At 30.3% G+C, this 58,915-nt stretch overlaps 4 protein-coding genes across 5 annotated transcripts; 3 read left to right on the top strand and 1 right to left on the bottom strand.

Annotated features, from left to right (window-relative positions):
- Window positions 1-10,883: 10,883 nt before the first annotated feature.
- On the top strand, window positions 10,884-14,248 carry LOC114176341. The gene is made up of 4 exons (XM_028061357.1): window positions 10,884-11,233; window positions 12,167-12,264; window positions 13,689-13,759; window positions 13,849-14,248. Exons 1-3 carry the CDS (start codon window positions 10,990-10,992, stop codon window positions 13,740-13,742), a joined length of 396 nt encoding a protein of 131 aa, XP_027917158.1. The 5' UTR covers window positions 10,884-10,989; the 3' UTR covers window positions 13,743-13,759; window positions 13,849-14,248.
- A 9,302-nt stretch (window positions 14,249-23,550) lies between these two features.
- On the top strand, window positions 23,551-31,790 carry LOC114178072 (WD repeat-containing protein 75). The gene is made up of 15 exons (XM_028063768.1): window positions 23,551-23,998; window positions 24,099-24,281; window positions 24,666-25,071; window positions 25,197-25,315; window positions 25,418-25,495; window positions 26,092-26,232; window positions 26,307-26,351; window positions 26,482-26,645; window positions 26,880-26,958; window positions 27,041-27,126; window positions 27,657-27,786; window positions 28,549-28,681; window positions 28,907-29,052; window positions 30,445-30,634; window positions 31,030-31,790. The coding sequence occupies exons 1-15, from the start codon at window positions 23,702-23,704 to the stop codon at window positions 31,233-31,235; spliced, it is 2,403 nt and encodes an 800-aa protein (XP_027919569.1). The 5' UTR covers window positions 23,551-23,701; the 3' UTR covers window positions 31,236-31,790.
- A 3,927-nt stretch (window positions 31,791-35,717) lies between these two features.
- Window positions 35,718-39,820, bottom strand: LOC114179072 (probable receptor-like serine/threonine-protein kinase At5g57670). The gene is made up of 7 exons (XM_028065276.1): window positions 39,325-39,820; window positions 38,991-39,245; window positions 38,697-38,854; window positions 38,507-38,586; window positions 38,294-38,429; window positions 37,997-38,146; window positions 35,718-36,183 (listed from the first exon to the last, which is right to left on the bottom strand). The coding sequence occupies exons 1-7, from the start codon at window positions 39,512-39,514 to the stop codon at window positions 36,019-36,021; spliced, it is 1,134 nt and encodes a 377-aa protein (XP_027921077.1). The 5' UTR covers window positions 39,515-39,820; the 3' UTR covers window positions 35,718-36,018.
- A 12,880-nt stretch (window positions 39,821-52,700) lies between these two features.
- LOC114179751 (RNA-binding protein 25) lies at window positions 52,701-57,562 on the top strand. Of its 2 annotated transcripts, none has more exons than XM_028066178.1 (2): window positions 52,701-53,594; window positions 54,862-55,209. In XM_028066178.1, exon 1 carries the CDS (start codon window positions 52,816-52,818, stop codon window positions 53,575-53,577), a length of 762 nt encoding a protein of 253 aa, XP_027921979.1. In that variant the 5' UTR covers window positions 52,701-52,815; the 3' UTR covers window positions 53,578-53,594; window positions 54,862-55,209. The 2 variants fall into 2 exon arrangements, with proteins under 2 accessions (XP_027921979.1, XP_027921978.1); XM_028066177.1 differs by lacking the exon at window positions 54,862-55,209 and adding an exon at window positions 57,270-57,562 and having other exon boundaries at window positions 52,703-53,594.
- Window positions 57,563-58,915: the final 1,353 nt, after the last annotated feature.

The raw sequence follows: 58,915 nt of genomic DNA, 5'->3' as shown, positions 1-58,915 counted from the left end.
ATTAAGTTTCTAACTTCCCCGACTAACTCCTCATACTTTTGGTTTTAACTTTATGTTATCTTAGTACTGTAATAAATACAACACAAACTAACACTTTTTTACCACTAATATAAAATGATGGACCCTTGCACCTCTAAATCAATTATTATGATTCAGTTGAGTTAGTTCTACTTGTTTAATAAAAGCACGCCGAACCTCCACCAAACTAAACTAATGTAATGTCATTGCATTGATTAGTAATATAAGTCTGTAATATCTACAAACTCTTTTTACTTGTGAAAACTTGTTTTAACAACAATTGAAAAGAAAGTCACAAGTTAATGTTTTGGGTAATTAAAAAATATACAATTGTTTTATATTATTTATTTATATACAAGGTAAGTGAAACAATATAAAAAACTTACTTACAATGCTTTGCCACCTTTTGCGTCAGATTTTCAAAAGACAGAAATACAAAAGTTTTGAAGATCTTCGGTGATAAAAAAAAAAAAAAATCATCAAGAGAGTGAAGAAAAAATAAATAAATGATATTTTCATGTATTTAATTTCTTGTGTTGTTTAGTTAAATACTTATTATTTGTGTTGTTAAGAGAATATCGTTTGTTGATGTTTAAATGTTTTGAGAAAATTTGTAGGGTACCAATTAATTATTAGTAGAAAAATAAAAGAGTGATCAATGTTTCATGTGCAAATTTGTGCATATAAGCTAATTTAAAGAAAAGGTTTTATGCACATTTCATATATTTGGTTTCCTCTTTGTTTAGTTAAATACTTGGGAATATTCTTGTGTTGTTATAAGTGAGACAGACGAAACTTCTCTATCCTCTAGGGGGCTTGACCCCTCCCATTTTTTAATAAAAAAAAATTATATACAAAAAAAAAATCTTTTAATTTTATGTATGTGAAAATTAATTTAATATTATCTTGTATTGAAATATTTTAACCTAGTAAATTTTATTATTTGGAATTGTTGATTAAATACAAGATTTATAATAATTTCAAAACTTCAGTTCCATTATGAAAGCCCAAACAAACACAAATCAATTTGTTTTTCTCAACTTTTTGCTTATGGTTTGCTTATAATAATTTTGAAACTCCAGTTCTAACATGAACCCAATCAAACAATTCAATCATTTAACTTATTCAATTTCTTATCTTTTTTAAATAGGAATAATTAGTTAAACATTTTGGTGCGTATATGATAAATTATTTTTAATTTTTAATTTTGTTTTTTTTAAAATAGGTATATTAATAAAAAATAAAAGAAAGATTATTTTTTTAAAAGTGATAAAAAGAAGTCTACACGTAAAGATAAAAATAAGATAAATTTAATTCCTTCACATATTTGTAAGCATGATGATAATAATCCAATTGTTCTAATAGAAAACCTTTTCTCAAAATCTTATCAAGTGAGGAGTTTGATATTAATGATCTGTATAGTAATCCAAAAACATGTAATCAATTATGGAAATAAATACACAATAAGTGAAAGAGTTGAAATTAGAAAAGTTACTTTAAAATAGGATCCATATTAAATATAACTTCAAAACTATCATTTTTATAAAAAGAAACATCCAAGTAGATTTAAGGTTAAAATATTTTTTTTGTCTCAATTGGTAAAGTTTTGTCAAATCAGTCATAATTTTCTTTTTGTGTTTAGATAGATCCCAATTTTCGTCAATTTTGTTCAATTTGATCTTTTTTTGCTAACACTCTTTAAATGATTAACTAATGAACAGCGACTACCACATGTTACTTTGTTGTTTATTTTTTATATTTTTTAATTTTCTTATTTTTTAAAATGTCCATGTGGCTAATTTTTTTAATCCCATTTTTTTAAAATGAAGCAATTTGGTCAGTTCTTTTACAAAAATGAGTGGCTTTGATCCATTTATTACAAAAATTGGTCAGTTTACTAATTAATTACATGGTAGGGTCAATTTACTAATGATTTGACTAGTTTTTTCACAAAATTGGATCGTTTTGATTTATTTATTACAGAGATGGGTCAGTTTATTAATTAATTACATAGCAGATTTGACTAACAATTTGATTTATCTTTTTTTTTTAACTTTTATAATAATTTATAAAGTTTTATATATTTTTTTTAAAATAAATTTTTAATAATTTGTTTAAAAATATTTTAAATAAAACTTTATTATTGTAAATTTTATAATAAAATGAAACAATAATTTAAAATATCAAAATTTATATAAAATTTTATTTAAAATATTTTTAATAAAATTTTATTATTGTAAATTTTTTAATAAAATGTAATAATAAAATCTAAATTATTAAGTTTTAAAATATCAAAATTTTAATAATTTTTTTAAAATATTTTTAATCAAATTTTATAATAAAATGTAATAATAAAATTTAAAATATTAAGTTTTAAAATATCAAAATTTGAATAAAATTTTATTTAAAATATTTTTAATCAAATTAATAAAATTTTATTTTAAAAAATATATATAAAACTTCAGAAATTATATAAAAGGTAAAAATAAATAGAGAGAAGTCAAATCATTAGTAAACTGACCATGTCATGTGTAAGTCCCTAGAAAATGGCGTTTTAAAAGTGATAGTGGTTTAAAAATAGTGAGACTCGATTATTTTAAAATTAAAAGGTATTAGTATAAAATTAAAAATAGTGAGTTTTCGCTCTCTTTTGTAGTCTTTCTCTGTTTTCTGTTGCATGCAAGCCCTTTTCCGCTTGCATGTGACGTTTTAATCATCAGTATGAGTTTCTACTGATCAGTGATCATAACGATATGTCCTTATCGTTCTTGTGATGTTTTTATGTGTAGATAGAGCATCTTGTGGAGTTAGAGGTGTTAACGTTTTTAAGGCGTTGATGTTTATAAAGCTATCTAAACAGGATAACAGGTAAGGGAAGCTAGCCTTTTGCTCAAATTCAGTAGAAATCTTCTATGAGAACTTAGATTTGCATGATCCTATGTTTGATTGATGTTTGAATTAATTGTTGTATGGAAATTGGGTTTTCTGGTATGAATTGTGGGGCTCTGCATGTGAAAACAGATTAAAATTTTGTTGATTTCGTCCAGGCGAGCAGCTTTCGCTTGAGCGAAAATACCAGAAATTCACCCCTGCAACTGCACGAGGTCTCGCCTAGACGAGCTGGATTCTCCTGAGCAAGAGACACTCTCGTCTAAGCGAAACAGCTTAGCCTGAGCTAGAATTCGCTCAGTTTCAGAGTTGCCCATTGTTTGAGTCTCACCCAGGCGAGAGTGACTCGCCTAAGCGAGAATGACCCTCTCGCCCAGGCGAGAGCTTCTAGCTTGGGCGAGTTCCTATGCAGAATTGTTGATTTTTTCCTCTGTTTTAATTATTGGAAGTTATAATAAATTATTTAATGTGATGTTTATTCATATTATGCTTGGATTATTGTGACTGGTAGTACATGTGGTATAAATTGTATAAAATCATATCATCAGAAGGTGTGGTTGCACTAGAATTTTGAGGGGAATTCTAGAGAATAAGTTAGTGTATGTGTAAGAACATGAGGACTCCTAATTTGGTTGGTATCTTGAAACTCCAATAATCATTCACGCTCAGGTAGAGCATAATGGATTATGTCGTGAGTAGTAGCAGGAGGTTCTAGTCTTTGGACTTGATCAAGTCTTAGACGCGAAGGGGACTTACCTTGTGAGCGGTCGGATGATAACTCCTTGTGTCCAATTTTGCAGAGTTTGGGAACCGTCACAAGTGCACGCCACCAAGAGATCTAATGTCACTTACATAATTCGGATATCGAGTCTAGAGTAATATATATGCATTGTGTTTGTGGTGGTCTATGTGATTCTGGTGAAAATGAGAAAGATTGCATGATTTATGTTTATAATTGAACTGTATGATTCCTTTAATCAGATTAGCTTACCCTTGCTTTTTGTGTTCCTGTCTTGTGTTGTATGTTTCCTTTTGCGATGATCACCTATAATGGTGGGAGCAGATGTGGTTGCAGTGTCAAAGACACTTCTGGAGGATGAAGAACCATCGTTTTTCTTGTTGAGGAGGAGGTTTCCAGTGGGAGCTTTAGCAGTAGTCAGTTTAAGTATAGAGTTTATTAGTTCCGTTTAAGTGTATAAGTGATATATTTTTATAGTCATATCTTTTGTAAGACTGTATTAATATATTGTGTACACTGAATTATCTATTTTGGAACTATGATGAAACTCCCTATTTTTATTAACTTTATACGACTGAAATTGGGATGTTACATCATGTAATTAATTAGTAAAGTGATCCATTTTTGTAATAAATGGGTCAAAATTACCCATTTTTGTAAAAAAACCAATTTTGTTCATTTCCAAATTGAGACCAAATTGACTTAAACAATATTAACTTTAACACGTAGCACGTTGTTGGGTTGACACGCAAACATTTTTAAAAAATTAAAAAAAAAATAAAAAACAAAAAACATTACGAAATGACACATGACCGTCACTATTCATTACTGTTAATAATTTAAATGATGTTAAAAAAATCAAATTAAACAAAATTAACGAAAACTAGAACCTATTTAAACACGAAAATAAAATTAGGTCTTTGACAAAACTTAACATAAATTAAGACAAAAAAATATTTTAAAGTATATTTAAATACCAAATTATGTACTTTTATTACATTAATAACAATGATTAAATATATAAATTTTGAATATATTATTTTCGTCCTTTCGAAACTTTTAATCAAAATCCAAGATTCACTTGTAATTATTATTTACCTTGTTGATTAAGGATAAAGAAAATATTATATATATATATATATATATATAATATTTTTAAAAACTTTAAGAGAATTTATGATGTATTTATTAATTATTATTATCATCAGTGAATGATTTTATAAAATTAGGATCGATGAATTTTTCTTTTATATTGTGGTAGTTTATATCTTCGTTGTTTTCTATGTTTTATTATTTTACATAGTATTTATATACAGAATATTTGATTTGAGCTTTATTTTTTCTTGTTATTTTTGTTATTTTCTGAACAGAGCATTAAGAATTAATATAACTAGTAATTGAAAAGAGCAATATAAAATAGTTATGAGGAATGGAGGAAGAAAAAGACAAAGTAGAAGTTGTTATGATTTTTGAATACTCAAAGCAGATAAAAGAAATGGATGTGCAAGTTTCGAAATGAAGGAAAGGTTGTTACCTGTTACAGGAGAAACTAGGAAGTTTTGTTGTCATCAAACACAACATTGCAATTTTGCAAGGAGATTCCTTCTTTTTTTCAAAGAAAGCAACATCTTGGATTCATTTGTTCAATAGTAATTGCATTTGCATCCAACAACTTGCACACAATTGAATCATGCGCAATTCTCAAACCTCATTATTGTTTACCCATTAATGTCTTGCTTTCTTTCAGTCTGACCCGTATCTTAGTTTTGACCCCTATACATAAGAAAAACTTGTCAAATCGTAAAATCTTAATTAATAATGCAATTATGGAAATGAAAAGTTTCAAATCAAAACCTCCAATTGTGACTCTTGCTGCAGTTTTCAGCAAGTGAAATTAGGCAGAACGTAGAGAGATCCTCGCGTAATATAAACATCTTTCTACCAAGTTCTTAAGAGATTTTATTTTTTAAATTTAACGATACAATATGTGATATTTTGTATTTATATATTAGCGATATATTCTTACTATATTTTATGTTTTTATTATTGATGTGATTTTTTTTATACATATTTAATATAAAGGAGATTCTCATTCCGGTATCATTTTTTTTTCACTTTTACCTCTAAGTTATGGATTTATGTATACCTATATATAAAGAGTATTTCTCATTTTAGTGTTTTTTTTTTTTCATTTTTACCCTTCGAATTACCGTTTTATTTAAATTTAATTAATTTTATTAAATTTAACCATTTTTAAAAAATTTAAATATTTTTCTAAATTAAATAAATAAAAACCATTTACTAAATAAATAAAAATCATCTACAAAATAAATAAAAACTATCTAATTCTAAAACTTATTCATATTTATTTTCATAATTATAATTTTATTATTTTTTGTTGTAAAAAATATATATATACACATGTGCACGTATTTTCATTAATAATAAACACGAAATCATGTGAATGGTGAGGATGAGTCAAGATTTTTCTTCCTCTTTTTCATTTACTTTCTTTTTAGACCACTAGTAAGGGACATATTTTTGAAGTGAAGACGACATATTTTGTTTTGTTTTTATTTTATTTTTCCATTTTAAGTTTTTAATTTTCTTTTTATCATATTTTACATTTTTTTTTGCTAAACATCTCATTGGTCTTTTTGTCTATGTATTTTGTCTAATTAAAAGTTTAAAACTTCTTTTATATTCTTACATACTGTGGGCTCTATTTTGGGCCAGTTTTTCTTGTTTAAGCTTTTCTTCGTACATTTCTATAATTTCTAATTGCGCCCTATAACTTTTAAAAGGCCCATTTTAGACGTTGTAAAAGTGTCTTCTGAATTGTTTGTTCTAGAAAAATTCTAGAACGAATTTCTTGAAATTTTCAGAGCATGGCTTCTGTAACTGAATTTTCATATTAGGATTTTTAGTTTAAGCTTTTCGAAAATATGAAATACAAAACACACTTTTTTAAATATATGTGACACTTTTTAGAATAAGTTTTGTAGAGCACGTGAAATGTGTTCCAAAATTATCTCTCAAAGAAAAAAAAAATCCTGAACAAGTTTTCTAAATCATAAATGACAGCTTTCAAAACAAGTTCTCTAAAATGACTTCTATCTCTTCTTTTCTTTTAGTGTTCAAATATTATATTAAAAAATTTAAGCATAACGGAATGAGATAGTTAAAATCAATATTATAGTATGTTCAAGAAATCTTACTTCATAAAATCATAACACAAGTAATATATGTTACATTTTATAAAACTATTATATATATATATATATATATATATAATTAATTAATTGAGATTCATTCGGTTGAAGGGGTACAACAGGAAAACACGATACCCATAACTTTTTATTGAGTTTGAATTTGATTTTGGTTGAAACTTCATAATAACATAAATTTAATTAAATTTAAATTTTATTTATCTTGAACTAGTTCATCCAATGAGGTGGTACAGTGGATAATTTAGAAAAAAACAACAATTTATATGATTTTATTTAACTATTCTAACAGTTTTTTTCATACCATAATCAAGAGTGAAAGCGTAGGATGAGAAAAAGTTGGGTTTTTCTTTATGCACCCCTATTTTTCTTCCTACACCCCAACTTTTTTATAATTCCATTGCTACCCTTTTGGTTTGTAGTTACCGGCTTTCAGGAATTGATGTTAGTGGCTTCAAAAATCGGTGTTACCAGCTTTCAGAATTTGGTGTTGTTGATTTTCAAGATGCAGGTGTGCCAGTTTGTGAAATTATGTTTTGACTATTTTTTTTTCTTGGTTGGCGACCCCTCAAACCCTTGTTGACAAGCCAAAGTTGTTGGAGAAGTGAAATATGAGTACCAAAAAGGACTTGAATATCCTGAAGGTCCATACGATACCTCTTTACTCAGTAGTTAGTAAGATCATATGTTCATGCTTCCTCATCTACTTATAATGGAAAAATGTTGTCTTATTGTCCATTTGGATATTGTCGGTGCTATGGCACCACTAATTTAGTTGTTAGGGGTATTCCACACGAGTTTACTTGTTGGATCTTATCAGGTGCATAATTTTTGCAGACAATAGTGGAACATACATCAGTATCTTGTACCTATTGTTGTTCAGAGATCTTACGACATGTGGTGGATATGCATGAGGGGTCGTTGCACTGGTTCATATGTACCCAATGTTGCCATGACATCCTAAATGATGTACACGTACCCAAAAGAACAAAGTCATTAGGCAGTCTACGAGTGAGTAACTTTATTTACATAATCATTATAACACTCTCATTAGATAACATTCTTATGTTTTTACTTGTTACCGTTGCAAGATGAACTAAGACGCGTTGCGAGCATTGCACATATGATGGTTGTGAAGAACGTGTGGTGAGTAATTGAGGAGATCGAAACGTTTGTGGTCGATGTTGATCTTAATTAGGGATGACAACAGGGTGGGACGAGACGGGTTTTGTTATCCCATACTCATATCTAAACTTTATATTTTTAGATTACAGTATCTCGTCATGGTTGTAGTATGTCACAAAATTTATTTTATTAAACTATAGGATCCAATGTTACTGGCGTTCAAAAATAGGTGTTACTGGCGTTCAGAAATCGGTGTTACTGGCGTTCAGAAATCGGTGTTACCGGTTTTCAAAAACCGGTGTTATCGACTTTTATAAATGGGTGTTACCGACTTTCATTATTGGGAGTGCCGGCTACAAACATATTAGTTTATAATTTATATATATATTTTTTAAAAGACATAATGGTCTTCAGAATCATACTTGGAGGGGCAGGAAAAAAAATTGGGGATATAAGAAAAAGCCGAAAAGCTTTGGTTTTAATGAAGCATTATACTTAAGGCCCAAACCGAAAAATTGGGGATAACACTCGAAACAAAGCATTATAATTAAGGCCCAAGCCCAAAGTGAGAGTACCCACTGTCTAAACTAGAGTATAAAACAACTGTCCATCATTACTCAATCACAAACTACTAGAATTTTTAATGTTTATAACTTTTTAAAATGATGTAAAAAAATTATCTCTGATTAATTAACAGCATAAAAATCATATTAACAAAAAACATTCTTCCTGTGAAGAATATTGATGTAAAAAGGATGTTAATTCCCGTTAAATTTAGTATTATTATGATGGTGGAGACACTTATTGTTATTCTAGTTTTTCTTTTAATACAATAATAAAACATATACGGAAGACTAAACCTGTATTGTAGAACAGGTACGTGTGCGAATAAAATATTTCTATACTGTTTATTTAGAATGCGGTTTGGTTAGTTGACACACAGTTTTTTTTTTGTGGTAGTTTATAATCATGTCGCAAAGCCCAGTTTTTGCACATGTTTTCTTTCCATATTTTGGTGACAGGCTCTTTGTAATATAGTTTAAGTTATTATATATATATATATATATATATTTAATTGAATAAGAAAAAACTTTCAAAAGGGTACTAGATAAGTTAAATCGTATTTGTAGTACATTTTGATTGATGCCAAACGGCACCAAAAGTACAAAATACATGGTATAATTTCAGTCAATTAATTATTTATTTTTAAAATTAAGATTTCCTAAAAATCCTTTTACCTAATTCTCCACCTTCTCCCTTTCTCTCTCTTTTATTTGAATTAGTATTTATTCCAAATTCACTTAAAATAGAATGTTTAAAATTTATAATCCTACAATCTACACATTCTTAAAAAATATTAATTTTACATTAATTTCTGAATTTCTATTTTTATATCTCAAGTTTATTACAAAGCTCTGAATATTTAGACATGAAATTAAAAGTATAAGTAAATTAATAGGACAAATTTGGTTGGATTGTGGAAACCGAAGGGCTTTGGTCTAAAAAAAGTTAGGCGACTAAGTCTAATTAAGATTTAAGTCCTAATTTTTGTATTATGATATATATTCTCATGCGATTTTTTTTTATTTTTTATTTTTTTACTTTTTGAAGACTGTTCTTTGCTATCTCAATTTTAATATGGTAGTTTTTTCATTTCTCTAGTTATCGAAAGAAATTTGTTGTATGTACAATGAATTGAAGTTAAATGGCAATCATATTGTTACCCACAATTATGATTTGTTTGAAACTTTATGCGTGATTTATGTAGAACTATTACAAAGGATTGTTTTTATAATCATTAGTGTATTGCATATTATATTATACATTTTATTCTTACAAATATGACTCGTTTTATTTATTTTATTATTTATAAAAGTACTATTTAACCTTTTCATAATTAATTTTTTAATATATATACATTTTATATTTTATATTTTAATTTTTTATCATTTCAAAATAAAATTTTCTATTTTTTTAACAACATTGCCATACTTAATTATTTATATTTATTATTATTATCATCATCAAATAACATGATAATTTTTAACTATATGATAACGAACGTTTTCAAATATTATTATAACTTTCTTTTTTACCGTAAACGACTACAAGTCTTTACATAACTTAATCATTTTCAATTTCATAATAACTAAAAAATTTTAAATACTGTTATTGAACTTTCTTACATTTTAAACAAAAATTAACATAATTTTTACTCTTCCTTACCGATTATCACAATCTCTTTCATGCATTTTTTTGGAGGATGTGATGGAAAATAAATAAATATATTAATTTTTATATCAATAAATATACGATGTTAGTTATTTTTATATTAAAGCTTTTACTATTTTAATATAAATTTAATCATTTCTTTATTTTAATGTTTATTATAATATTTTTTTTAAATAAATTTTATTAAACACGTCTGTTTTAATGTTAGCATCTTTAACTATTTCTTATAATTTAACACCAATTTTGTTGTGGAAACTTTTTTGAATAAATTGAAACAGTTTTTTTCTTTTTCATGGTAATTACTTTATGTGAAAAGAATTCAATTTAACTCCAACATATCTAATATCGTTTATAATTTATACAGTGGCAATGAGTTTTTGTTGGTCTTGTAAGATTAAATGTATAGAGAAATCCCTTGAATAAACGATAAAAGCTTCACCCAAGAAGCAGCATCTCATAAAAGGTTTATTATTGAAAAACATAGAGAAATTGCCACTGAAGTTCCTCTGCATTGCATTTTCACTTTATGAACCCTTTATCATTAAAAAGTTCATTGCTTTAATGAAACACTGTAATAAAATAAAGAAAATAAATAAATAAATGTAGAGTTGAGAGAAAGAAAAGAATGGAAAAGAAAGAACTTGTGAAGTACAACTAAGATAGGAAGACAAAAGATCCAACATATCACACACAACACAACACAACTCAACACTCACTCTTTAGACTAAGCATTACTTTCACACTCTCTCTCCGACCAAAATGCCGATTAACGCGGAATCTACGCCGCCACCGGTTATCGGAAAAATCGGTCCTTACACTGTTTTCATGACGCCGCCGTCTACTCCCAAACCTTCCGATGACACTGCTACCACCACTACCACCACCAAGATCGCCCCTCCGCCGCCTCAGATTCCTAAAACCGTTCCTTCCCCCAAACCCCTCTCCGGTTCCGACGATTCCCTTTTTGGCATCTTCAGAAACGCCGTTAACAAGGTTCAAACCGGTACGTACTTTACCCTTTTCAGCTCTTAGGTTAGGTTAGATTCTGTGTCGACGAAAACAAAATGTGTCAAACATTTATAAAAATATAAAATTAAAGTTATAAGTAAGGCCTAAAGTTGGTAAGTTAAAGCTGTTTTTGGGTTATTTGGAATTTGAACTGAGTTGCTTAATAGAGTGTGACTGTTGTGATGGATGACGTTTATTTTTTGTAAATGGTTTAATCATAATTCTATCTACTTTTAGAAACACCTTGATTTGATGCCAGAAATATATATTATGCGTGCGACTCCAGAGTTATTATAATGTATGACCTAGTCTTGTTGGAATCTTTTTGGGTATTGGCATTCTTGTTGGTGTTTTTGGTTTACTATTTTGGACAAAACGCATCTTCTTCTTCTTCTTTTGTTAAGTTTTGTTAAGACTCCTACCAAATACCGCCCGGAAGTTTGGTATTTCTTTATAAAATGTGTATTATTTGGGGGGTAAGAAAACTGGAAATTTGGTAACTTGGTTACATAGTGATCGGAAATAACCGTGGGTGGGTCCTTTGTTTTGCACTTCTCTGGTTTGCTGAAGTGAAAACAAACATGCTCTGGATTAAGTAATTTCAAGAACGGCCATGGGCAGTGGAAACCGTGGCTGAGCATTTTATGGTAACTCTGCAAATCACCTTTTCCTTATTCTAGTAAAAAATGGTTGTAATTGATTGTGCCTATGTGTGTATTGCTTTCAGTATGGTTGGGGTAGTGCACTCTATATTTCTAATGTTTTGCATTGCACAAAAATATATGAATCAACATGTATTGTGCTCCTTTTAATTTTGATTTCAGATCCTACAATACAATAGGTCTTTTGATTGAGGCTTTTCCTTATGTTGTTTATTCTGAGAACCACTACTATTATCTTACAATAGCCATGAACTTTCTTTTTACAGCTCACTCAAGTTTGGATGACCATGTGGCACGTTGGTTTGGATTAAATCAGTCAAAATATCAGTGGGCTCTTGATGATTATTATGAGAGCAAGGGAATGGTAAGCAATTTACTGGTACTCATATTTGCAAGATTAGTGTTTGTGTCCTTTTAAAATTAGATATTCTTTTGCTTGTTTTGATGTGGCTCCCTTTGGTTGTTTAATTTAGACCAAGTTACCACCAAATTTGGTGGTTTCATCTGAGAACCCCAAATTGGTTCATGGCTACCTATTCACGGTTCTTTTGTGAGCTGGGTTTTTCTAATTTGCAATTTGATACATTAAACATGTTGAGCCAAAGTTGAGGCAGAGGATGTAGGGTGGTGGAGCCTCCAATGGAGACTTTTGGGTTCGGAATTTGCTAGTTTGATTTTTGGGGTGAATGGAAAACACCCATGTAGAAAGATGAGAAGGAGAAATAAGAGAAGAAGATGTATCTTGTGACCAGGACCCCATATCCTGTAAAGCTGAATTTCACCTACCAAACGGACGAGGTAGCGAGATGAGGAGATTGGAAATGTACTGTCTCTCAATCACTGCGATAATTCCACTTGCCTTTTAAAAAGAACTGTGATGACTCCACTTCAGAGTGTCCTAGGGAGACTAAATGGGGCTGTAGGTGAAACAGTAAATGGTAAAAATGTAAGAAATGGTTAATTACTCCTCAATTGGATTGTTCGTGAGTTTATCAGTCCAAAGGATTTCACTTTTTCTAAAAAAGAGTGTTATACTAATAACTAGAATAACTCATGAATATGTTAATGTTATGTAATTACGATTGATACAAAATATCACATTACCTAGTGTAAGTATAATTGTTGCAAAGCCAAATGTACGAACTAAGTGTATCCCCCACATGTCATATATTTGACATGGTAGCTTGCTGCATACCAGATACCTGTACCCATACTGAAGAGTATTGTGTATCAGGTAATTATGATTTGAACTGTTATGTTGATATGCTAACTTGTTAGACTACCAGTTGGACTTATATTTCAACAAGAACCTTTTTGTTTTTGGACTTCTGATATATATCAAGTAGATGTGGACATGGGTTAGTTAGTTAGTAGTATGTCATGCCCTGGTAATGTGCCATGTACCTCGCTTTTCAACTATGTATAAGCATCAGCAATGCTTGAATACTTCTACAATCTTATTTCAGGAAGTCTGTATAATCTTAAAAGTAAGTATAAGTTCTGTCATTGCTTGTGTTAAAAAATATACATAACTATTAAAGTTGGATTGTTGTTAAGTTGTGTTTGAGCATCGAAGAGCATCAGTGTTATAGGTGCTGCATTGACTTGGTAGTGAGAGGGATTATTATGCAAGGTTTTTTAATGGTGTCGCATGAGACTTAATCTTACAAGAGGCCTATCTGCTTGTTTCAATACCATAAGTGAATTCTCATCTGACCTGCACAATAAGCAATGTGAGTGCGTGTGAGTTTCTTTTTCACTTCTAACGAATAGAGATTTTGACTGTAGGAAAAAGGAGACATCAAAATGAAAGAGGTATCAAGCAAAGTACAGAATGTCTGATTTGCCTAGAGTCGGTGGTAAGAAGGAGTATCTTATTTTTGCAATTTATTTATCCTTGAATTGTATGCATAATCCTTTTAAGTTGATGATTGGTATCATTATGCAGGATTATTCCAAAGTGAGGTGTGAAGACACTTGCTTTGAGTATATTTATACCTTTGTATTTACATGTGGAGTAGAATGAATGGGTCTGATATATCAAAGTTATTCCATCTACATCCATTGATATGATTCAATGGTTATTTTCCATCTGCTGCCAGTTGAGTCTGATTGGACAGTCTCTGGTACCTGTAATCTAATTACCAAGTTATTTTCTGGGGCAAATGTTTTGTTTTTGTATTGTAGTCTGGGTCGTGTTTTTGGGCTTCTCTTGATGGCAGGGTTGTCTCGTAAGCATTTTGTTTGCCCTATTTGGAGTGAACTCTGCGAAAACCCTATGCAAGCAATACTGATTATTAGATATTCAACAGAAAAATCATTAGTTATCAGTAGTTAACTGGTTTTCATGTGTGTGGAGAATCTTAGTCATGAAAATGCAGGATTGTGTAGTAAAAATAGTTGTAAACATAATTGGTAATAAAGAGTTAGAGTAGCACGTTCAGGTAAGTCTTGAGGTTGGAGATTGGTATCCGGAATTGGAGATATTAAAAAACTGAACATAAGATATATTTAATTAAAATTTAAACAAAAGTAGTTTTAGTTCAACTATTTTGTTATTTGATTTTGAGTCATTTTTTTAGATGAGTTTTAAATGTAGATTTTAGTTAGTAAAATTAAATATAATTTTCTAAGCTGCAGAGGTTGTTCAAAATTGCTTAGTATTAAGAATCTATTTGAATATATATTAATTACATTGTATTGTAATGTCTCAAAAAGTGACTACTCTTTTCATATTCTTTGATGAGAAATTCTATTTTCATTAATGGTGCGTATCAAGCCCATGTTCGTTATGATTTGGGCCACTCAAAAGGTGCTCTGACCCAATCCTTCACTAGACGCAACAGTTCCTTGATTATGGACTGATAGATCCTTACTTTTCCTATTCAAATCATTTTTTGGGGTTTTGTCCTTGTACCTCCAACTTTTCTTTTCTTCTGCGCCTCCAAACTTTTCTAAAATATCTTAAATGACTCTTGAGTTTTTTACTGGCACTTTTTCACACAATTATCAGTTCACACACAAGTATCGGATCCTATGTAGGGTAATACTGGATTTCGAAATCTAGTCAAGAAGATTATCGATATTCCAAAGATGATTTTTTTTCAATTTTATTTATTTTTTAAAATAAGAACATTAAAAATAAATTAAATTAAAAGAAATTAACATTTAAATAAAATTAAAGAAGAAACTTAAAAAAATTAAAAACAAAATTAAAATAAACATATTGTTTTAACTTTTTAAATTTTATTTATATATATAATTTTATTTTTATATAATATATTAACAGAGATTAAAAATTAAATAAAATTTTAAAAAGTTAACCTTTAAATAATATAAAAAAACCAAAACGCAAATTCAAAAATATATATATATATATATATATATATATATATATATTCTATTTTATTCTTTGGTTTTTTTAGTGTAAATTCTTTTTAGTATTGTTTATTTTTCAATTATTTTATTAGTATCGATGAATTATTTAAAATTAAAATTAAAATGTATTAACAGGATCGAAGATAGAATTGATACAATAAGGTGATTTTAGCGATAATTTGAAATAAGATGACTGAGAAAAAGTTTAAACATAAGAAAAACAAAATAGAACTTACATTTTTCATCGAAGAGAATGCTTTAAAATGAAAACTCAAAACTTCATAAACATTATTTCATAAAACTTTTTCACAAACTCTTAAAAAATACTTACATCTAAAACTCATTATTTTTCTTTGTTTTTCAATATTGGGATACACTTATTTATAGATACATAATAAAACACTATAACTTACATAATTTAGTAAAATACCCTTGCATAATTTACAATTTTGTCCTTATTTTTACTTTTTAAGATTCTTTCATGAAAATATCTTATCTTTTATCAAGGTAGTCGTGATAAACATGTTGTCACTTATGTTTTTTCTTTTTCAACTTTCAATTACGAGAATCTTGTTGAGTCTCCTATCTATACTCCAAACTTTAATGATGAAAATTTTGTCATGTCTTATTTTCTTTAATCAAACATGTCATAAGTATTGAATTGACTGCTTTCTTCTTCAAAGTCAGTCCTTATGATGTTGATTTTGTCTTGATTACTTGTTCGAATTCCTTCATATTTGTCGCTATTGTTAATTATGCTAATAACCTTTGTTTTTTCTACTACTAATAATGTCTCTTAAGTCAATGAAGACTTGTTTAGTCCTTTTTTTTGTTGATAATTTGCTTGTCATTGATCCATATTTCTTTTAGTAATAAGACCAGTATTAAACTTTGACTACCAGTTGATCTTAAACTTTCTCAATAGGGATTTAATGTCTACATTTTCATATGCTGGTTCAATGATGTATTCTCAGGCTACAATTCAGGTTATAGATTGACTAACAATAAAGGATATCAATTTATATCCGAAATCAAACAAATTATTTTTTCAAAAATAGAAGTAAACTTCAGTAATTTGAGAAGGAAAGATTGCCCATAATTAACCAAAGTCAAAAAATCATTTAATAAACCATTTTGAGAATTATAGGAAGATTTATCCCTCGACCCATATGAACACGAATGTATTCCAGGAGGGACGTGTAATGTTTTTTTTAAAACCATATATATGTTTCTTTTTTAATTTTTTATATATATTATTTTAAGAAAATTAATCAAATTGAAAAAAATCAACTTAAATAATATAAGACAATAAAATATATATATATATATATATATATATATATATATATATATTACTCTTTGGTTTTTTTAATGTTAATTTTTTAAAAATTATTTTTTTCCATTTCTAAATTTTTATTAATACATTATTTAAAAACAAAACTTGAAAAGGTTTGTTTGAAATCGTTTGAAAGGTGTTTGTTAATAAGATGTTAAATTTAAAATGTAAAAGACAAAATGTCAATTTGAAAGTTTTTCTTACAGTTTTGGATATTTCCTGAATCTATCAATTTTTAAAATTGACTTATTTGGATTATACATTTTGGAATTTCCAGAATAACACTTCATCTCCAATTTGGAGATGAGTTGTCCGAATACAATTTTTGAAACATGTGAAAGACATTTAGGTACACAATTTTCTGAACAGATTTCCCCCAAAATTTATATCATAGTTTTTCAAAATGAAATTGACCGACATTCTAAAATGAAAGGAGTTCTGGAAAAACTTTCCGGAATATGTAAAATACTTTTCGGAAAACCTTTTCGAAATAAATTCTTCTAGCATCCTTTTTTAGAGTATTTTTGTTATATTGATCGGGGTGCAGGAAGTAAAGGAAGCAATTGCCATCTATCTTTCTTTTTCTTTTGACTATGAATCTAATCTATGATGAATCAAGATTAAATATGATTTTCATTTCTAATTTATTTTAAAAAGTTATAGTTTATATTTAAATCAAATTATATACTTATTTGATCATGTAAAATATGTTTTTATTGGTTATTTTTCATGAACTAACGAAAACACAGGCATTGTCACGTATGTCTGTTCACTTTTTTTATGTATCTATATGTATAATATTAAGAATAATCAGTGATAATTTATGATGGGTATACGTAGATGGGTTGAAAAAAAAAACAGTAAATTACTAATTTGTAAGATTGTGTATCAACTAATATTTAATACATTTGATCAAAATTTGGAGTTAATGAGCTATATATAATGGAGTCAATGGTAGGTGTCTATAAACATATAAACTATTTTAGTTAGTAAGTGTCTATAAATATACATTCGTTAAAAAACTGAAATATATATTTACTACATACATTATGTAGAAAAAAAATTAGTAAATGAAAGTATCATAGATTTACATCCTTAAACATTTCTTTAATTGGGAGGCCAAATAAAGATTGATCTTTAGGATGTGTTTCAGCTTTCCTGCATTTTAAAAAAAGTAAATATTATTGTTAATATATATATATATATATATATATATATATATATATATGTATGTATGTATATATATGCAAATAACAAAAATATAATGTAGTAATTGAATTATGTATAAATAAAAAAAAATCTTTATTTACCTTGGAAGCAGTCTTCTTAATTCTTTGTAGAAGACATGGTCCATAAGTTGTTGAGTTTTAAATAACTAAAAAATATCATTGAATATTGTTATTTACTTATAAGATATTAAATGTATATGTAATAGTATACAAATATTGAAGAAATAGTAATAACCTCATTGATGCATATATTTTGATAAACACAAAGATTGTTGTTGTGGTGAGTATGAATTGGTAATGATTTTTGTTGTTGTAGCAAGAACACAGGCGTTGTTGCGCCTGTGTGTTTGTATTTTTTAGTATTTTATAGAAATTTGAGTTAAGTTTAACTCCCATGCTAAAAGCAAAAATATTAAAATATATTTCATTGTTGAACCATGTCATTGTGGCTACCGAGCCTCCGCATTCGTCGCTATTGTCACTACACATTTGTTCTCCATTGTTGTTGCAATCATTTTGAGAGGAAGCAATAAGAGAGAGTGTAAACCGATGATAATTTATGGGAAGCTTGTTCAAGAAAACTCGTTCTGAATAATTTGTTTAGAAAATCTTGTTCTTAAAATCCTATTCCAAACTGCATCTTATAAGTTTTGAAAAGTTTGTTCTGAGAAGTTAATCTAAAAAAGTATTTCATATGTTCTAGAAAGCTTATTTTGAAAATTCTGGTCTAGAAAGCTCTTTACAAAATGTATTTCATATGCTTTAGAAATTTAATTTCAAAATTTTTCTTCCAAAATATGTCGGAAATCATGTTCTTAGAATTTTATAAAATTTGTTCCAAAAATCTTGTTGAATAGGTAATCTTGAAGTCCTTTTAGGAAGGGTAGAAGGTTGTTTTGAAACATGTGATTGTTGTTATGAATCATAGGAGTGAAAAAAAAAAAAGTCTTTTTCATTCATCTATAACAATATATAAAGAATAGACGACATAATCAATCATCTTAATACAGTAGAAAATGTATTTTTTATTTCTTCTTGTAAATATTTTATAATTACTTGTTGATTAACCTTTAAATGTATTAGATATTTCCTTCCTTCATACTTATTGCATTTATAATGTCACGTGCTTGCTGGAAAAAAAATTGGCATGTGCTTCTTCATTTCTTTTATTTGATTATCTAGTTATTGTCTATTAAATAAAATTTTCAAAATGGTATAAATTTTATATTTTTACCCTTAATATTTTGCCAATGTATAAGATATTTGTAGTTATTTTAGACAAAATTTAACATCTACATTGGGATAGATTAATATATCTCATAATAGTAGTAGACTTTATTACTTTTATTATAACATGGAATTATGTGTACGCTCAATCATATAAAAATGTATCCTTAAAAGAAATTATTAAGATAAATCAAGATTGTAAAAATATCAATTTGGACCTTTTGAAATAAAACAAAAAGTAACAAAAGGCTAAAAAATAATCAAGGAATTAAAAATTAAAAAATTAAAACATATTAAAAGGAAGCATTAGTTATTCTGTAAAAAAGAAAAACATTGATAAGATTGACTTGACCAATATATTAACGATAGGTCTCATGAATATATATCGAATATCTTTGATATCTTCCTTTAGTTGTACGTTACTTTTGCTATTTTTTTGTTATGATTTTTTGTTTATTTTATTTTCTCTTTATATTTAAGAATATATCATTTTTATAAAATTATTTATCTTTTAGGGATGAACAAAATTAATTTAACAAAACTTAACTATAATTATCTGTATTATATTAAATTAACAAAAAAAAACTATTTTTAATAAAAAATAAATATTAAAGTAAAAAAATGAATAAAATTAAATAGTATTCTTTTACCGTTTACTTTCAAAAACTTGAATTTCTATCGGTTAACTGCTCACTAATTGAATTATGTATTTTATTTTCTCCTTTTACTTCAATTGCCTCTTATTCTAAACACCATGCACACTCATTTTTTAATTCAATCACCACCATTGAGACAATGATCGTGAGCTTCTCATCTCCGTCATTACTATATAAGGCCATGTCGCCTTGCTCTCGTCGTCCCACCTTACCACCTTCACTGCAATTCTAACATCTCACATCCCACCCAACTGATATGTCCTTTTTTGAACCTTAACCCTAACTAACATTTTTTTATTATCTTATATGTCTTTTGCATTCTTCTCATTTTTTTTATACTTAATGTTTCACTACTCCCATTTCACCTTTTTTTCTATCGCGTCTTATAATATGTTTCTTAAACATTTATGCTCTTACCAATTTCGGAACTCTATGTTCTTCACTTTGACAAATTAGTTATTTGTGTGAAAGGTGAATACAAATCAATTCAAGCTTATCCTTTGGATGTTTTTAATTTATTGAAAGTATACAAATTGTTTATGTTATTGTTTATACACTTGCTATATTTAATTTGGAAAAAAACATTATGTTTCAATTGTTTAAGAGGGACCTTATGATTGTGGTGTTCGTACTAAAAAAAACTTTTGGGTATGACATTTTTTGCGCCAATTACAAAGTGACTCTCCTTTTGCTCTATATTAATTAATTATGAAAGTGTAAAATTTTCCCTTAAATTTTCTTCAATTTTTTTCAATGTGTTTTAAAATTCAACACAACTAAAGAGTATTTCAGTTCAGTTTGGGTTGGTTCGGTTCAATTCAGTTTGGTTTGGTTCGGTCCAGTTCGGTTTAGTTCGGTTTGGTTCGGTTTGGTCCAGTTCGATTTAGTGCGGTCTAGTTCAGTGTGGTTCGATTCGATCTGGTTTGGTTCAGTGTGGTTCAGTTTGGTTCGGTTTGGTTTAGTATGGTTGGGTTCGGTTTAGTGCGGTTCAATTCGATTCAGTGCGGTTCGGTTCGGTCCGGTCCAGTTTGGTTTAGTTCGGTTCGGTTTGGTTCGGTCTGGTCCGGTTCAGTTTAGTTTAATTCGTTTTGGTTCGGTTTATTTCAGTTCAATAAAGAATATATAATGAATTTTTAAAATAGTTGTTAAATGTAAAATTAGAAAAATAAAACATGTACATAAGAGAAAATTTTAAAACAATCATTGAAGATAAAAGATGTTTGTAGACTACCGGTTAAAAGTAAACTATTTATAAAATAATTAGTTTTTAAAATAATAATTAAGAATAAAATTGGAATAACGAAATATGGACACAAAAGAGGGTATCATCTTTATATATTGTTATAAACGAATAAAATAAATTTAACCAAACTTAACTATAATTATCATAATTATCTCTAATATATTAAAGTAAAAAAAAACTATTTTTAATAAAATTTAAATATTATTTTAAAGGTCTTCGATGATCGGGGTGCGTAGACTGCCACGTGCGTACGTACATTAATACGCAAATCAATAATTCAATTAGTGATATGCTTAGAAGATGGATGCTATAGCGATTGTAGTTTTGTGAACTGTTTAGGCTTAGAAGATGGATGCTATAACGATTGGAGTCTTGTTCGGGGTCTCCCATACAATATAATTATTTATTTAATTTTTTAAAATTATTGGTTATTTTTACCTATTTTCTATGAAATTGTTTATCTTTTTTTTATTCATCAATAATTATTAGGCTTAGAAGATGGATGCTATAGCGATTGGAGTCTTGATAGGGGTCTCCCATCCAATATAATTATTTATTTAATTTTTTAAAATTATTGGTTATTTTTACCTATTTTCTATAAAATTGTTTATCTTTTTTTTTATTCATCAATAATTATTTTCTCTATTCATTTCACTTTATTTTGAATCTATTCATTTCACTTTATTTTTGATAAATATAAATTTATTTTATATATTAACTTAATAACACTATACTATTATCATCTACTAACATACTATCATTTATATTTAAAAAGTACATACACACAGGCATGATAGTGATAATGTAATATTTTATAATAAATTATAATACAACTTTTACATCTAACTTATAGAAAAATAATTTTATATTATTTTATAAAATATTGGTGAAAATAAATGTTACATGTTATGTTAATTTTTTATACAATAAAAAAATAAAATTGTTACTATCAGTATTATTATAACATGTGTAAACACATACATTATCATGTTTGTGTGTAGAGATGTTAACAGGATGGGTAGGGTATAGATAATAGTTCCTGCATACCCTACTCACTGGATAAATATACATTTGTCGAGTATCCGTTATGCGGGTACCTATATAATTTTTCAATATCAACAGATACTCGCGCGTATTTCAAAAAAATAAAAATAAATATTTAAAAACATATTTTAGTCAATTTAAATAAAATATAATATGTAACATTCATAAGTTTTAAACAAAGTTCAAATAACTCATTTAAATAGTGTTGAATGACAGTTTACAAATAAATTATTTTTTTAAAAAACTAATTGATTAAAAAACAACTCATTTAAAATCAATATGTTAATATTTTAATCATGTTTTTTTTTAATTTAAATTAGAATATAGCGGGTACGAGTATACATGGGTAAGAATGTTATGATCATGTACCCGTCCCGTTAACATGCGGGTATTCAAAATATCTGTATCCGTTATTTGCCGGTATCCATTTACAATATCCATATTTTACCCGTTGCGGGTTTTATGCGCAGATACCTATGAGTACAATTTTTTTTTGACATTCCTATTTGTGTGTACACATTTCATTTTTTAAATATGCACGATATTATATTAGTAAATTATAGATTTAATTAGTCAGATGGTACCCACTTTCGTTCAGATGTGTCAGTTTGGTACCTATTTTTCAAAATGTGTCAATCTAGTTCCAATTTTTGACAAAAATGTCTTAATCAGATCCTTTTCAGACAATAATTACTAAAGTCGTTAACTTAATTCATGACTTTTATCACTAAATTTTGATATAAATATCAATAGCGTTAACGGTGTTAATAGTTTTTTCATGAAAAGGACCTAATTGAGACATCTTTTCAAAAGTTGGGACTCAATTAACATATTTTTAAAAATAGATACCAAACTGAAATATATAAATGAAAATGGATACCATCTGACTAATTAAACATAAATTATATTAGTAGAGGATGATATGATAATGTTATTAAGTTAATACACAAAATAAATTTTTATTAAAAATAAAGTAGAATGAACGGAGAGAAAATGAAAAAAATAATAGTTGATGAATAAAGAAAAAAGAAAGAAAGAAGATAAACAATTGTATATAAGAGATGTAAAAGTAAGGTTAATTTTTAAAAATTTAACAAATAATTATATTGAAAATAATAAAATTGGAATTATGAAAATAATTTTATTATAAATAATTTTTATTTATTTGTAAGAAATGTTTTAGTTAAAGATAGTTAAATTTAAAAAAATAGTAAAACAGAAAAATGTTAAATTTAAACAAGTAATTACTTAAAAATAATATTGATAAAATAATTATTTTAATTTTGAAAAAAATTATTTTAAAAATAAAATTAGGAAATAAATATTAACATAAAACAACGAATCATATATATATATATATATATATATATATATATATATATATATATAAAATTAAAATATAATTTTTTAAAAATAATTTAAAGAGAAAAACAATATTCGACCTTTTATTTATTTATATAATTATGAAAAAAAAAAAAAATGAAGAACGAATAAACATAGGGCGAGGCAAGGTCTGTGAATTAAGTGGTATGTTTTGTGGGTCAAGTAAAACCCTGCTTAAAATCGAAATCAGGGCCCAAAAACCCTAGTAAAGGTGGTGCCGGCTCTCTTCTCTTCTTCTACCTTCCTTTTTCTTCTCTTCTTTCTCCCTCCCTCACAGTTCCACTTGCGGCCAGCGTTTTGGCAGCATGATACGCGGAGGGCTAAACTATGTTTCTTCGGCTCCTGCCTTTTCAAAGGACGGGAAGCGCCTCCTCGTTTGCAGCGGGTCCTCCGTCTCTGTTTTCAGCACCGCCACCGGTTCCCTCGTTTCCTCACTCCAAGGCCACACCGCCCTCGTTACCACCGTCGTTGTAGTTCCCACCGCTGCCTCGTTGCTATCCTACTGTTGGACTGCCTCTATCGACGGAACAATTCGCCAATGGGATTACTCCGTTCCCGAATGCGTCAAGATTCTTGACCTTCACTTTCCCATTTTCTCCCTGGTAACACGCTCATTTGTTAATTCTTAGTGCCTATTCCGAGTTTAAATGCGAGTAAAGGAAACCTAGTGTTTAGTTTTCATACATTGTATATCCTATACAGGTGGTGCCTTCGGCATTGTCCACTAGCGAAGAAAAAGACGCCAAGTCGTCGCCCAATGTTATTGCTTACGTATCTGTTGAAAGTAGACTTGCACAGGACAATCGCCCCAATGCAGGTTTTGGACAGATTAGGAAGTGTAATTTGACCAACTTTCATACTGTTAGCAGCCTAATATTGAGACAGGTAATTGTTTTTTTGAAGAATGAATGATTGCATTATGAAAGGTTGGGCTGTGAAAAACCCAATCTTAATGAGCGCATTCTGCTCACAGATTTCAATCAATCGCGTGCATTTTCATGTATTTGCTGATAATAATGTGTGGACGGCTTGTTTTGTTGTTTGTTGGAGTATCTGTTTTTTTATTGTGGATTAAAACCAGTGCCTGAAGGTTGTGGTTTCCTAAACAATGTCTACTTGTAGTAATCTGCCCTTGAATCAGAAATGGTGTGATTTCTGTTCATTGGTTCATCCTCAGATGTCGTCAGTCAACATATATGAGAGTGCACTTTAATTATTTTCATTTTTGTTGTTTCTTAAGTATATCCATGCTCTCTCAATTTTTGACAGACTGAACAACCAGAATCTTTAACCATAAGTCCCTCGGGAAAATTTTTGGGTATAAAAGACAAGCGGAAACTTCATATATGGAAAGTTCCTAAAATGGATTCTGATTCTGCTGTGTCTAAGAAGATTACCCTGCATCATACAAAGACCTTTACAGTTATTGCATTCCACCCTACAGAGAGAATTGTGGCTGCCGGTGATGTAACTGGAAGAATTTTAATATGGAGAGGATTTGGAGCCCAGAAATTCCTGAACAGTAGTGGATTAGTGAATGGAAGACCGACATATAACGATGATAAACCTGGGGTAAGGGAAAATGATGATGCTGAATCATGTTGCACCTGGCATTGGCACTCTTCTGGAGTGAGTCATTTATCTTTCTCTTCAGATGGAGCCTATCTCTACTCAGGTAAAATTATATTGCCTGTAGTAAATGAAAGGAGTCATTGAACTGGGTCATATATGTGTGTTCGAATTCTTTTACGCATGTCAAGCAATGTAATTTATTGTTTATATGACTTCATTTGATATCAGGTGGGAAGGAAGGGGTTCTTATGCTTTGGCAGTTAGACACAGGAAACAAGAAACCCTTACCAAGAATTGGGTCGCCACTTCTTTATTTTGTAGATTCTCCTGATTCATCTCTCTCCTCAGTAAGGATTACTAATATTTAATTGAATATATAGAATTAGAAGTCTCGTGGTCTGTCCTGACAACTACTTCTTTAAATTGTTTAACTAATTAAAGGCCTGCAGCTATCTTGTGCAGATAATCAAATCCATATATTGAAAATGCCTTCAATGGAAATAATAAAGTCTATTTCTGGTATCAAGGTTAGTTCCTATGATTGTTCTCTTTGTGTTCATATTTTTTTGCTCACCATGTACTAATGTCATTCCTAATGCACTGTAAAGCCACTGATTTTGATTATATGACTTCATTTTAGAAATTATTGTTAATTGTAAAGTTAAAAGGTCAACCATTTAAGTTTCTCCTAAACTTAGGCTTGTAAGCTTGAAACATCATGGCTAATTTTAAAAAAATATTTGATTTCGATGAGGTGAATTTTTTAACTAATTTCCACATCAAACTTTTCTGAGTATTAGAGTAGTGTGTACTCTTGATACGTTTTTGTACAATGAATCAGTTTGTTGTTATATGTCTATCTATTATACTCAGTTGCTTTGTTATGACAGGTCAGTTTGTTAGTCTGTTAGTTTGCTTTTTTTGTTGGGTATATGAATCCCATTTCGTTTGGCTTTTCAAGAACACAGTTTACCTTTCATCTCTTTTAAGTTTCCTCTCTATTATCCTATACTGGGAAATTATAAAAACTTCCATGCTTGGACATCTTTTCTTTCTAAAACAAATCCAGATAGAATAACTTTCATTTATGTCAATTTATTCGTATTTGCCCATGTGCTTGCAGCCCCCTTTGTCTTCTCAAGATATATGTGAAGGTCTTTCCAGCCGAGTTTCCTTCGACTGCACTTCTGGCTCAGTGGCTGTACAGACAGAAAACTATCGTATCCAATTCTACAGCTTGTTTGCTAATCGGGGAGTTTATGAGGTAGTGCCTTATTTGTTTCTTCTTTTTAAATTAGCCATGTCAAAATTCTAATGTTGGAATTTGTTTTTCTGCAGGTTCAAGTATGTGAAAGAAACCATCAACCAGTTGATGAGATCACGGTATGTGCTTGTTACATGTATTTCTTCTAATTTGATTTGATAAATTCTAAATCTTATTGTCACATTTTAACTCAGCTTATAAAGGATTTGATTGATGATTAATCTATTAAAAGGAATATTGTGGTTACAGCTGGTAGTGAGCTTGGTGGAGCTGTCCATCGATGGCTCTATGATGGGTACAGTTGAAGTCAAACTTCCTGAAGATGGAATAGGAGGTCTTGTTTGTTTGAAGTTCTGGGATTTGGATGATAACCAGAGATTTTCAGTATCCACCCTTATTTACGAGCCTCACAGGTTTGTACACGGATTTTTTTATTGAGAAAAATTGAAAATCTCAAAGCTGTATCATGGTTATATTAATGGCCCTCATAATGTAATAGTATGGCGTATTCAATTGTTTTCAATGTTGTGATTGGTTTTTTAAAACTATTCTATAACTGCACTTCTTCCTTTTATGGTGAACTTTGAGTGGCTAGTGCCTTTAGATATATTAGAAAGTGGAGTTGACGCATATCTACTTATTGATAGGGATGCTCATATTTCTGCTGTTGCTTTCCATCCAACACGACACATGGCTGTAAGCTCATCGTATGGTGGAGATTTCAAGGTCATTATGGATAGTTTGTTATTCATGCTTAGTATGCTTAGTATTAGTTTCTGGTGCTTATTTAGTTATCTTCATGTTTCAGGTATGGGTCTGCAAGGAAGAAATTGAGCACAAAGGCCAGATGCTTCAGAATTCTGGTTGGATGTGTCATGCTGTTGGGTCATACAAGTATGTAATCGCATTATGTTATAATTAACTCAATTTTGTTGTAGGCTATAGACGTTAAAGAAAAAACCTACCAAACATTTTGGTAGGTTTTTTCTTTATGAGCCCTGAATTTGTAATAAAGGGGATAACATTATTGAACATATTAGTTATCATTTAAATATTGGACGGATCACTGGTTATGGATATCAGATAAGAACAAAGTCTTTCTCCTACATTTATTTTTAAATACAATGAAGATGATTACTAGTGGCATGAAGTTCTCTTTGGTTTCCAGAGATTCCTTGCTGAATGCCTAATTGTGCGCAGCTGTTTTATTACTTTGTTGGTTTTTCCGCTTGGAGTATTGCATGATGTTGGAATTTGGCTTCTTGGCAGCACTTCAAGAGGATTACTGATTTGCAAAATTAAGAACATAATTATAGTCTTCAGCAGGATGATCAGAATATGATTTAGCTGTTGTCTTCTGTTCGAAATAAGTTGATTATACAACTAACTGATTTTTATGATGTGGATACATCACGCCTCTGCAGAAATAAAGCCATGAGAGCTGCTGCTTTTTCAGCTGATGGTTCTGTGCTGGCTGTTGCAGCAGACACTGTTATTACGTTGTGGGATCCTAATAATAATGTCCTTGTTGCTGTTATAGGGGAAACTCCGGTGGTAATCTTCTTGAACCCTAGTCATCCCTATTTTTTTATTACTATTATTATCATTCCTTTGATTCTAAACACATTATAAGCGTGTTCTATGTTTATAAATAAAACATACTGATGCAATATGTGAAATTTATAATTTGACTATTTGCTAGCACTTGTGTTGTGTGTTTGACAGTTGACTTTTCTTAACAATTTAAGGCTTGGTATAGGAGGCAGAACAGCTTGCAATTGTTGTTTGGTCTGTATCTAGCAGTATGCATCAAAACTTCAAATTCTGGACCATTAGACTATGAAAAAAGAAAAATAAAGAGGCTTAAATATGTTTTTGTTTATTGTAATTATGGATAAATTTCATTTTAGTCCTCAAACTTTGTTAGTTTTGGACCTTTTAAAAGCCCCAAAATAATTCACCGTGGCAGGACATGCAGCCAATTTTGTTTTATCATCATCGATTCCGTGGTGGCTTATCTAGATGTATGCCATGCCACTATAAGTGATGTCAAGAACCATTTTTAAAATTTATTAAGCTTATGAAGATCAAAACCGACTATTTCTTGCTGAAGAATTAAAACCAATTTAGCCATATATTTAGAATCTATAATATATTTTATCCAAGAATAAGAAAACAGGTGAGAATAATTTCTATTTGTTGTATTTGAGTGTGCATAGCTATGATATTGCTTTTGGGTTATATAGTTTAGGATTCATCAAGTACTGCTCTTACTCATTCCCCCCATTATCTCTAATTTGTTGTATTTTTCGCTAGCCTATCACAAGCCTTGTCTTTGCTGGAAGCTCAGATTATCTTCTGTCCATATCACATGGTTCAAAACCACAGCTGTCTGTTTGGAGTATGTCAAAGTTAGCCACATCTTGGTCATACAGACTCCAAATAGAAGGTTTGACGATTTATTTCTTTTCCTTATGATACATTATGATTTGAATGTCTGTTGTATTCAATTGTAGAAATCATGTATCATTTGAATTCGTGTCTCCTTGCAGTCAGTAGAACAGTCTAAATTATTGATTGATATTTTTCATGCATGTTCTTCCGTTATATAAACTTGCGACTACGTGATGAGAGTTGTGTTGGTCTGACAGAATTGTGATGCATACTTTTGCAGCTGTCTCCTCTGCAATAGATTTGTCATATTTTGCCGTCCTTGTTCTCCTTCCTGAATGGAATGATTGTACATTTAAAGGTGATGGGATTATCTTGTTATTCAACGTGAAAGATCCTGTTCCTGTGGCTTCCTGGTCTGTAAGCAAGGTACAAATCCTTTACATCTCTGAAATTTGACTGCAGGTCAAAAATAGAGTATAAACTATTCAGTGGTTTTAAATGCACATTACTAGTCCCCTCAGGAAGTTATGTCTATTTAACGAAGAAATATATTTTATTTTATTCTCTTGTTACCAAATATCGGTTATTACGGTGCAGAATTTAGTCAAACTGCATTTCCCTGAATACCATCACTTTTTTGACCATTTTTCCTTTTAACAACAAAGGCAGTGTTATCATTGGCACATGGTGGTCCATCATTGAAAGGCAAAAATCTACTTAGCCTTTTGGATGTTGTATTGTGAAAAAATAACTAAACTTACAATAGTGGTCTATATCACAGGCATGTTATTAGACAAGAAATATGCTATACTATAAAAATAGAAACTAGAAAGTAAATATGATTCATTCTCAATTTTTAGAAGTTGACATAATATAAACCAGAAAGCTAAAAATACAGAGATAGTCCGACTGACCCACTTTGAAAATGAAACCTAAAGAAATGAATGATGAGAATCTTAAATAGAATAGAAGAGAAAGTGGATAACATATTTTAGAAGCATAAAACCGAGTGTGAAAAAGTGGAAGAAATTAATGAATCTAAAACGAATTAGATAAATGAAAACAAATTGAACTCACGTCAATTTAAAAAGATAAAAAAGCAGTACTTAAGATATTTAGAGACTGACATCTTTATTGAAGACGATGGTGCTCATTGCAAGGAGTGATGGAGTGGACCTCCCTTGACGATTGACAGAGTGGGTCATGTGCACTGGCATAGCCATGGTGGATATGGCATAGGTTGATGGATATTGGTGGTTTGAGATTTATTAAATTTGAAGTTTGGAACGAAGAAATTTCTGGATTTAGATTCCCGTTACCAAATCCCTATAATGTTTTTTTAAGGCCTAAATATGTATAAAATTCAACCAGTAAAATGGCAAGATGTGCTACACCATTGGTGGCAAATTACCATTCTGCAATATCTGCAATGCTGTAGCTCTGGTGCTGGTGCCAACATAACAAATGTTTGATAAAACTAGACAAAACTGTCATGCCATTATGTTAGATGTGGTGGTCTGGGATGAAACTCGTGGTCTATGTCATGCTTACTGCTGAACAATAATGAAATGAGTGCAAACCAGTCTCTGCGTTGGTTTTTTGAGATTTAAGTAGACACTAAATTTTCGTTTTATTTTCCCCGCACTTTGGCAATATTCAGGGTATGCATGATAATAATTCATATTGTTTAGGAATTGTATTGAGAAATATCTTCCAAAATTGATTTTTTTAACGATTGAGTGCCTGACTAAATTCTATCGTATGTTTGACAATTTATGTTGCTTTGCTTGTTCTTCCCGTCTTGTTTATCTCATTCAGGCCAAGGGAGGGGGACTTGCTTTTCTCAAAGGAGAGCCATCTGAATCAGCAATTACTGACGGGAGAGCATCGCACGTGCTGCTTGCATATATAAACGGAGATCGTGAATATGTCATCTTTCATCCATTTGGCAAAGAAGCCCGTGAGCTTAGTTTCACTGGGCAGGAAGATCGTGTGTTTGAAGAAACAGGTGCGATGATTTCTATTGTGTTCTGTTTGGTTTTGTACTTTTCTGCTTCATGCCTAGGGACGAAGACAAAAGGTCATACGTTCAAGTTCTAACCCATATGATGAAAGTGAGAGGAGCAAATCATGGCCATACGATTAAAATGAATGGTTAAGTCTGGTTTTGTTTGAAATGATCTTCAACGTTATTGTTTAATTATGTAGCCTAAATTAACACCTCTAACACTCTTATTCGAAACGTCCCACAAAGAAAGAAAGAATTGAATGGGTTGTATTGTTAAACAAATTTCACATTCTTCTTGTTGTCTCGACTTAAATTTGTTCGTTTTAGCAATAAGGTAGCTTGTACGGTAAAGAAGCCCTTCATAAATAGATTGCATTTTATGCTCTGAATTTCAGGACAATCTGGATACACGTCAATTTATGGAGAGCTACCCAAGTTCGATTTGAAAAGGAACATAGCTTCACCAATTCCATCTGCTGCTTCCGAGAGGCCCTGGGAGACCATATTTAGTGGATCATCCCATTCCTTGCCCCCCCTCACCAAATTGTGCTCGGAATTTTTGGAGTCTTTGCTGGAGAAAAGGACAACGACTGTAGAATGACACACTACATACACGAAACCCATCAGTGGATTATATTTTTCTTTCACGTCACTCAGCAGACCTCAAGAGAGAGACATAAAGACCGGGCTATAAGATATTTGTATGTGCCCTTCAAGACTGGTTCAAACACTACCTTCCACCCTCTGCAGGTTGGTCTGGCATTAGCAATTTGCCATTTTCACATGATGGGACTCTAAGTCAAATTAAGTGATGCAGGAAAAGATGGGACAACAAAAGATTTCGGCTTTGAGTTGTTACCTCAGATCCTCCTTCCAACACCGATTTTGTCATGCTAGTGTGACCTTTTATTTATATATTCTTTAGTTATAAGTTATTTGATGAGGTAAAATTTTTGAGAGTAATGATTGATGGTAGTTTGCAGTGTAGCCATGTTGTATGCTTGTAATCGTTGTCAACGAGTCTAGGTAGTATAGCGGCGAATGCCGTAGAAGCTACAGTGCTTAATTCTTACGTCTTAATGTTAGGAATTTTGATCCTAAATACCTAGTGATAATCTGGTTTTGCCCTCTTTATTGCTTATTCATTTTAACCTAATTTTTTGTCCATTCTTCGTTGGTTTATTATGAACCTATACTATAATTGCATTTCCCCCTCAATATTTGTCCTAGACACTAGCATTATAATGAAAGTAAAACCATTTGGGGATATATGTATATATTTGATAGCAGGACCACGTCCGTTGTTGGTAAATGAGTGGATGTGTACACATCGAAATTGAACAATGGAAAGTACAAAGGGACGATGAAAAGGAATTACAGCAAACGACTATCACAGATTATGACGTTGGTTTATTTGGATAGACAATATCCCTATTCTTTAGGAAAGCATGTCAGAAATTCATAAAGCCAATGATCACCTACTCCCTTTCCATAAGAAAATGTATGTATTTATTGTTTTTTCTTGAATACTATCACTCTCTTTCAACATGGCTTACTTGTGCCCAGTTCAGCAAGCTATGCATAGCATTGAATTGATTCTGAATTAACTGTTTCATCATTTTGGTAGCTGACGGAGTAAATCGACAAAGTAGATAACAAATCACGATCACACATTGATCTACGTGAAAGGAAAATTTGTATCTCTATTGTTGGGAATTAGTGGTGGGTAAAGAGACTAGTATTGCAACTAATTTATTTGTACAGTTCATACCATAAACCATCTTATTTTTCACAAACTACAGCGCACTATACAGGCCAATCTGCAAATTTCACAATTAAAATATAACCACTAAATATATTAAGTGTTAAGAAACTAAGTTTCAATTATAAATTAACAAAATAACATAAAATTCATTCATTAACAGTTGTTTCTTCCTATTTTTGGCCACTTTTTTTTTGCAATACAATACAAATTCATTTTCTTATTCCTAGAAATTCAACAGTGATATCCTAAACAATTTATATACGCTCTTCAACATATTCAGCTAGAAAGTGATTGCTTTGCGTGATATCCCTTCTCTTTGACATAATGTTATTCAACGATTATAATGGAAAAAATTATAGTAATTTGATGGCATCTTATGATTCATCAATTTCTTAAAATCTTTCTTCTGTGTGTTTCTTTCTATTTACGTTTCAAAAATGTAGGACATGTTTGTGCCTTTCTATTTTGAAAACTACATGCTTCAGCACCAAAAACACTTTCATCCCATTCCCATGTAACCTACCACCAATATAATAAAAATACTAAGCTATTAATATTTATTCCTCTTGGTCTTTTCTTAAGTTGAACAACATTCACTTCAATAGTAGCATTGAAAACTAAAAGATATTTACATAATTTGTCCACGATTCTTTCTTGCTTGCCCAACCAACTTTTTAGGATGTTTGGGGCAACGTTCAACTAACACATACTATAAATGCAATGTTTTAATTTGTTAAGTTAACTTAAAAATAATATAATTTTTGTCCCAAGGCACCATCAATTACCGTCAACTTCTGCTCTTTTAGCATTAATTTTTGTATGCAATTTATATTTTATTTTATGAAGTTCGGCCTAGGCCTATAGGTGTTTTAACAGTATTCGTTAAAGAATTAGTATATATATGTGTTAGTTTTTCTTTTTTCAGCATATAAATGTGTTAGTAACATTTTTTCAGCATAACATTTTTTTAATAAAAATTCTTAGAACTTATGATACTGATTACAATTTCCTTTTTTTTTCATTTTTTGATATTGTTTAATTAATTGTTATAAATTCGTTATTAATTAATTGTTCCTTCTCCTGATATATGATTTTATGGGAATAATGTTATATTCTGTTATTATTAATGTTATAAAACTACTTCATATTACACGTTTTTATATTTCTTAAATAGGAGAATTAAAACAATGATATTGGGAGATTTAAAACTATTCTTTTAAAGATAGTATTTTAAATAAAAACACAGAAGCACCTTCTCCTTTGAAAATTCTTCACCACTAACATCAAACATAATTTTTCAAAACCACTTTTTTTTTCTTTTTTTTTTTTCCTGAAATGCAAACTGTGGATGCAACAAAAAATACACCATACTCTGCTGTCTATGGATTTATTCTTATTATACTCATTGAAATGCTCCATTGATATATTCATATTTTTACTATAATAATTAATAACACCATTTGCATCCACAAGTACATGACAGCTCTTCCAATTTTCAAATGGGGAATTGTGCCATTCTGCATATGACAACTTGCATGACAGCAAATAAATCCATGAATGAAACCTTTGTTCATACATGTTCTTTATTATGCTTGAATCATTGATTCCAAAAATATTTTTTCTTGGTTATTCTATCAATAATTCTTTACTATTAAGCAACAAACATATATCATTTTTATTAAAATATTTCCCATGTTAGATGATAACATTATAAGAGAAGTATAAAAGAAATGATATAGTTTGTGATAATCATGTTAAGATTATAATGTTCATGGAATGGTTAAATGTGAGATCTTGAGACAGAAATTACTTTGTTTCTTTTTAATCATTAGTTTTTCGGGGCCAAAGAGTATTTTTAATTATGCAACTTGTCCTTGGTGATTAGACATTTGGGCTAATTTTAATTGCCTGCATTATTAATATTTGCCATAGTGTTTGGATTTTGTATATGATTTCAAATGGCCTTGTGACATGTTAATGTTTTTTTTTTATGATTTGTTTGGATCAATGAGTAAAGAAAGGAAGTGAAAAAAAAAGTGAATTATTTAGATCAGTGAAACAAGTTTTTTAGAAAAAAAAGAAGAAGAGAATTAAGTAAAATGTTCTTAAGTAATTTGACTGTTGTGGTTAAATAAAAAATTTCAATTAATATATTTAAAAAATAATAAAGTACGGTTATAATAAATATAAAATATAATTAAAATGATCTCAAGATTTTAATCAAGTTTCATTATTTATCTTTTTAATAGGTACTTAAAATTTTTATATTTTTCAATTGATTTTTTGTCAATTTTTTCATTAATTGAAAAATGTCGTTGTTATCTGATTATGCTACTTCATTGTATCTACGTGTTAAAGAATGAGATGTTTTGTTAATTGTCATTTCACATTAACCATTGTGTTATTAATCACAAATTTTCACATTTCTTAACTTAACATATAGACAATGAAATAAGACACGAAAGAAAATAACAATTACTCAGATCAATAAATTAATGACAATAGAAACATGCAATAGAAACTCAATTAAAAATATGCAAAGAAACATAAAAAACTTAATTAAGCGTTTATAAAGTAATATTTTCATAATATACATAGTAATTTTATAAAAAAAAATTCAAATATAAATTAGAATTAAACTAAATTTCACATTAAAATGAGGAACCAACATTAAAAACTTTCAATAAAATAATTATATTCTACATAAAAAAAAGAACAAGGTTATTTCATAAAATACCAAAATTTAAATTATATTACCTTATTCATTATTATAATATATTTGTATTCTAATCATTTACTTTATTATAATATAAAATTATATAATAAAATAGTAACTATTAATAAAAAATTATAAATTATGCTGGATTATTAAGTAAGAAGATGAGATACAATCACTAGTTTCCTCATGAAGCTACAACAACGATCATCTTACTCAGCTAGCTGTTACCCAGCATGTTGATTTTAATTCCAGATTAAAATAAAAAATTTAAAATCTCACTACTTTATAAATTATATATATAAAGAATAAAAATATGATTAAAATATTATTAAATTTAAGAAGGAATAAAATTCACTAAAAATATATTATACAACTAGATCTGAATTAATTACATAAATTATTTTCGACTTAAAACTTTAAAACAATAAATTTATGTATGTTTTATAATGTTTCAATTTATTTATTTTCTAAAACTTAAACTCATCTCTAACCATATAAACTTAAATTGAAATAATCCATCGAAATCATCGCCTCTAGTTCCTCCAACAGCATGAAGCATCATTTTAAGCTCAATCTTTTTCCAATGTCTCTATCTAAACTGCTTAAAACCTCATATTATTGATAGTTCAGTCACATCATGTGGAAAAATTGCAGCGAGTGGACATTTTGGACCCAATCATCATCCCTTGTTTCACAAAACTACCAAAATCATTGAAATTGATTACTGCATCAGAACAACCTTCTCTGTCATTTTCCTCTCCAGTTGCCGACACATTTGGGGTTTCAATTACAATCAAATATTTCACATTCACAGAAACCAAAATCAAATGCTACAACAGATTCCATTATATAGCCACAGCCACATGAAATTTCTATATATACAAACACTTCATGTAATTCCTAACTAGTGCTTCCAATGGAGTCAAGTAATGACATTGAAAAGGAGCTATCATATTCATATTCCAGATCCTCAAAACCCCAGAATTCTTCTTCTTCCTCTTCTTCTTCCTCTGGCATTTTCCACTTTTCTGCATCTTTTTCTCCCTCTTCCATTATCTCTAATACCTGTCAATGTCAATTCTTCTTAAGATTAATGTGTGCGTGATTCACAACAAGAACAAGTGGCCCACAATTGCAATGACATGGAACCTAATACAACTACGCATTTATTTTGTCTTTCAATTTGTGTTACACATTTTTATTATATGAATTGGCCATATATTATGTGTGTTGTCGTGGTGTTAGCATAAACGGATAAAATTAGGTAGAAGAGAACATCAAGTGATTCATGAATTTGCATTGCATGGGAGAAAAAGGGTTTGGCATTCACAAAATTATGATGAATCTACCCGAGAATGACGATGAAAGCCATCATAATTAAATAAATATTATATTTTGGTTAATTCATTGTTTGAACTTTGAAGCCAGAAAACTGTTTTTTATATGCATAGTTTTAATTTATTGGTAACTTGGAAACTGGTTAATCTAAAACGCAATAATGGGATTCGTGAACACGCTACACGTGCTAATAATAGATAACGTGACAAATTCACAAACCTCGCCAACAAAGAAACTCAGCCGTTGAGAAAATTAAACAATAAATAAAATACTTGCTTATCAAATAATTATAATATTAATTGAATGGAATAATAGTCATAATAAAATGATTAAACAATAATAATACTTTTTTGAATTACTTGAAAGCGTTGCTAGTGCTAGAGAAAATATCACGTCTAAATAAAACTTGACTTAGCAAATGATAAAAAAAATGACAAGTGTCACGTTTCAATATAGTTTTGCTACACATCAAGTGTGTTTTACTTGTGCAAAGTATCTTGGTGGTTATACTAGTCATTTTATTGTTCCTAAATAATCTGATGATAAAATCGAAGTTGGTGATTAGTTTCCATGGCAAGAAGAAGATTGATGGAAAAACACGAAGATACCTACTTATATGCAAATATTATGGGTGTCTTTAAGATGTTGTTGAGAAAACTAAATATAAAAAGTATTTTGAAGATGTTTATTTTATTATAAATAATATAAAACATATTTAATAATTTAAGCAATTGAAATCTTTTAGTATAGTATATTAAATACTACTTTACTAGTATAAATAATTATCTTGCAACAGATTCAAGAAGAGTTATTATTTAATGAGATTGTTTATTTTTTTAAATATTAACATTTGTTTAATTCTTAATCTTTTTTATCTATTTAATATAGCCTTTTATTTTTAATACCGAAAACGTAAAAAAAGAGTAGTTAATCCCCAAACCAACCAAATTAATTAGTTATTTAATATATTATTTTAGTTGAAAATATTCCATTGACAAGTATAGTAAAATTAGAATATATACATCTCTAATATATTTAACGAAATAATTTATAAGTCCACAAAGCATATTTTACTATTTTGAGGAAATAAGTCTTAAAAAAAGTACTCTTACGAAATATTTTATAACTATTAAAACGATTTTTTTAAAAGATTCTTGTCCTTTTCGGAAGATATAGATATATAAACAATATAAAATATGTTAAAACATATTTTTAATCAAGAACACACTGCTTTTCAGTAAATGCCAACCAAAGCTCCAGAGATACTACATAAAGAAATAAAAACAAAAATATTTAAATAAGAAAAGGCTCTTTTAAATATACGCTTTCTTATTATTTTAAAAATACTAGTGCATTCTCTTAGCCTTCCTTAAATAAACTCTATTTGTGTTTTTTACGATTTCTAATAAAATTGAATTAATAATGGAGTGCACGTGAGAGGTTATTTTAGAAAGTAATATCAATCAACACCAGTAACTTGTTTTATTAATGATTTGTTAATGTTGTGGTAAAAGAAGGGAAAGAAGTGGAAGTAAGGTACCTCAGTCATGGTGGGTCGCCAAGTTGAAGAAGCCCGAATGCAGAGAGATGCAGCAAAGGAAAATCTTTTTAACTCTGTCACATCATAAGCTCCTTCAAGCCTTGGATCTACCAACTCTTCAATCCCACCCTTGTTCAAAATTGGTTTCGCCTATTTGTTCAAAATGCATGCTTAATTAATCACTTAACCACTGTTAAAACTCACCATTAGACCAAACAAAACCCCATGGAACACGCCAAGTTCATAACCAGAGAACAAAGTCACAAAGGAAAAAAGAAAAAAAAAAAGGTTACTTACCCAGCTGTGTAAGCTCTGGTGTGACCCATCCACTGGTTTTCTGCCAGAGATTACTTCCAGCAAGAACACACCAAAGGCAAACACATCTGTCTTCTCATCCACAACTCCATGCAAGTAGTACTCTGGGGCCAAATGTCTACAAAAAGGTTCTAAAATATAAACATTCATGTATTTTATTCAAATTATTTGGAGGGTCCATGGAAAGATGAGTACCCAAATGTCCCTTCTATTGGGGCAATGGAATGATGAGTCCACTGAGATGGAAGCCATTTTGCTAGTCCAAAATCAGATATCTGCCACAATCATAAAACATCATGAATACTTTGGGTAAAAATAAACCCATATAACAACACTGTTTCAAATATTGGTTCAACTAAAATTGAAATACAGATTCAAAAAGAACCTGTGGCTCAAAATCTTTTGTTAACAAAATGTTTGATGCCTTAATGTCCCGGTGGATTATCCTCCTCTTGCAGCCCTTATGCAAGTAATGGAGGCCGCGTGCTGTTCCAATGGCTATCTTGTGCCTCGTTTTCCAATCTAAAGGGGGCAACTTTTCATCTACAAAGCAAAATCCACACACCAGTAAAAACCCTTGTTTTGATTTCGGTAAACCCAGAACGCATGCAGTTTTTTTTGCTGCCAAAGTTTCAATCTTTATGAGAAAACAAAAGATTTGTTTTTGGCTTGTAATTACCGTGAAGAAGAGATGCAACAGAACCTCTAGAAGATAGCTCGAAAACAAGGTAAAGGCCATTGTCAATACAACACCCCAGAAGAGGCAACACATTGGAATGGTTCACATGACCAATTGTACCAATCTCTGTCAAAAACTCTTTCTCCTTTCTCTCGTCCCTCGAAGTTCTTGTGAGTCTCTTCACAGCAATTTCTTCTCCCCCATTCATTATTCCCTTGTACACCTCCGCATACCCTCCCTTACCAACCAAATTTTCTGCCACAAGAAGTTAAAAAAAGTTTAACAGAAAGGAAAAAAAAAAAGTACTTAATTTTTCAAACCAAACCTGAATTACCTGAGCTGAAGCCATTGGTGGCATCAAACAAGTCCTCATAAGAGAAGCACTTCCAAGAGGGTCTTCCGGAAGGTTCTTCTTTAAGAGTCTCGTGACTTTCTACACCGTCAGGACTCAGAACCTGCTCCTTTGAACTACGTCTTCCAAAGGAGAAGAGCCTCTTGAAGCTGTTGTTCCGAATATACCTCATTGCAAAGAGCAATCCAACAGGGTACTCTGTTTCATGCAGAGCAGAGCAATTGAAAACAGAGAACAAGTGAAGCAACGCCGCGTTTTGGTCTCACAAACATAGAGGCACGACCACGAGCGGTGTGGCGTAGGTTTTGTTTTCTTTGTTGAAAGCTGTGGTGTGAAGAAGTGGGTTGTGCTAGGGAGGGACCATTAGAGAAGCTTAAATGCTTAAATGCTATGATAACTTTTTGTAGATACAAATGGCAAGAAAACTTAAACTGTGGAGAGAAGAGTAGGAAGAAAGAAAAATATGGATTGAATAAAGGGGTTCCGATTTTGGTTCTTATAGGATAGCCTCACCCCTATTGTCTATTAATCTGCTTTGAATATTGTTAATTCACCTAATTAATTTGCCACCAGTAGTGACCCGTGCTTTTCACAAATGTAATAGTAACATAAGTTTATCAAATATCTCTGTCATTCTTAATCCCATCTAGAAGTTAGACATGCGTGTTCCATGACTATTTCTTCCATTGCTGATGTAATGAAAGTGAATTTCTTAAATAATTTCTCCAACTCAAGTTAAGAACTAGTTAAGGATAACATAATAAAACTACATATAATGGAATTTCCCCTTTCATTTTATCAATATCTTTCTTGTGATTTATTTTCCTCATAAATTCATGTTCTTAGATTAAAGAAGGAAAAATTGGAGGGAACCCTCATTCCATGTGTCAGTTTCTGAGTGAGCTACTATCGGTGCTACAGTAGATGGCCATATCCAACTAAGGCAATTGGTTCAGGTGAACCACTTTGCATTTATGATGGAAAACGAGTTGTAATGAAAAAGTAGTTTTTAGTAATGTCAAATTATTTTCAGACCAAGTTTATGTTAAAAGCCATATTTATTGTATCACCGCTCCATAACTCCATTTTCTGAAATGTCTCCGGGTATTAACACCTATACTGAGATTAGTCCAAACGGGATTAAAATTAATTGTCATTTAAAACGTAAAATTCACTTTATATACTCAAAAAAGATTGATGTCTGTTCCCATCATGAATGAAATCCTACATTATGCATGCTTTTGAATATCATCACTGTTTTCAAATTTCTTTTATTACAGAACGGTGAGTTGAATGCATTTTGTTTCTTTACAAGAACATTAAGAACTGTTCTTAATCATGCAGTAAGTATACAAGTAGAATCTACCTAAGGTGAATTGAAAATCAAAGTCAATTGTTAAATCTTATATCACATTGAAGGATCACAAAAGGTAGGTTATATCCTATAATGAATTCCAACAGAGGAGTTAGTTCATTACTGTTTGAATTTGGATGTTTTTAGCTCTTTTGAAAGCTGGAAAATTGATGTTGATAATGTAACGGTTCCATGTGCCACGGTCCATAATTAGGTGGGACTTAAGAGCATGTGACAAATTATTAATCCAAAAACCAAACTAATGCTACTTGAAGAAACTGTACGATTTTGTTTTGGGATGAAGAACTCGTACCCTCTGGTGTATATATTAAACCATCTTCACAGAGAAGAAACATAAATAAACCAGAAAATCTGAGTTCGTTGAGTGTATTTAAACAGTGAAGGAATAAACACTTAACCCCATTACATGTGAAGCAGTTAAATCACAGACCCATTTTTCCTTCTTAAACCCATAATAATCAAAGTAATCTCATTACCACCAAACTAAAAGATTCTACATGATCGTCATTAGCTAATAACAGCACTGGATATAGTACGTTCTTGGCAATGCATGTGCTCCTTTCAAGTAACAAAGAACATGTCATTTGTTTATCATTAACCAAATTATCTAATCTATACCCTCTTGATGTTGATGATATCTTATATATACAACAGGCAACATCACTAAATCATTTGAACTTCCCGTGATTTTAGTTTAATACTATTATATGACAAATGGATGAGTTAATTTATTTTCATTAATAATTTTTTCTAGTTATGCCAGGATATGTAAAGATTCGTCAATGACGCAGTTATGCAGAGAGGCTATAGAGACAACTGAAGGCACTTGAAGAAGACATAAACATCTAAATGCCAAGAGTTTCCACCATAAATAAATATTAATATTATAGTCACGAAGCACTGATGCTGATACATTTCATACAAGTTGCATGTCTTGAAACTTTGGTCAATCTTGCGTTAATTAAAGCTTATGATGTTATCTCCCTCGCTCGTTTTCAAGGCACCAAAATGATCTTAGATTATGAAAGGTTACTCTGTGAAGATGGTTTTCTTAAATTTGAAGTCGATGGCTGAAATAAACTATAACATGATTTTCTGCAATAGACTTGTAATTCTCCATTTTCTCTTGTTCTGAACTCAAGTATGTGGGGTGTCAGGTTTATAAAGGAGAGGGTATCACTGGGGAGATACAACATCAATGAGATATGAGCCTAATCAGACAAGACATTGACACCACTCTCAACCCAAAACCTTAAGGCAATGGGTTTATGGGCTTTGATCCTTATATGGTGCTATACTTTCTCAATTTTGGTCAATGTGGGACTTAGACTCACACTTAGACTTATGTGGTTAGGCTCAGATCTCATTGGTGTTGTATCTCCCTAGTGATACCCTCTTCTTTATAAACCTGACAAGTGGATCAGAGCCTGGTTAAAACCGGCTCAAACGAGTGCAGTATGGTCTTAGTATCGAAAGTCTTCCTGACAAGGGTCCCAGGTAAGGGTTCCAGGTAAGCGTGTCCCTTAAGAAGAACGGCGGTACAGAAAATGAGTACTCATGGTTGGGCAGCTTTCGCTGGAGGAGGAGTGTACCAATGTGGTTGAAGGGACTCACCCTTGAGGGGGAGATGGTTAGGAATGAGTCTAAGTCCCACATTGACCAGAAATGAGAAAGTAGAGCATTATATAAGAATAAAGACCCATAAACCTATTGCCTTAAGGTTTTGGGTTGAAAGTGGTGTCAGTGTCTTATGTGGTTAGGCTCAGATCTCATTAGTGTTGTATCTCCTAAGTGAAACCCCTCCTTATGTGGTTAGGCTCAGATCTCATTAGTGTTGTATCTCCTAAGTGAAACCCCTCCTTAAAAACCTAACATGGAATCACTGCATTTTTTAACTTTTGTTTACCTCCTAAACAATGTGGGTCTCCGTTTAAGATTTAAATCTTTATAATTTTTTGAATGGTCTCGCTTTTTTATATGTATTTTTATTTGAACAAGGTAGAGAGCATTGTCATGTTAAACTATCAGTGATATTTAATTTGAAATTAATTGAATCACGAGGTATTTGACATATCTACTATCAGAAATACATATACTTTTTCAGTAGTGTAAATATATATGTGCATGGCAGGACCACTGTGGTGAATATATATAAATGGTGATATTTGAGTTTTCTTTTACCATGATGTTGGAAATTGGAAGCGACAAAGTCCTTTTCTGGCCAACTACATATATATAAACATGATTTTGTGGTCACCTTTAGCCATTAAAGTTTCTTAGCTAGAAGCACATGAACAATCTCCAATGAAAATTTCAACAGAAACAACAAGGCAAGCTATATGATATGCTCTTTTCTATTCACGAGCTTCACATACTTTCCCTCACTAGGTGCCTTCTGCATTGGTCTATTTTAGTGCCAAAAACAAAACTTTGAGAGACCCCAAAATTGAAAATGATAACAAAACACTATCTTTAAATAAGATACTTCAAATGTGAACAATAAGAACAAACTAGGATGACATCAATGCACATTATATATTATGGCTTGGGGTGTAAAAGTGTGAATTTTGTCTTTCATTTGTTTGTTTCCATTTATAAGATGGCCTTTGGTACGTGGTGAAAATATGATTGGCTGAAGACAAGGACTGATATAAAATAATGAAATTTGAATAAAATAATGTGGTTGTGTTGGAAAGCGTTGGATGAATAAATATGGCTCACCAGTTTTTCACTTTAGTGTTGTACCCAATATTCGGGCTTCTTGTGTTCATCAAAATAACCCAACAAATATCAGAAATTGCCTTACGCGTGCAACAAAGTTTGTGAAAATTGTGACCACCATTTCATCAATTCGATGCACAATTCTGCATGCTCTGTTAGTGTGCACACTTTTTGGAACAAAGAGTCTTTTTTTTTTTTTCACTAATGCCAACTTTAATTCATAATGAAATTGTTACATCACAGGGAAGAAACTACATATGAAACAGTAAATTTAGTATTTTAACATGAAAATCTAAGAAGCTGGATACAAACTTACATGTTTAATTTATCTGATTTCGTGCGCGGATTAGAAATGAGTTATCCGACGGTGATTTAAACAATATGTTCAAAAAATTTCGTTAGGATAGGTTTTAAATATGACTCTATTGTATTAAGAAGTGAACTTTAACTCTAACTCAACTCAATAACTTTGGTCATATACCGTGAAATTCTCTAGGAATTCTAACCATTTCTGAATATACTAAAACTACTTTTAAACATTTATTTAAAATCATGTTACTGATGTTTATGAATGATGCTAGATTAATTTGATTTTAAAAAGGTGAGAAACTTTTTGTTTGTTATTTTATAAGACTTTTTTTTGTTTGATTGTATTGTATCTGATCTGATCCATCCCTGCCACCAGTTTTGTTTTTTCATTTTCCAGTTTTCTTTTGTTGGTGAAAGTGGCAGGCCAGAGAGGATCTAAATTCGTAACTGAATACAGTTTTATGGTGTGAGGAATGACACAATATTATAATTGTCGCTGCTGCTCAACTGTTTTGTTGGATTGCAGAGTTAAACACTCAAACAAATGTCTAACCTCGTGCACCGATTTATGTGGTCTTGTTTATCTTTAAAATAAAAATTTATAATTATTTTTATTTTTTTATATATGATTAATATAAATCCGTATCCCATTTTTGTTTGAGGTCTCGTATCATATATAGATAAAATTAATCAATTTATATATAAATAGTCACAGACATATTTTTACTACACTACTTTAGTAGAATCGAGTGAAACTTAAATTTATATTACTATATAGTAATAGAGCATTGATAATTTATCCTAATCATATTTGAACCTTTTCAGGCCTCTTTCGATTCCCGCATTCAATATCATATGCTTGGAGCAGTTGTGGTAACTTGTGAGTGTTATGCAAAATTATTGTGCATGATGGAAAAATTTTAGTGGATATACGTGGATTTAATTAGATAATGTGAAAAATGATCTCTTATATCTTATATCGTATTTGGACAAGAGATTTCAACAATTCTAAAAAATTAAAATATATAGTATTTGAATTACTCACAATTGACTTTCATTCATTTCTTAAATAGTTTGTTTGGCTTGAGTAATTGAAATATCTTAAATTTCATTTTTTTTAGATAAAACAATTTAATTTATATTTTAAGACAAATTCAACTCTATTCTTAAGTCTAAGTTGAGTTAACTCGACTTTCGAAATGAGACGATTCATCTCAACTTTTGATCGGATCGACTCCCGAAGATTCAACTTGGATTCACTAGGTCGACCATCGGCACGAGCTAACTCGGCTCAACCACCATCCTTGGCCGACTCCGCTCTACCTTTGTCTTGGACCGGCTCCGTTCGACCATCACTCCAAACTGACTCGACTTGAACCATCATCATTAGCCAACTCGGCTCAACCTTCGTTTTGGGCCAACTTGACTCGATTTTGAATCTGGATCGTCTCGACTCAATCGTCGTGTGTAGAGTGGACATGAGTGAAATTTCAAATTTCTTATAATTTTGGGGTATTTGAAACGCTTCCATTTTATTCATTTGAATACCTTCTCAAATACTTTGAACTTAAATTTCTTTCTAATTACTTTATTTAAATAAGTCATTTTAGTATAAAGAATTTCAAATTCTTCAAATAAATGAATTACTCTTCTAAATTATCTCATCCAACCACAATATTAATGTGATTGAGTTAATAACCTTACAAATGTGTGATTTCTTTTTTATTTATGATAACATGTGCCTTTAGTTGTATCCATATACGTGTATTACAAACCATAGTATAAATATTTTTTTAAATATTTTTTTATCTAAGTATAATAATATAAAAATATTTCATCTCTCGTTCATTATTTGTTTCAATATAGTATTTATGTAGACAAATATCTTTAAAACTTAAATAAGTTTTTATTAAATTGATGACAATAAAATGCACTTTTTAATGTGCAACTTAGTACCTCTGGTTAGTAATACAGTAGTTTTCATAAAGCCTTGGATTATACTTGCATTACCAAAAGCCATACTAGCACTAACTTCACACGTTTCAAAACCATATAATTATTGATAAGGGGCTAACATTCATTACAATTCAACACATTAGAATCCTATTACTAATAATATGTTGTGAAATATGAATTATAGTAGAGATAAAAATTAAATTGATAAATTCAAGCATTACTCTACCTTACAAAATTGGGTTAATAAAATATTTTTCACACACTTTTATATTCAAGCCTTATTCTACCTTACAAAATTGGGTTAAAAAAATCAAATTTTCACACAATTTATATATATATATATATATATATATATATATATATATATATAATTTATTTTGGGTGTATTTCTAACTAATATGAAATATCCAAACTAACTAATCTCCATTATGTAGACTCTTTTAATAACTTTAATGTTATTTTAAAATAATAAAATTTAAATTTAATTCAATCTAAAAAAAATATTTATAAAAGTGAAATTTAAACTTACTTATAATTAGATTTAGTAATTTTCAGGTCTTAAAAAAAATCGAACATCTTTAATTTGAATAAAGAAATCTGGTGTTAATAATTTATTTTCTTAATATTTGATTTCCAGTGAAAAAAAAAATCAAGTATCTTTATATTATTATTTTTATTTACAAATACAAATACAACTAAAAAAGATTAATAAATATGTAAGGTCAACGCTCAACTATAAAAATCACTCTGAACAAATAACTTGTTTTAGTCAATACAATAGAAAAATAATTTACAGAATACATTTTTTCACATAAGTGTTTAAGTTCTAATTTAAAGGCCCAGAGAAAAATTAAGAAAGACAAGTGAATGAAACTTTACATTAAAATCTTACCAAATGTGAATTTCGAAAATGATATTAAAGCTGAGTAAAACCCTGACCTCGAAGATATAAATATTTAAAATTATAATTTCAGCATCAAATGCTTATGTATTCAAATATTGTGAATTGATATAAATCAAAATAAATCAAATTTTAAAACTGAAAAATAAAAGGAACTTAAACTTTTAACTTCACTAATTTGAATTTTAAATATAATTTTAAAAATTAATTCAAATTAAGTTTTATATTTCTATCTACGTTTATATTGATTTAATATTGTATTATTCTCTTATTTATACACGTATTCTCACACACTATCCCATAACTGCTTAGAAAATTTACCTTTTAGTTATTCTAATTATTTTTATCTTTGTATGTAATGAGAGTCCTCATGACCAGTCTTATTCCATCAACTGAGCTGATTCCACTTGCCTAACTTATATGTATAATTTAGTTTGAATTAGTTTTCAAAATTATATTAAAAAAATAAATTACTGGAATTAAAATTAATTCCTTAAAACCTTTTAATGTATACTGAACATCTTTTTAATTTTTATATTTTGAATTATAATTTATACTGACTTATAATTCCTCACCTCAGTTTCATTTTTCATATGGATAATATGTAAATTTAAAAAAATGATAAAAAATCTTAAACTTCTGTTCTATTGCCTTATTTGTTTTTTTATCTATTCCCTTTCATGGTTTTTCTCATTGCCTTGTGTGTGTTTTTGGAAGAATTTTATAGGTATGAATGAGTACTACAATATTATAGGAATTAAAATATAATTAACTCAAACGAAAATTATAATCACACTTACGAAAATGATTTCAAAGCAGCCATTGTCACGAGTTCCAGACGTTACTTCATTTTTAATTTGCAGCTGTACCTTTTAAGCTGTCAGAACAAAAAAATGGATAATGAAGATGAAAAGGTCAAAACTAATTTATTTGTAGGTGGCTTCTGGAAGGTTATTTTTTTTATTCCTTGGCTGATTTACTTATATTTTTGTAGACATCAATGTTAACCATGACATTCTATAAATAATTGGAAATTTAATTCAAGCCAAATTGATGATATGGTCACATATAATAATATGTACTTAGTTCACGTCATGGTAGTTACTTTTTTTTTTTAATCTGTTTCAATGGTGGAAAACTGTGGCGTAGATATAGAACGATTATCCTCATAAAGTGATATAAAAATAGAAAAAAATGCTTAATTGTTTATTTATTTCATCTATATATTTTTTTACATTTTATATTTCATCTATCTATATGTTTAAAAGTTTATACTTCATTTATATTCAAGTATTTTTTATATTTTTAATATTTATATAAGTTATCAACTAATTATAATAAGTCTGTTGTTAACGTTATGCTTTTTTGATTTATCAATTGAAAAATTGTCTATAGAATAAAAGAATAGTTAAATATCCTGATGAATATTAACGGTTATAAGGTTAGAAATCAAATATCATAACTATTAGTTAATAAATATTAATTAAAGTTATAGATATTTAGAATTTGTGTTGTATAAATATTATACTTTATTAATATGAACTCAAATTTTTATAAAAATTAAAAAAATTATAATAATAGATAAAGATGATACTTTTTTTTCTATACATATTTTATTATTTAGAATTTTTTTTTTGTCTTTAACAGTATTTTAACAACTTTTTTTGTATGTATATGTTATTTTTTTAATTTTATATTTAACTATTATTTTAAAAATTAATTATATATTTTTTATTAATTTAAATTTAAATTTTTATAAAAAATTAAAAAAATTGAAAACATATTGATGGGACAAGACCTGCGTTTTCACTGATGTGTTATAAAGGAAGGATTTGTACTATTTTTGAAAATTTATTTAAACAAAATGACGTGTTTGTTAAGACTTTAAAATACGAGGGACATGTGTTAAATTGCTATTTTTTTACCAATAATTTATTGATACCAATGTTTCAATATTTGTTCATTCATCTTGGTGAAATGGTTCTACTAGATAAATATAGATACGTTATTGGGTTATTACCGATACAAATTTAAGAAACATGGATTCACTTAAACAAAGTGTTATGTAAATTAGGTTAAAATATTTTTTTTTCCATGTTTTTGTTAAAAAATCTCAAACAGGTCCTAAAATTTATTTTAGTCTCAATTAGGTTCATATATTTGAAAATGTGTAACAATTAGGCACATTCTTCTGTTAGTATAGAGTTAACGGTGTTAAAGATGTGTCACGTGTCAGCTCTACATTTTTTTAAATTTTTTGTTTGAAAATTATTTATGCCACGTGTCACGTCAGTATTGTGCCATGTGTCAAGTCAATAAGGTCACACGTGTCAAATCATTGTCTGAATCTCAATTTTGTCTATATATTTGTTATTTTTATTACATTTCAGTCAATTTTTTTAAAATTTTTTAAATATATTTATTTTAACTTTTTACAAAATTGTTTTAAAATGTTATATTTAAATTTATAAAATTGTTAATTTTAAACCAACTCTAACATTTATATATAGATTATTTAAAACAATTTTGTAACAAGTTAAAATAAATATTTTAAAATTTTAAAACAAAATATAAAATAAACTTAATATTATTAAAATGTTTAATAAAAATGTCATTATAAAATTTATATAAAAGTTAAATTTGATCTCAATTTGGAAAGGATGTAATTGAAAATTAAAAAAAAAAGGACTGAAATATAATTAAAATAACAAATATATGGACCAAATTGAGATTCAAACAATGACTTGACACGTGGCACAATATTGATGTGACATGTGGCATGAATAATTTTCAAAAAAAAATTAAAAAATTCAAAAAAATGAGAAGTTGACACGTGGCATATCCTTAACACCGTTAACTCTATACTAACGGAATGAGCCTAATTGTTACACATTTTCAAAAATATGAACTTAATTGATACTAAACAAAATCTTAGGACCTATTTGAGATTTTTCAACAAAAACATGGACCAAACCTGCACTTTTTACTTTAAATTATTTTAGGTTTGATTATGTTTTAAGTTACTTTGATATATTTAAAAAAAATTCAATTCAATTCTAAATAAATTTGATAGTTGATTAATTATTTAATAAATTTAACTTTTTTTAATGGAGTTTTTACAGTTAACTTGTTTTATTAATTGAATTATGTGAGTATTAAGTATCTTATCATATTATCTTATTAAATTGTCATATTTTATTAAATTAAAACATATGTAATTTGTAATTTTACAATTTATGATTTATAATTTTTAAATTTTATAAATTTATAAATTTATAATTTTAATTTTAACTTATATAATTAAAACAGTAAAATAATAAAATGACACATGAGAACCATTCAAGGACATGACAAAATAATAACCACGTCACCCATACAAAGTATAAATGATTTGCCATTACCGTCATCCCAAATTATACTGTAAAGGAATACTAAGGCACAATGCCACATAACTTAAACATAAAACAGTTGTCCAAAGGAATGCTCACAGAATAAGGAACTACGACATAAACGGTTTCAAAAGGACTCAAAGGAGCAATAACAAATATGCCTAAACTAAACAACATCATCTCTGTCATTCGCACGATCACATAAGTTTTCACATCTACTCACACCAATATTGATGATCTTTGTAAAAAGAAAAATGAAACAAGTAACAGACACATAGGAAAAGGGTAAGTTAGTGAAAATGATTTTAACATAATAATAACCAAGCAAATTTATTAAACATAAGCACCATGTGATAGTAAACAATGATAGACCCTTTAACTCAATTATCTAGATATGTGTAATGAAATCAGATTCACGGGTTACTTGCACTTGTGGTGACCTTTACTGCTTTGTAGAGCCATTGTCAATGAGTTTCACCCTACCACACATAAGGTTAGTCCATGATCATCTAAGACCATTATCCTGCCAAATATTAAAACCTCCTGCTACTCTCACCACATGAACCAATATACTCTATGTGAGTCTAACCGATTCATTAGAGCGTCAAGATGCAACTTTACTTGAATCCTTAAGTCACCACACACACTACTTTATCATCAAAAGGGATTTCTCCACTAAATTCCCTCACACAATTCACATATTATCTCAAAACATTATCATCTCATGTCCATCATATGAAATACAGTTCTAGATACCACACCATACATGCACAACATCATTTATCATACCTTTAAGGAGTAAAACAGTCAATCATGGAAGAGTAAGTAATAAAACACATCTTTGCACCAGTCTCGCTCAAGCTAGAAGCCTTCCCTTAAGCGACAAAGGTTCTATCGCTTAACCTTGGCATTGTCGTCTGAACGAGAGCTCGAACAATTGCACTATGAGTTTTCTGCGAGTTCTCGCTTAAGCGGGACCTTTTCACCTGAGCGAAATTGTTCTTCACTCAAAACTGAAGCTCCTTGCCCGAGCGACAACTCGATGCAGAGGTTAGTTTCTGCTACTCTCGTTTAGGTGAGGGGTACTCGCTTAGGCGAGAATAACAGAATTCTCACCTGCTCCACGCATGCAAAACCAGAATCACATCATACATAACACAGTCCATACCAGTTTAGTAAAATCATCAACCCATATATCAATACAAAATCAAAGATCTAGACAAACAACTTATTTTTGCAAAACTGAAAGAAAACCTAGCTTCTTTTACTTTGATAGATGTTAACCCAGCCAAAACAAAGACCAAACGGAGGAGTACAATCACACGTATGTAACTTAAAAGAACTGGTAAACAAAAATAAAGGGAAAAGAGAGTAGGGTCTAAGACCACCAATCCGAAACAGACTAGGAACTGCAGAACTAAAAAGAGATGAACAAAATGGTGATTTTTTTGTTCAACTTACATGGAGGGAAAAACATTTGTTCAACTCGGAGGAGGATCTCGCTTAAGCCCTATCTAAGGTTCTCTTTTGAGAAGAACAAGAGTGAGTGAGCTATTTTTGAGAGAAGCTGAGTAAGAGTAAAAAGAAAGAACTGGAGAGATTTTTCTAGAAAAAGACAAATGGCTGGCCTTGTCCAAAACTTGAAATAAAAGTAGGTCTAACAGTCATCTAAGGATCACCTAACAACTATATCACCTAATTAATAAAAAAATTAACCGCAAATACTCAGTTTGAAAACAAAATATTAAATTTATTAAGTACTCAATGTATTAAAAAAACTCAATTAAAAATTCACAAATTTATAAGAAACTTAAAACATAATTAAGTTATTATTTTAATTTAACTCTAAACAATATTCAAACTATATTTTAATCTAAGATGAATAACTTACGTAAGTAGTTAATTGATGTGAAAAAAATCTTCAAATTGCACAACTAACTTCCTTTTATCGTAAATAAAAGCTATTACATAAAATTATTATTTATATTTCATCAGATATTCATCTTCATTCCATTAGAAAACAAGTTGAAAAGGAAGTTCGCATGTTCGAAAACACTATCTAATTGTTGATGTCTTATAAAACCAGCTTCACTTCTATTATCTCCAAGATAGATGAACATCAACAACATCATCCTTCCATTTTGAAGGAGGCTATTAGTTAAGCCAGTTAAGTTATACAGTTTCTTTACCACTTTTTATTTTGTTTTTACATTATTTTATTTATAGTCTTTGTTCACGTATATTTTTCTTTTCACCATAACAAAGTTGTTTTCCTATCGTAAAATATTTTCTCTTCCTTTCATAATAGAAAAGTTGTCTCCGTTAAACTTTTATCCAAAAAGTTGTCTTAATTATTCACTCTAGTTGTTTATATCGCGATAAACAATTTAACATTTATATCTATCTATATAAAGAAATATTTATAGCATTTTTTAATTTTATTTTTTTAAAATTAAAATAACTACATTTTTACTTGTTCTTTTGTAAATGACTGTATTAAAAATAAAAATAATTATTTCACCACAATTTTATTTGAATTTAGTTAATTTTTTTAAAATTAAATATGAAAAAAAGTGAACACACTTCTATATTAATTATAGAATTAAAAATTATAAGAATAGCAATTTTTCTACTATTACATCTTTCACATTTATTAATAAATGCAAATTTTCTGTGAGTTTAAGAGAATTCTTTAATCATATAGTAAAGTAGGAGTCAGTGCTCAACAATTAGCAATAGCACCCCTTGTTGGTTCAGCATGGGTTTGTTTATTATAGGGTTTTGCCAGAGCCAACCATGAACCTCACTCCCCTTTCTGCACCATGACGGACCGTGAGCGTGAACGTGAGCGTGACCGGACTCGGGACAGAGAAAGAAAACGAAGAAGAGACAAGGACGACCGCGACCGCGATCGTGAGCGAGAGAAAGGCGACCGCGACCGCGACCGCGAGCGAGAGAAAGGCGACCGCGACCGTGAGCGAGAGAAAGGCGACCGCGAGCGAGACAAAGGCGACCGCGACCGTGAACGAGACAAGGACGACCGCGACCGTGAACGAGACAAGGACGACCGCGAACGCGAACGTGAACGAGAACGAGAAAAGGATGACCGCGATCGGGAACGTGAGCGTGAGCGTGACAGAGTGCGAAGCAAGAGATCCCGTTCGCGTTCGCCTGACCGTGGGCGCTCCCGCCACGCGCGCTCGCCGTCTCCCAGCGACCGCTCCCACCGGCGGCGCCACCACCGGACGCCCACCCCCGAGCAGCCGAGGAAGCGCCACCGGAGAGAGTCCGTGGAGGAGGAGCACAAGGAGACGAAGAAAGCGGTGTCGGACTTCGTGGATGGTATCGCTAAGGAGCAGCAGCAGAAACAGAAGGAGAACGGAGGAGAAGCTGAGGGCAACGAGGACGAATTGGAGATGATGAAGATGCTAGGCATTCCCGTAGGATTTGACTCCACCAAGGGGAAACCGGTTCCCGGTGCTGACGTCAGCGGCGTCAGAGCCGTCACCAAGCGCCAACCGCGTCAGTACATGAACCGCCGCGGTGGCTTCAATCGTCCATTGCCTGCTGAGAGGAATCGCTAGGTTTTTTATTTTTTCAGGTTTGTTCATTTTCTTTCCATTTGGAACAGATGTATTAGGGTTATGTTAGAATTTGATGGTTGCCGCTTGCAATTAGACTCGGATTTAGTTTAGTTCAGCATATGATTGAAATTTGGATTGTTTTTTGTGTTCCAGACAGTGACGATTAATAATAAATTAGCGACTGTGTGTGTCGATTTGTGATGATAGCTTTTATTCATATTGTTTGATGGAGTGTGTCGTTCTTATTGTGTTATACATTCTGGAGTTTAGTGCTTATGCTTAGCTCGATTTTGCTGTGGATACATAGTTCACTTTTGATGCTAGCGTGTTTTGTCAAAATCGTGTTATCTTTGACAATTATTTTGTAGTGCCTTATCTGTGTGACCTGTCCCAATAGATAACTGTTAATACTTCCCGATTTTCTCCTCTTTCACCCGGTTAGAATAAGTATTAAATGTTGGGTAGGAAGTATGGTAGAGTAATTATTAAATCTGAGTATGTTATAGTTATTATTAAATCTGAGTAGAGAGTAGTGTCTTGGGAATATTTTCCAGCTGTACCTAGTTCTGTACCTAGGTGTCTAGTGCAAACTTTTGATCTTCCATCTTGTATCAAATTTCTATCATTATAAATATTATATCATAAAAGGGCTTCCAAACATATACATCCTCTTCTCTCTTTGTAATCTTTACCGACCTAAAATCCACTTCTTAACATGATATTAGAACTATTGGTTAGAATCCATCTTAGTGAAATTTGTTTTTTTGGATCTATTGTTCCATCCGCTATTGGACCATCCATTAATGTCCAATCCCATGCACGATATGCATATGCCTCGGCATGAGGGATGTATTGGAAGTTTCACATTGACTAGAGATAAAACTAATTCACAATATATTAGTAGGTGCAAACTTCACCTTACAAGTTGATTTTGTAAGTTTGAGTTAATCTTAAAGTTCACTTTACATCGAAGAACATATGTTTGCTTTTCAAAAGACTAGATGGTGGTCTTTTACAAATGATATTGTTCTATAATTTGTAGGGCAACCATGTCTTTCATCTAAATTTCGTTGGACATAACATATTCCAGTTTAGGGTTTTTTCAGTATCTGTCATTGAAATTAGTTATACTCAACAATTCTCTAACAATAGGGATGAAAATGACCATGATAATCACCATGATATAGTTCTTTATGAGTATGACCCAGAAAATTATCATCATTCAATGGTCAAGACTTTATCCAAATCTGAGGTTACATGCTTCTCACTGTACTTGAAATGTAGTTTTGGTGAAAAGGCTTTGATGAAGAAGCAAAAGCGCTATCTGTTGGCAACTTCAGAGGAGCATACTGGCCCTGTTCCATTAGAGGGACAAGAAGAACTAAATCTGAGTGCTATCTGACATCTGGATGAAAGCAATTATGCAGTATGAATGGATTAAGAGCAGGAGATGTCATCAGATTGAGAGTAGACTACTAGACAAAGGGCAGAGCAAGTTTATTCATATTATGAAACTTTAGTTGTTTTTGAACTTTATAAAATGCCTTTGTAATGTATGGAACAATAATTTTGTTTTGGGTGGTCCATTATTATGTTTTTGGAACCTACAATCCAGAAGAATTATCAACACTTATCTTTAAAATGATTTTTAAATATTTATTGTATGGTTAGAAAACTGTTGGAAGTCTCACATCGACTAGAGATAAGACCAATTCACAATATATAAGTGTATGCAAACCTAATCTTACAAACCGGTTTTATAAGGTGAGGTTTGCACCCATTTATATACTGTAAATTAGCTTATCTTTAGTTGATGTGGGACTTCAAATACACCCTATTCCCGACTATGGTAACTTAACACCAAAAATAGAGTTTCATATCTGTGTTTATTTAGTCATATTACATGCCCACAACAATTAGTAAAGCTCTACTCCCTTAAAAATTAATGCCTGTTACTCTCCAATCAAGCTTACCCTCAGAGTAAGTAAATTACTCTCACCTTGCCTATGTTGTACCCTTTTAGACAAACTGCGTACCCTCTATGATATATTTTTGAATTTATATTTTCATATTTCACTATTGTTTTTTAGAGTTGGTTTATTTAATTTCAACATATAGGAAACATTGATATAATCATAGAGGAATGTGAGAGGCAAGAGTAGTACGATGATATACTCTTATTGGACTCTTGTAGTTTGAATCTCTCTACCAATATGATGGCATGGTCCTACATTGAGTTGTATGAGATGCTTGATGAAGTACATAAGTGGCTTTGTTCTCCCCCTTGAAAATTACCTTTTAAGGAAGGGTCTCCCAAATGCTTGGGTGCTTATGACATAAGTTCTGAATTCTGACTGGGCATAATAGTAGTAATAACTGACTATATATATGCTCTGATAAATCAGATTTTATGTAATTGAGCTTGCAGCTCGACTGCTCTTTTGTTTGTATCACTTTTGTTGAACAAAAGATTAGTCAGTATGTTAGCTTTTGAAAGGGATAAGCTATGTCAATCATTGTTATTAAACTTGCAATTTAACTTGTTAAGTCGCCCTAGATCACGAGCTCACTACCCCTTTTCTAGTTATATCAGTTGTAGTGTAATTTTTTGGTAAACTCGGTGGCCTTGTTGTGAACTTGTCCAATCTAACGAGTTCAGGACTGAGAGGACAAGTTTAGCAGTGGGTTGTTTTAAAATGAAACGACTCCTTTCTGGGTTGTTTGGATTTGCGAAAATAGGAGAAAAGGAGAAAACCTACTATTAGGGTTTTTCATTATCGCATTTCTTAGCTTCCCTTCTCTTTGCTGTTGACAAGGGTGTTTCTTCTCTTTGTTCTTCATCTGTGATTTAGTTCTCTTTCATTTTCTCTGTGATTAGGCCTTGTTCCTTCCCCACTGCAATTTGGTTCTATTTCTTCCTCTCTTTGATTTGGCTTTCTTGTGAGCTTATTTAGAAGCAATCCACCACTAGATTTAGTTCATTTTTTGTTTATGTATACTATTTTGTCTATTTGGGATTGAAATATCGACTCATTATGTTATTTATAGGTGTTTTAATACACACACAAATTATATGAAGGAAACTCTTGCGAGTTTTATAATTCGAGCATGAGTCGAATTTACTAAGCTTCCATGAGTTTGTGAATTCTCATTTTTGACAACCTTGGTGTCATTGTAAGTTGGAAAATATTATTATTGGCAAGGGTCGATGGTTATCCACTATCACTCCTTAGAAATCCATGTTCTGGAAAAGCCACCCCTTGACATTAATGAACATGTGCTCCTAGTTATATCTTAGTATCTGATAAAAATGTTCTATTACATTCTTAGTTTGTGTAATTGGTGTTTCTAAACTCTGAAACATCTTGGGTTAATTTTCCTGCATAAATATTTTTGTCTTGTATATTTACGACAGTGTTGGTTGGATGTCTTTTCCGCTGTAACAAGTCACAGTCACCGAGATTCTGTTCGTGTAGCTGGTTATCTTGCTTAAGAGTGGTGTGATTTATACAATATTGTTTGTAATATGCATTCAGTTAACCAATCAGGCAACCCTCAATTCAGCCATTTTTTTTTTCATTTTCATTTAAAAAGTGCAAAACGCAGATTTCTCCGTTTACTTGGTATGAAATATCTTTCTCACTACTTCGCATTTTGGCTTGCCTAAACGACTTTGCATTTGTTCATTGCAGATGAGTAATATCCTTTGGCGGTGGTTCAATTGTGTTGTGAAATATTGGAGCCAGAAACTCTAGGCGCAACTCAAAGTGAAAGTTTGTAAGATATCCTGTGCTACTTTCAGCTCGATACCCTTTGTAGGCATGTTTATCTTTACCTTACATTCATAGAATTTGTGAAATTTTCATGCGGTATCTATAATTTTTGCGGCATGCCTTAACACGGGCGATGCACATGTTTTATGTTATCAAGTGATTCTGGATTTCAATATAATTAATGCATGACCAATGGATTTCAATATCATATATATTTAGTTTTGGTATCTACGGGTATGGTTCACGTTTAATGTACAGAGCAAGAATGATATTTTGATCCAGGAGTAACACAGTATCCCAAACCATGAGTCACGAGATGCACCAGCTCTGATTCGGGACCTCTATATCCTCACCAAGGGATGTGAATGTTTCTTAACTCTGAATGAATAATCCTCGGTCGCGGGACATGACAAAAATGTTGTGGATTTCAATGGAAGATACTGTTACAATATTTTTACGATTAATCGAAAGAAAATTATTCTGAACATACTTCATAAAATAATTATTATAAAAAATCACTTATTGCCAATGTATGACAAATCATAATTATATGATAGTCTAAATTAATTTATTATGAAGTGTATATTTCAATTTAGTTATGAATTTATATTCATACTATATCTTGAAAGATAAATGTTCCATGTTAGACCATTTAATTAGCAGAACATTTTGAATTCTCTTTTTTCAACATTTACTGTCAATGTGACCTTATAGATAAAATAAAGATTTAGATGAAAGTTTGAAGTTGATGATATTATTTGAAACTGCAAACTTCATTTACACTATTGAAGTATTAAAATCAGAGATAGAATGTGAAAATTAGTTAACGAGGTCATAAAATGATATAAATTATAGAAAAGTATGGGAGAGAAGTAGAAAGGTAGTAATTTTCATGTCACATTTTAGTGAAAAAGTTCTCAAAATCAACATCCATTTACTGCTAAAAATCTTGGAAGTGTTGTTGACCGAATGACATGTTTTGGAATTGGCTCTATTGTGAATTTTGAACCGCAATAAAAAAGAAGAAACTTGAAAGGATGAAAGGTGAGAACATGTTATGCAGCAAAAGTTGAACTTAGAGAAGAGAAGAAGCATATGATATAGGAGTCACACAGAGCCTTCAATGAGAATCTTATAACGACTCTTATCGCATCACAACATAAAATCGTTAATTATAATATAAGTATATTTTATAAGTTATACTCGTACGTGTGATCCAACGGTGATTTGGCACTAAACAACATAATGTTATATATAATTGATATTTTAATGGTGATTTGCTTCCACGTCTTCATCAGGACCACATTCGTGCTTCACTTTCTAGGAAACTAGGGGCTGAATCCATTACTTCTCTAACCCACTAACTTCACTGCTTAGGCAAAATACTCTTGTTCTTTCTCATCACCAATTATTCATCTAACAAACTTAACACACTTCAAATCTATGGGCTGGTTTTGCCAAAAACAAAATAACTAATTTAATTTCGCCTATTCTATCTCATTGTTAGTTTCTGAAATCAATAAAAAATTATACTAGTCTTATTCTTTTTTTAGAAAGAAATTTAT

This window comes from Vigna unguiculata, chromosome 3, assembly GCF_004118075.2.
Source record: "Vigna unguiculata cultivar IT97K-499-35 chromosome 3, ASM411807v1, whole genome shotgun sequence".
Classification (NCBI taxonomy): Eukaryota; Viridiplantae; Streptophyta; class Magnoliopsida; order Fabales; family Fabaceae; genus Vigna; species Vigna unguiculata.
This window is presented reverse-complemented; position numbering and strand designations above follow the sequence as displayed.

Bases quoted from the DNA above. Each gene is read 5' to 3' on its own strand.
- LOC114176341 (XM_028061357.1), top strand. From the start codon at position 10,990: ATGCCGATTAACGCGGAATCTACGCCGCCACCGGTTATCGGAAAAATC. The intron at 11,234-12,166 runs GTACGTACTTTA...TTCTTTTTACAG, and splicing joins CGTTAACAAGGTTCAAACCG to CTCACTCAAGTTTGGATGAC. The intron at 12,265-13,688 runs GTAAGCAATTTA...TTTTGACTGTAG, and splicing joins ATTATGAGAGCAAGGGAATG to GAAAAAGGAGACATCAAAAT.
- LOC114178072 (XM_028063768.1), top strand. From the start codon at position 23,702: ATGATACGCGGAGGGCTAAACTATGTTTCTTCGGCTCCTGCCTTTTCA. The intron at 25,316-25,417 runs GTAAGGATTACT...AAAGGCCTGCAG, and splicing joins CTGATTCATCTCTCTCCTCA to CTATCTTGTGCAGATAATCA. The intron at 27,127-27,656 runs GTATGTAATCGC...ACGCCTCTGCAG, and splicing joins CATGCTGTTGGGTCATACAA to AAATAAAGCCATGAGAGCTG.
- LOC114179072 (XM_028065276.1), bottom strand. From the start codon at position 39,514: ATGAGGTATATTCGGAACAACAGCTTCAAGAGGCTCTTCTCCTTTGGA. The intron at 38,147-38,293 runs GTAAGTAACCTT...TTGAACAAATAG, and splicing joins ACCAGAGCTTACACAGCTGG to GCGAAACCAATTTTGAACAA. The intron at 36,184-37,996 runs GTACCTTACTTC...TGACATTGACAG, and splicing joins GGCGACCCACCATGACTGAG to GTATTAGAGATAATGGAAGA.
- LOC114179751 (XM_028066177.1), top strand. From the start codon at position 52,816: ATGACGGACCGTGAGCGTGAACGTGAGCGTGACCGGACTCGGGACAGA.